Source organism: Coregonus clupeaformis, chromosome 7, assembly GCF_020615455.1.
Source record: "Coregonus clupeaformis isolate EN_2021a chromosome 7, ASM2061545v1, whole genome shotgun sequence".
NCBI classification, from domain to species: Eukaryota; Metazoa; Chordata; class Actinopteri; order Salmoniformes; family Salmonidae; genus Coregonus; species Coregonus clupeaformis.
In genome coordinates this window covers 44,232,194-44,304,282 of record NC_059198.1, presented here as the reverse complement: position 1 = coordinate 44,304,282, position 72,089 = coordinate 44,232,194, and the positions used below count along the sequence as shown (strand labels likewise).

The 72,089-nt window shown below is 45.1% G+C and overlaps 1 protein-coding gene across 1 annotated transcript; it reads right to left on the bottom strand.

The window, feature by feature from the left end:
• Window positions 1-13,022: 13,022 nt before the first annotated feature.
• LOC123491324 (ATP-sensitive inward rectifier potassium channel 12-like) lies at window positions 13,023-57,736 on the bottom strand. The gene is made up of 2 exons (XM_045221670.1): window positions 57,023-57,736; window positions 13,023-15,171 (listed from the first exon to the last, which is right to left on the bottom strand). The coding sequence occupies exon 2, from the start codon at window positions 14,998-15,000 to the stop codon at window positions 13,699-13,701; it is 1,302 nt and encodes a 433-aa protein (XP_045077605.1). The 5' UTR covers window positions 15,001-15,171; window positions 57,023-57,736; the 3' UTR covers window positions 13,023-13,698.
• Window positions 57,737-72,089: the final 14,353 nt, after the last annotated feature.

Below are 72,089 nucleotides of genomic sequence, written 5' to 3'. Positions count from 1 at the left end.
CTTCGTTGCTCGGGCGGTGTGTTTGGGATCATTGTCATGCTGAATGACCCAGCCATGTTTCATCTTCAATGCCCTTGCTGATGGAAGGAGGTTTTCACTCAAAATCTCACGATACATGGCCCCATTCATTCTTTCCTTTACACGGATCAGTCGTCCTGGTCCCTTTGCAGAAAAACAGCCCCAAAGCATGATGTTTCCACCCCCATGCTTCACAGTAGGTATGGTGTTCTTTGGATGCAACTCAGCATTCTTTGTCCTCCAAACACGACTGAGTTGAGTTTTTACCAAAAAGTTATATTTTGGTTTCATCTGACCATATGACATTCTCCCAATCCTCTTCTGGATCATCCAAATGCACTCTAGCAAACTTCAGACGGGCCTGGACATGTACTGGCTTAAGCAGGGGGACACGTCTGGCACTGCAGGATTTGAGTCCCTGGCGGCGTAGTGTGTTACTGATGGTAGGCTTTGTTACTTTGGTCCCAGCTCTCTGCAGGTCATTCACTAGGTCCCCCCGTGTGGTTCTAGGATTTTTGCTCACCGTTCTTGTAATCATTTTGACCCCACGGGGAGAGATCTTGCGTGGAGCCCCAGATCGAGGGAGATTATCAGTGGTCTTGTATGTCTTCCATTTCCTAATAATTGTTCCCACAATTGATTTCTTCAAACCAAGCTGCTTACCTATTGCAGATTCAGTCTTCCCAGCCTGGTGCAGGTCTACAATTTTGTTTCTGGTGTCCTTTGACAGCTCTTTGGTCTTGGCCATAGTGGAGTTTGGAGTGTGACTGTTTGAGGTTGTGGACAGGTGTCTTTTATACTGATAACAAGTTCAAACAGGTGCCATTAATAGAGGTAACGAGTGGAGGACAGAGGAGCCTCTTAAAGAAGAAGTTACAGGTCTGTGAGAGCCAGAAATCTTGCTTGTTTGTAGGTGACCAAATACTTATTTTCCACCATAATTTGCAAATAAATTCATAAAAAATCCTACAATGTGATTTTCTGGATTTTTTTTTCTCAATTTGTCTGTTATAGTTGACGTGTACCTATGATGAAAATTACAGGCCTCTCTCATCTTTTTAAGTGGGAGAACTTGCACAATTGGTGGCTGTCTAAATACTTATTTTCCCCACTCTTTGTCTGCATCTATGCCTCAGTTTGTACAGTGAACAAAAATATAAATGCAACATGTAAAGTGTTGGTCCCATGTTTCATGAGCTGAAATAAAATATCCTAGAAATGTTCCATACGCACAAAAAGCTTATTTCTCTAAAATGTGTTTACATCCTTGTTAGTGAGCATTTCTCCTTTGTCAAGATAATCCATCCACCTGACAGGTGCATATCAAGAAGCTTGTGATGGGGACAATAAAAGGCCACTCTAAAATGTGCAGTTTTGTCACACAACACAATGTCAAGTTTTGAGGGAGTATGCAATTGGCATGCTGACTGCAGGAATGTCCTACCGAGCTGTTGCCAGATAACTGAATGTTAATTTCTCTACCATAAGCCGCCTCCAACGTCGTTTTAGAGTATTTGGCATTACACAATTGCATTTTATCGATGGCAATTTGAATGCCAGAGATTCCATGACGAGATTTTGAGGCCCATTGTCGTGCCATTTATCCGCCGCCATCACCTCATGTTTCAGCATGATAATGCACAGCCACATGTCGCAAGGCTCTGTACACAATTCCTGGAAGCTGAACATTTCCCAGTTCTTCCACGGCCTGCTCACAGGACATGTCACCCATTGAGTATGTTTGGGATACTCTGGATCGACATGTACGACAGCATGTTCCAGTTCCCGCCAATATCCAGCAACTTCACACAGCCATTGAAGAGGAGTGGGACAACATTCCACAGGCCACACTCAACAGCCTGATCAACTCTATGTGAAGGAGATGTGTCGCACTGCATGAGGCAAATGGTGGTCAAACCAGACACTGACTGGTTTTCTGATCCACGCCTCTACCTTTTTTGTAAGGTATCTGTGACCAACAGATTAATATCTGTATTCCCAGTCATGTGAAATCCATAGATTAGGGCCTAATGACTTATTCCACATTTTGTTGTGTTACAGCCTGAATTCAAAATTGATTCAATAGATTTCTTTACACACAATAACACATAATGACAAAGTGAAAACATGTTTTTAGACATTTCTGAAATGTATTCAGAAATATCTCATTGACATAGGTATTCACACCGCTTTGCAATGACACTCCAAATTGAGCTCAGGTGCATCCAGTTTCCTTTGATCATCCTTGAGACGTCGCTACAACTTGATTGGAGTCCACCTGTGGCCAATTCAATTGTTTGGACATGATTTAGAAAGAAACACACCTGTCTGTCTATATATGGTCCCACAGTTGGCAGTGCTTGTCAGAGCAAAAACTATACCATGAAGTCCAAGGAACTGTCTGTAGATCTCCGAGATAGAATTGTGATTAGGCATATTGTGTATCTGGGGAAGGGTATAAAACAATTTCTAGAGTGTTGAAATTTTCCAAGAGCACAGCGGTCTCCATTGGGAAATAGAAAAAATATGGAACTACGAAGACTCTGCCTAGGGCTGGCCGTCCGACCAAACTGAGCAACCGGGCAAGAAGGACCTTGGTCAGGGAGGTGACCTTGATGAGTGAAAGGGCCTCCCGAGCGGTCTAAGGCACTGCATCGCAGTGCTAGAGGCATCACTACAGATCCGGGTTCGATCCCGGACTGTCACAGCTGGCCGCGACCGGGAGACCAATGAGGCGGCGCACAATTGGCCCAGCGTTTTCCGGGTTAGGGGAGGGTTTGGCCATACAGGATGTCCTTGTCCCATCGCACTCTAGCGACTCCTGGTGACGCTGACATGGTCGCCTGTTGGACGGTGTTTCCTCCGACACATTGGCTTTCGGGTTAAGCGAACAGTGTGTCATGAAGAAGTGCGGCTTGGCAGGATCGTGTTTCAGAGGACGCGTGGCTCTCGACTTTCGCATCTCCTGAGTCCGTACGGGAGTTGCAGCGATGGGACAAAACTGTTGGATATCACGAAATTGGGGAGAAAAAGGGATACATATATACAAATAAATCCTTGATGAGTGCAAATGGCCTTAGACTGGGGTGAAGATTTACGTTCCAACAGGACAATGACCCCAAGAATACTGCTAAAGCAATGCTGGAATGGCTTCAGAACAAGAATGTGAAAGTCCTTGAGTGGCCCAGCCAAAGCCCAGACTTGAATCTCATTGGAAATCTGTGGAAAGTCTTGAAAATTGCTGTTCACCGCCTCTCCCCATCTAACTTAATAGAGCTTGAGAAAATTTGCAAGGAAGAATGGTAGAAAATCCCCAAATCCAGATGTGCAAAGCTCATGCAGACATACCCAAGATGACCTGTAATCTCTGCCAAAGGTGCTTCTACAAAGTATTGACTCGGGTGTGAATACTTATGTAAATTCAATATTTCCATATTACATTTGCAAACATTTCTAAAATCTGTATACCCCATAATGACAAAAAGTGAAAACATGTTTTTAGAAATTGTGTAGATCCATTTTTAATCCATTTTGAATTCAGGCTGTAACACAACAAAATGTGGAATAAATCAAGGGGTATGAATACTTTATGAAGGCACTGTATATGGCACTACTTTTGCCTTGATCAAAAGTAGTGCACTATAAAGTGAATAGGGGGTCATTTGGGACACAGCCATTGTGTCCGTCCTTCACCTGGATTACACAGTGCTGCCTGGTGCGCGACTGACAAATTAACTCTTATGTAGGAGGCCTAGGTAGGAGGCCTGGGCTGTGTCCCAAATTGCACCCTATTCCCTAAATAGTGCCTAGACCTTTATGGGCTCTGTTCAAAAGTAGTGCACTATAAAGGGAATAGGGTGCCATTTGGGAAGCAATGGCACACAAGCCTTTGACCTCTGATCTTGTCAGGGATTCATCGGCAGGACGCACCAGCAGGTTTAGGTTTAGGCACCAGATTAGGCTTCACACTGATGCCATGGCACCACCGCACTCTGGCTGTCATGGGAACTATGGAGGTGACATTACATCATCATCACTAATCTAATCTGATTGGTCCGAAGAGTTTTTTTTTTTAGAGAAGAATATTCCCATTGATCCTTTTGTACATGCTTAGATTGAACACACACACGTAACACGTTTACACACACACACACACAGACACAGGCCAGGATTCAATCCCATCGCAGGTTATAGGCATTTCAGCTTTTAAAGGCAATGTTCCCGCTTTTGCGGAGATCGCAATCACGGTAAATGGTGCATATGTCGGCTCAAAGCCGCAATTCCTATAACCCAAGATCGTATTGAATCCCGGCCACACACACAAAAAATTGACCACATATTTCAACCTGGAATGTTGCTGTCACTGCTGTATTCACACACACACACACACAAACACACACACACACACACACACAGACAAGGGTCAAGCCACAGAGCTTAATGGAGAGGTGGTTATACTGGCAGCTAGTAACTGCCCACTGGACACACACTGGTTGAATCAATGAAATGACGTTGAACCAACGTGGAATAGATGTTGAATTGACGTCTGTGCCCAGTGGGTGGGTACTGGATGCTAAGTAATTGTCTGCGTCCCAAATGGCACCCTATTCCCTATATTGTGCATCACTTACGACCAGGACCAATAAGGCTCTGGTCAAATGTATGCACTATATAGGGAGTAGGGTTCCATTTGGGATGCGACCACTGTGTTATTTCGTTGTTGGCCCAGCTGTGCCATGTTTTTACCCCCTATTTTCAGCCGTTGATACATAACCCTGATACATAGCCTTTTGAAAAATAAGAAATGTTACATTTGTTGGATATATACACACAACATAACATGTTACACACACACACACACACACACACACACACACTATTTATCCCAGAGCAGATTACACTTTCCATTTATTTCCCAAAGTTCACCCAAAGTTGATTAGTCCTGTAGGATCAGGGACCTTATAAGGACTTACACATCAATCTAGACTGTAAATGTGGATCCTCTCCACTTGCAAGTGTGTGTGTTGTGTGTGTGTGTGTGTGTGTGTGTGTGTGTGTGTGTGTGTGTGTGTGTGTGTGTGTTGTGTGTGTGTAGAGGTCTCTGACACCGTACCCCAAATTGCCAATCATAAATCCCACCTGTCTCTCTTTTCTCCCTCCCTCTCCCTTTTCTCTTCTCTCTCTCAATCCATCTCTCTCACTCCTTTTCTCTTCTCTTCTCTTCTCTTCCATCTTTTCTCTTCTGTTCTCTTCTCTCCGCTTAACTCCCACACTTCTTTCTCTTCAGTCACATCGCAAATCATTATGTCAATGAGAAAAGAGACACAGTTTAAACGCAGTTACGTTTTGTAATTAGAATTTCTTTGGATGATTTATTAACGTTTTCATCATTCATTGTTCATTGAAATAAACCAAAAGGTAGGAGAAAAATTTATCAAGAACAACCCAGTCAGTGTAAGTCAGCATCTCGGTTTTGTTCAGTCAGTTGGAAGACGTCCGATAGAGGTCAAAGTTCAATCAGTCCATCCAGACGAGTCAGTTACAGTATACCTTCTCCTTTCTGAAGATAAATAGCCATTCGTTTTAATCAAAGGCTTAGCGAGCAGCTCGGACATCTCTTATATCCCCACAACTCTCCGGTTGGTATCATCTGGTGGCTTATGTTATTGGTATTTTAATTCTAGATCTAGAGATCATAAATCAGTAGTTATGACGTGCTAAAAGCTCAGAGCTCGGTTTGAATGCAATTTCAGTTTGTATCTTCCTCACAATTCCCTCTCCTCGTCCCAGGTTTGCAGTTTCAGTTTGTGCTCAAGTATCAAGCTAACCCCTTTCCTCATCCTCCAAGCATATTCAGAGATATACAACAACAACAAAAACAGCTCAGCAAGATTGATATAAAAATAGAATAGTGTTGATTTGTGAAAATAGTGAGCATGTAAGTTTCCACTGCACATAGACAGACTGTCCTACCTACGGACCCATATGGGAGTATTACTAAGAGTCATGGACAACTAAGTCTAAGTCCCAAATGGCACCCTATTCCTTACATAGTGAAATACTTTTGACCAGGGCATAGGTAGCGCACTATATAGGGAATTGGGTATCAAAAGTGTTAATTAGGCTCATTAAATATCAATGGTCATCCACTACCCCATGATGCCGTAGATAAAGCAGATGTTGATGATGGTTTTGCATCTCTATGATCGCCCATTGCCATCATTATTACAGAGATGAAACGTTGTACAGTACTAGCAGCAAGTAAATGTCTACGTCCCTTTCCCTTCATAGTGCACTACTTTTGACCAGGGCCCAAAGTTGTACACTATAAATGAAATACCGTGCCATTTGGACGCAACCAATCTTCCTCGCCATGTGTTTCATTAACCTTCCCAGAAGGCAAAGAAATGTGATGCTGTAGAATTACCAGCCAGGTCACCCGTGATACAAGACAGTATTCGACATCCATCAATATCTGATATGACGTGGAAACTGGCCACTAGGGGCAACAGTGAGTACTGTTACCTTCAAGTAGGTTTTGGTTTTGCTTAGGAATTGTGGACAGGGATGGTGGGTAGGAATAAATGTCTGCCTCTGGTGTCAAAGATTGCATGTTCAAATCCAGTGATAGAAAGTTGTTTTTGAGATTTTTGTTTTAAGCCTATCCCAAACCTTAACCCTTACCTTAACCTTTCGGACTTAATGCCTAACCTTAACATTTTGGAGTTAATGCCCAAACTTAACCCTAACCTTAGAAATGTGGAGTTAATGCCTAAGTACCTTAAACACTGTTTGACGTTTGGAAGAACTTCGAAATTTGACGTTTGAGAAGCATGGATGAACGTCTAATTCTGACGTGAGACTGTGAGAGCTAGTTTAGAATTCCAATGTATAGATACTGTTCTCTCCATTCCACGTGAATTATTGTAAACAAAACGATATAGCCGCACAATTGAACAGATCAGATTACACAAAGTGCTGAAACAAAACAAAAAAATCAACAATTACTTGAATATTTCATCAAACCGCTACTACTCCAAGTTCATTAGCCATCTGACTGGCATCCATCCAACATTGCTCTTCAAAAGGTGATGGCCTTTCTATACAATATATTTCTACGTCTCTCACGTCTACTCTATGAAAGAGTGTCACACAAACTATTATAGGTCATATAGGGCTATATAGTGAGTTACTTTGTGCAGTAGGAGAGACAAGGAATTCTTGTACTCTACAAAAATATATTAGAAAACAGTAACCTGTTTGACCTGTCTCTCTCCATACAGCAGTGTCCTGGGGCTCTGTTTGGTTTGTAGGGAGGACTGAGGGTGCGTCCTTAATGGCGCCTTATTCCCTATGTACTGTAGTGCTCTATTTTACTTTACTCTACCAGAGCTAGAGCACTATAGTGCACTATATAAGGAATAGAGTGCCATTTCGGAATAGGGTGCCATTTCGGATATCGCAACCTGACACATACAGTACAGTGCACTAAAACCAGCCCTATCTGGCTCTGACTGCACAGTCCAGTACACAACTTTGGTTTAGGTTTCATTGGGGAAGAAGAGTCCCGACGGGTAGTTAGGGCTTGAAGCCAAAGTTTTGTGTTGCTTGAAAGTGTTGAAAGAAAAGAAGCATCAGGAGGTCTATTTTGGGCCTGTCTATAGCCAATCAGGGTTTGAATAATAAGAGTCGGTTGATTGGATTGGATACAACATGAGAGGTTCTGATACACGCCCACAAAAGCCAACAGCAAGCTTCACCTTGAGAATAATGCTTATCTGAATGGACCTTGATAGACGGGGCGAATTCTGGATAGCAGGACTATACAATCCTGTTTTAAATTAACATAAACCACTGTAGTACTAGTCCCTACCACCATACACTTCTTGATTCCCGTTCAAAACCAGAGTGGCATAAATTGGTGTAAGTAAAACAGTAGTAACACAACCTAATCTAAGAGAGGGTCTGATCTACTACCATATTACTTGTATACAGTGGGGGAAAAAAGTATTTAGTCAGCCACCAATTGTGCAAGTTCTCCCCTTAAAAAGATGAGAGAGGCCTGTAATTTTCATCATAGGTACACGTCATTTATGACAGACAAAATTAGAAAAAAAAATCCAGAAAATCACATTGTAGGATTTTTAATGAATTTATTTGCAAATTATGGTGGAAAATAAGTATTTGGTCAATAACACAAGTTTCTCAATACGTTGTTATATACCCTTTGTTGGCAATGACACAGGTCAAACGTTTTCTGTAAGTCTTCACAAGGTTTTCACACACTGTTGCTGGTATTTTGGCCCATTCCTCCATGCAGATCTCCTCTAGAGCAGTGATGTTTTGGGGCTGTCGCTGGGCAACACAGACTTTCAACTCCCTCCAAAGATTTTCTATGGGGTTGAGATCTGGAGACTGGCTAGGCCACTCCAGGACCTTGAAATGCTTCTTACGAAGCCACTCCTTCGTTGCCCGGGCGGTGTGTTTGGGATCATTGTCATGCTGAAAGACCCAGCCACGTTTCATCTTCAATGCCCTTGCTGATGGAAGGAGGTTTTCACTCAAAATCTCACAATACATGACCCCATTCATTCTTTCCTTTACACGGATCAGTCGTCCTGGTCCCTTTGCAGAAAAACAGCCCCAAAGCATGATGTTTCCACCCCCATGCTTCACAGTAGGTATGGTGTTCTTTGGATGCAACTCAGCATTCTTTGTCCTCCAAACACGACGAGTTGAGTTTTTACCAAAAAGTTATATTTTGGTTTCATTTGACCATATGACATTCTCCCAATCCTCTTCTGGATCATCCAAATGCACTCTAGCAAACTTCAGACGGGCCTGGACATGTACTGGCTTAAGCAGGGGTACACGTCTTGCACTGCAGGATTTGAGTCCCTGGCGGCGTAGTGTGTTACTGATGATAGGCTTTGTTGCTTTGGTCCCAGCTCTCTGCAGGTCATTCACTAGGTCCCCCCGTGTGGTTCTGGGATTTTTGCTCACCGTTCTTGTGATCATTTTGACCCCACGGGGTGAGATCTTGCGTGGAGCCCCAGATCGAGGGAGATTATCAGTGGTCTTTTATGTCTTCCATTTCCTAATAATTGCTCCCACAGTTGATTTCTTCAAACCAAGCTGCTTACCTATTGCAGATTCAGTCTTCCCAGCCTGGTGCAGGTCTACAATTTTGTTTCTGGTGTCCTTTGACAGCTCTTTGGTCTTGGCCAAAGTGGAGTTTGGAGTGTGACTGTTTGAGGATGTGGACAGGTGTCTTTTATACTGATAACAAGTTCAAACAGGTGCCATTAATAGAGGTAACGAGTGGAGGACAGAGGAGCCTCTTAAAGAAGAAGTTACAGGTCTGTGAGAGCCAGAAATCTTGCTTGTTTGTAGGTGACCAAATACTTATTTTCCACCATAATTTGCAAATCAATTCATAAAAAATCCTACAATGTGATTTTCTGGATTTATTTTTTCAATTTGTCTGTCATAATTGATGTGTACCTATGATGAAAATTACAGGCCTCTCTCATCTTTTTAAGTGGGAGAACTTGCACAATTGGTGGCTGACTAAATACTTTTTTTCCCCACTGTATGTCCAATTCTGTCAGGTGTACACTTACTGTTGTGTTGAACCTTTATGAATGACCCATGTCTTGACTGTAGAGTATTATTTTCGTGTTATTATTAGTTTTCACTCTTCTTTTCTTAAAACTGTATCTAACGTGCATAGTTCAGATATGAAAAGCAGAAGCAACAAGGGCTGCGTCACAAATGGCATCCTATTCCCTACACACCTATAGGGCTCTGGTCAAAAGTATTGCACTATGTAGGGAATAGGTACTATGGGCCCTGGTCAAAAGTAGTGCACTATGTAGGGAATAGGTACTATGGGTCCTGGTCAAAAGTAGTGCAGTATGTAGGGAATAGGTACCATTTGGGAAGTAACCATGATCCATCCACTCTATTTCCCACCCAGAGTTTTTCTACTTCGTCGTGACAAGTTTTTCAGGCAGTAATCTATTTCTACAACACATTTAATTTATTAAAATTATGTTACATAATCCCCCCTGTACTTAGACATGTTCATTTCTCCAAGCGCTGCCTGTCTGCAAAGATCCCTCGTGGGAAAACAGGTCGCTAATGTAATCCTCTTTTGTCTCTCTCCATTATTCTATTTCTCACTATTTCCTCCTTTGGGTCTGTTTAGGGATGTCCAATGGTATCTCCTCTTTAAGCAACCTCATGGCCGTGTTCATTAGGGCACACAACGTTTCAAAACATATGCAATGGTAAACGAAAATTTGCGGTTCATGTTTTAGTCTGTTTTTATTCTCTTTTGGTGCCTAATGCACATGACCCATGCCTTGATTGATGTCTCCTCAGCCAATGTGATGACTGGAAGGAGATTTAACAGTGCAAATTATATACCCATGTTTAGTACCATACCGCACTTTATCTAAGTGATGATTGATTGACTTTACCGGTTAACTTTAATCTCTCCTCCTCTTTTTTTCTTCCTCTTTTATTCCCACTTATTTCCTCTGTTTGAAGGTTTTTGGTAAGACTCTTTCAGTAGGTCAATACTACAGTTCTATATTATCTGGTCTTTAACCTCAGTCACCCAGCCAACTTTTGTGCGGTGGCTAATGGGATCATTTGTTTGACTTTCAAGTGTAGCCGAGTGTAGCCCCTTAATGCAGTGCTTTGTTCTATTAGTACTAGATTTCGGTGAGAGCTAATCTGTAACTGTGCTCTATCAATGTTGCTGCCAGGTCTGCCGTTCAGCTGTGTGCCTTGTAATAACTGTAGCTGTCTAAATCAGTCAGGGTGCAATTGCTAGAGAGTGATTTAGACAGCAAACATGGTGTTTTGTTCACTTGATAGTGAATTGTGACCACTAATTGTTTTCTACAGTGCCTTCGGAAAGTATTCAGACCACTTGACTTTTTCCACATTTTGTTACGTTACAGCCTTATTCTAAAATGGATTAAATAAATAAAAATCCTCAGCAATTTACACACAATACCCCATAATGACGAAGCAAAAACTGGTTTTTAGAAATGTTGGCAAATGTATTTAAAAAAACAAAAAACAAAAAAACCTTATTTACATAAGTATTCATTTACATTTACATTTACGTCATTTAGCAGACGCTCTTATCCAGAGCGACTTACAAATTGGTGCATTCACCTTATAGCCAGTGGGATAACCACTTTACAATATGTTTTTTTTCTTCTTTTTTCTTTGGGGTGGGTTAAGGGGGGGTAGAAGGATTACTTTATCCTATCCCAGGTATTCCTTAAAGAGGTGGGGTTTCAAGTGTCTCTGGAAGGTGGTGAGTGACTCCGCTGTCCTGGCGTCGTGAGGGAGCTTGTTCCACCATTGGGGTGCCAGAGCAGCGAACAGTTTTGACTGGGCTGAGCGGGAACTGTGCTTCCGCAGAGGTAGGGGGGCCAGCAGGCCAGAGGTGGATGAACGCAATGCCCTCGTTTGGGTGTAGGGACTGATCAGAGCCTGAAGGTACGGAGGTGCCGTTCCCCTCACAGCTCCGTAGGCAAGCACCATGGTCTTGTAGCAGATGCGAGCTTCAACTGGAAGCCAGTGGAGTGTGCGGAGGAGCGGGGTGACGTGAGAGAACTTGGGAAGGTTGAACACCAGACGGTGACACTCGGAATTGAGCAGAGGTGCATCCTGTTTCCATTGATCATCCTTGAGATGTTTCTACAACTTGATTGGAGTCCACCTGTGGTAAATTCAATTGATTAGACATAATTTGGAAAGGCAAAGACCTGTCTATGTAAGGTCCCACAGCTGACAGTGCATGTCAGAGCAAAAACCAAGCTGAAGGAATTGTCCGTAGAGCTCTGAGACAGGATTGTTTCAAGGCACAGATCTGGGGAAGGGTACCCTTCTTAAATGGAAGAAGTTTGGAACCACCAAGACTCTTCCTAGAGCTGGCCACCCGGCCAAACTGAGCAATCGGGGGAGAAGAGCCTTGGTCAGGGAGGTGACCAAGCACCCGATGGTCACTCTGACAGAGCTCTAGAGTTCCTCTGTGGAGATGGGAGAACCTTCCAAAAGGACAACCATCTATGCAGCACTCCAACAATCAGGCCTTTATGGTAGAGTGGCCAGACGGAGGCCACTCCTCAGTAAAAGGCACATGACAGCCTGCTTGGAGTTTGCCAAAAGGCACCTAAAGGACTCTCAGACCATGAGAATCTTGTTTCTCTGGTCTGATGAAACCAAGATTGAACTCTTTGGCCTGAATGTCAAGCGTCACATCTGGAGGAAACCTGGCACCATCCCTACGGTGAAGAATGGTGGTGGCAGCATCATGCTCTGGGGATGTTTTTCAGTGGCAGGAACTGGGAGACTAGTCAGGATCGAGGCAAATATGAACGGAGCAAAGTACAGAGAGATCCTTGATGAAAACCTGCTCCAGAGTGCTCAGGACCTCAGACTGGGGCGAAGATTCACCTTCCAACAGGACAACGACCCTAAGCACACAGCCAAGACAACACAGGAGTGGTTTCGGGACAAGTCTCTGAATGTCCTTGCGTGGCCCAGCCAGAGCCCGAACTTGAACCCAATCGAACATCTCTGGAGAGACCTGAAAATAGCTGTGCAGCGACGCTCCCCATCCAACCTGACAGAGCTTGAGAGAATCTGCAGAGAAGAATGGGAGAAACTCCCCAAATACAGGTATATACCCAAGAAGACTCGATGCTGTAATCACTGCCAAAGGTTCTTCAACACAGTAGTGTAATACTTATGTAAATGGGATATTTCAGTTTTTTATGTTTAAAAATTTAGCAAAAAATTCTAAAAACCTGTTTTTGCTTTGTCATTCTAGGTTTTGTGTGTAGATTGATGAGCGAAAAAACAAACTATTTTAATCCATTTTAGAATAAGGCTGTAACGTAACAAAATGTGGAAAAAATCAAGGGGTCTGAATATTTTCATTATATCAATTATTTACTTTCTAAGGGCCTCAAATTGTATAGAAATGCAAAATACACAATGCACATTTATGCAGTTCAGTATTATATCACTGTATTCTTCCAATTTGAAGTCTATATTTCATATATATTTCAAATAGCTAATTAGCAGCAGGCAATATTTATGGAAAGCACCTTTAATAACTACAGGTGTGCCTATAGAAAATGTTTAAATAAGCAGCAGTAGGTATCCAGTGTTTCTATTTCCTGCACACTCTCCCTCTTTGACACTGTAAACTACAGTACAGGGCAGTTATAAGAATCCCCCAAAATACCCTCTTAATCTGTTGAAAATACTTCACACACTTAACTAAGAAATCTATATATTTTTTTATAGCTAAGATATTATTTCCTAAAAGACAATGAATATTGCATTATATAAAGCTCCTACCTCAAACTATCTCATGACCAAAAGATTTCAAGTTTTCCTAAGGAGAGAGGGGTCTTTTTATGACCGTTCCTGTTATTCCATGCTATGAGGAAGCAGCACTGCTGTCTCCACTCCTGGCTGTTTCAAGTCAGACTAGAGTGATTTCCTCCTTCCTCATGGCTGTAGCGTGATGCTAACACATAAGTCATGGTTTTCATATGGCACTTGCATTGCTCTGTATGTATTCACATGGAAAACAACCCGCTAGAACTGAGTTACAAGAAATATATTGTGAAAGGTCAAAGGTCATATCTCTGATTCTCTACGATATGACCTCTGGTCTAGGCCGACGGTGGCCTGCAGTCTCTCCAGCTCTGGCACCCTGTCCCCATCCTCCTCCCCCTCCTCATCCTCTTCCTCATCCCGGCTGATGAAAGCCAGCTCATTCTCATAGCAGAAAGAGTTGGCGGTGGGTGTAGGATCCTTGTCCTCATCCTCCATCTCCGTCATGTCCTTAGCACTGCACTGGGGGGTGGACGGCACCTCGAAGGTTTTGTGAAAGTGAGCGTAATCCACTTTGTACTGGCTCTTCTCCTCGAAGACGACAGGCTCGAAGCGGTGACCCCACAGGATCTCTGATGACAGGTAGGAGCTGCGAGCTTGCGCTGTCATGGCTGTGGCTTCCACCATCCCTTCAAGTATCACCACTATCTCAAAGTCGGACAACTCCAGGTCCTGCTTGCTGATGCAGAACAGGGGGCTCTCCTCATCGATCTCGTGCACAATGGTGAGCGGGGAGACCAGGAAGATGCGGTCGATGCCCGTGTCATACCCTACGTTGATGTCGATCTGGTCCAGGGGGATGTACTCACCCTCCTCTGTGATGCGGGGCTTGATGAGCTGGGCCCTGACGTGGGCCTCCACCATGTGGCTCTTCCTCAGGTTGCCCACCCTCCACATAAGGCACAGCTTCCCGTCCCGCATGGCAATCACTGCATTGTTGCTGAACAGCAGAGTCTCTGCACGCTTCTTAGGCCGCGCCATCTTGGCTAAAATGGCGCCGATCATGAAGGAGTCGATGATGCAACCGAAGATGGACTGGAAGACCACCATGAAGACGGCCGAGGGGCACTCCTCCGTTACGCAGCGGAAGCCATAACCAATTGTGGCCTGGGTCTCCACGGAGAACAGGAAGGCGGCCACGAAGCTGTTGACCTGCAGAACGCAAGGGGTGAAGTTATTGTCTCCACCACCCGGGTTGTCCATATCCCCGTGAAGCAAAGCGATGACCCAGAAGGCCAGGCCGAATGCCAGCCAGGACACCACGAACACCAGTGTGAACATCAGGAACATCCAGCGCCAGCGGATGTCCACGCACGTGGTGAAGATGTCCGACATGTAGCGCTGCGACTTCTCGTCCATGTGTGAGAAGCGCACATTGCACTGGCCGTTCTTGTTCACGAAGCGGCTGCGGCACTTGCGGCGCATCGTATGGATCTTGCCATTGCCGAAGCCGTTGCCTATTGTGACGGCAGGCATGGCACCGAGACGCAGGCCTTCTTCCTCCGAGGACACGATGCTGTAGCGGTGCGCCCCAACCACACTCATGACCAAGCCAGGCTCAGCCAGTGGGGCACCAGAGAGTCGCTGCTCCAACTCAATAGACACGGGAAACAGCACTGGGGATCACAGGAAATGGGCACAGGCAGCTCCCCCCTACTGCCAAAAAAGATCTCTGTCCAAGTGGGACAAATGGGTCCTAGACACACCCTTCCTGACCTGAGGAGAGAAGAGAAGCCAGAGGTTAGTCTACTACACACAGGATCCTGATATTATCTACTGTTTGTATGATATTTTATTGATTTATTTTTATATCGGAAACATTGAAGTGTATTCTATATGCAACACTTCAATAAAAACCAAGCTATTACACGCAGGCCATGTTAAACAACACCCCTCAAAGACTCATCTACTCAGCGGCTTTCGGCTTTATTTTAAGCAGTGTTTTATCACTACAATGGTGTGGTGAGTAGTACTCCGTCACCTTGGGCTCGGTGCGCCTTAGTAGCAGCAGATGTTGCTAATTAAACCAAGTTCACACTCTTTCTTGTTAAAATTGTAAGCAGCCATTCAGCTGGGATCCTGGTCTTGAGGCTTATAATAGTAGTTTTTAAAATACCCAGTAGACTAGGTCTGTGTCCCAAATGACACCCTATTCCCTTCATAGTTCACTACTTTTGACCAGGCCCCATAGGGCCATTTGGGGAGCATCCTAGATCTAAACAACAGATTCACTTGCTTCAGGGTTGGGGGTTCAATTCCATTTGAACTCAATCAATTCATCACCTAGGTTTTTATTCAATTGGGAACTGGCAACAGTTTTCACTATGTGCTGTATGTTTTTATAGTCCTGAAATTGAATTGAAAGTCATCTTCTGAATTGAACAATACAACCTTAGATTTGGGGTTATTATAGGCAAAGTAAGACCCTTTGTACTGTAACTGTAGTAAGCTAATAAGGCATTTGTAAGTGACCTTCTTTAAGAATCAATTGGTATCTTATACCATTAAGGGACCTGATTTAGGAGTAACCTCCCACCACCACCACCACCCGTCATCTGGCTCTGACTGTACTGTAGTCTAGTGGCTGAAAGTGTGATTTGTCTCTCTAATAATAGCTGCCAGTCACGTTGAGCTCCCTTTTCCACAGCTCAGACTCTGTGCATTTCTTTTCAACACAAGTACTGTACAGACTTGTGTTGACTTTATTATTTTATTTCAATGCAACTCCAGCACAGTTCATGTCAATGCAACTAAGCAGCTAATTTCAGTGAAACAATGTTTTGACCCTTAGGTGTTCATCAGGTGCTGAAGAGGGAGACAGAACTGATACCGTATTGCAGTGAAATGTTTAGCGACACAAAAAGTAGATTATGGCATATGAACTACATCGTTATTGACTGACCTCCTAACTAACAGGCACCTTTCTCGTAGTCTCTCTCTCTCTCTCTCTGTCTCTCTCTCTCTCTCTCTCTCTCTCTCTCTCTCTCTCGTAGTCTCTCTCTCTTTCTCTCACTCTCATTCTCTCTCAGTCTCTCTCTCTCTCTCTCTGTGTCGTAGCATCTCCTATTCTCTTTCTCTCTCCCTCTCTCAAGTCTCTCTCTCTCTAGTCTCGCCACATGGTGCGTTTGGCTCAGTGTGGTGACCAACCAGTAAACAGGAGTCACTGAAAGGGAACCTGATTTGCTGAGGTATTGTGGGACTCAATGTAAGAGAGTGGTTAAAGGCGTCACCATGGAAACAGGTCACAGCACCGAGACTGAGGTCTGCTGAGATTGGGTGTGCGGCATACTGTAGCTATACCTAAGATGTGGTAAATTTGGGGGCTGGTATGATCGCAGGGGTGAGGTGGTTCGTCATTTCCTAATGTTGGTGGATTGTTGTTGTCTCAGTACACAGGTAACTTAAAACCATCCGGGGACAGTCTTTCCTTCCTGCCCTCCTCTTCACTATCTCCTCCTCTCCCAGAAATTGGCTGTAAATCGATTTTGTTTTACATGAATAACTGGCCTGGCCCGTCTTGGTGTCTTGCCACACTAAATTAAGTATTTCTGGTTCCCTCCAGGTGGCAGAACAGTCAGGAAGTGTTGCCCCCCTCCTGTGAGCATGGTTGTGTCCAAATGGCACCATAGTCCCTATATAGTGCACTACTTTTGACCAGAGCCCTCTATAGAAAATAGGATGCCATTTGGAACGCAGCCCATGTACAGAGAAACCAACCAACAGCAAGACAGACTGAGGAAGATAAGATGGAGAGGGTGAGTGATGGTGAGAGGGAAGTACTGTAATGGAACACAGAGAAGCCAGAGAGAGAGAGTGAAGAGGTGAGAAGAAAGGATTAAAAAAGGATAGAGGTCAGGGAAGACAGGGAGGCACTGTGGAAGGACACAAGGAGGAAGAAAGGGAAGAGAAGGAGCCAGAAAACAGGGGAGACCCTTAGGACTGTAGAAGGGAGCGAGAGGGAGAAATTGATACTGATCAAACGTCTGCCAAGAAATGACTCCACTATCGCTCCGATAACCAAAGAAAAACCCTCTGATGCTGTCACTGTGGTTACTGCTCTCCTCTTGTTCTGTACCTGCCTGCCGTTAGACATTTCAGTATAATTTTACTCATTTTAACTGCAGTGGGCGAAATCAGGGTCACACAGAGTGTTTCTTGATAGTCTTAAACAAATCCACTTTGAAACAAAAGTATACACCTCACACACATGGTTATGGGCAACAACAAAAAAAGACACCTGTACCATGTCAGATATAGAGTTGAAATGCATTCAATTTTGAGTTTGCATCCTAATATTAAACTGGATAAGCTCCGTTAAAGACTATCCTACCAACGGGACTTTAAAAAATGTAATATCTTATGTTTCACTGAGTCGTGGCTGAACGACGACATGGATAATATACAGCTGGCTGGTTTTTCCGTGCATCGGCAAGACAGAACAGCTGCCTCCGGTAGTACAACGGGTGGCGGTCTGTGTCTATTTGTCAATTAAAGCTGGTGCGCGAAATCAAATATTAAGGAAGTCTCAAGGTTGTGCTCGCCTGAGGTAGAGTATCTCATGATAAACTGTAGACCACACTTTTCATCTATATTTTTCATAGCTGTCTATTTACCACCACACACCCGATGCTGGCACTAAGACCGCACTCAATGAGCTGTATAAAGCCATGAGCAAACAAGAAAATGTTCATCCTGAGGCGGCGCTCCTAGTGACCGGGGACTTTAATGCAGGGAAACTTAAATCCATTTTACCACATTTCTACCAGCATGTTACATGTGAAACAAGAGGAAAAAAACTCTAGACGACCTTTACTCCACACACAGAGACGCGTAAAAAGCTCTCCCACGCCCTCCATATGGCAAATCTGACCATAATTCTGACCTCCTGATTCCTGCTTACAAGAAAAAACTAAAGCAGGAAGTACCAGTGACTCGCTTAATATGGAAGTAGTCAGATGACGCAGATGTTAAGCTACAGGACTGTTTTGCTAGCACAGACTGGAATATGTTCCGGGAATCATCCGATGGCATTGAGGAGTATACCACATCAGTCACCGGCTTCATCAATAAGTGCATCGATGACGTTGTCCCCACAGTGACCATACGTACATACCCCAACCAGAAGCCATGGATTACAGGCAACATCCACACTGAGCTAATATGTAGCGCTGCCGCTTTCAAAGAGCGGGACTCTAACCCGGACGAATCATCAAACAGTCAAAGCATAAATACAGGACTAAAATTGAATCCTACTACACCGGCTCCGACGCTCGTCGGATGTGGCAGGGATTGCAAACTATTACAGATTACAAAGGGAAGCCCAGCCACGAGCTGCCCAGTGACACAAGCCTACCAGAGGAGCTAAATTACATCTATGTGCACTTCGAGGCAAGCAACACTGAAGCATGCATGAGAGCACCAGCTGTTCCGGACGACTGTGTGATTACGCTCGCCGTAGCCGATTTGAGCAAGACCTTTAAACAGGTCAACATTCACAAGGCCGCAGGGCCAGACGGATTATCAGGACGTGTACTCTGAATATGCGCTGACCAACTGGCAAGTGTCTTCACTGATATTTTCAACTTGTCCCTGGCCGAGTCTGTAATACCTACATGTTTCAAGCAGACCACTATAGTCCCTGTGCGCAAGAACACCAAGGTAACCTGCCTTAATGACTACCGACCCGTAGCACTCACGTCTGTAGCCATGAAGTGCTTTGAAAGGCTGGTCATGACTCACATCAACACCATCATCCCAGAAAACCTAGACCCACTCCAATTTGCATACCGCCCCAACAGATTCACAGATGACGCAATCTCTATTGCTCTCAACACTGCCCTTTCCCACTGGGCAAAAGGAACGCTTACGTGAGAATGCTGTTCATTGACTACAGCTCAGCGTTCAACACCATAGTGCCCTCAAAGCTCATCACTAAGCTAAGGACCCTTGGACTAAACACCTCCCTCTGCAACTGGATCTTGGACTTCCTGATGGGTCGCCCCCAGGTGGTAAGGTAGGTAAGGGTAGGCAACAACACATCTGCCACACTGATCCTCAACACGGGGTCCCCTCAGGGGCCAAGCATGACTCCAACACCATCATTAAGTTTGCTGACGACACAACAGTGGTAGTAGGCCTGATCACCAACAACGATGAGACAGCCTATAGGGAGGAGGTCAGAGACCTGGCAGTGTGGTGCCAGGTCAACAACCAATCCCTCAACGTGATCATGACAAAGGAGATGATTGTGGAAGGAGGGCTGAGCACGCCCCCATTCTCATCGACGGGGCTGTAGTGGAGCAGGTTGAGAGCTTCATGTTCCTTAGGGGGCAACACCACCTACAAACTATCATGGTCCAAACACACCAATTGGTCTATTCCCCCTCAGGAGACCTCAAAAGGTTCTACAGCTGCACCATCGAGAGCATCCTGACTGGTTGCATCACCACCTGGTACGGCAACTGCTTGGCCTCCGACCACAAGGCGCTACAGAGGGTAGTGCGTACGGCCCAGTACATCACTGGGGCCAAGCTTCCTGCCATCCAGGACCTTTCTACCAGACAGTGTCAGAGGAAGGCCCTAAAAATTGCCAAAGACTCCAGCCACCCTAGTCATAGACTGTTCTCTCTGCTACCACATGGCAAGCGGTACCGGAGCGCAAAGTCTAAGTCCAAAAGGCTTCTTAACAGCTTCTACCCCCAAGCCATTAGACTGCTGAACAGCTAATCAAATGGCTACCGGACTATTTGCATTGACCCCCCCACCCACTTTTTTTTTACGCTGCTGCTACTTGCGTTTTATTATCTATTATCTATGCATAGTCACTTTACCACTTTTGTATATATTACCTAAATTACCTTGACTAACCTGTACACTCGCAAATTGACTCGGTGCTGGTACCCCCTGTATATAGCCTCGCAATTGTTACTGTATTTTTGCTCTTTTATTTTTTACTTCAGTTTATTTAGCAAATATTTTTCTTAACTCTTATTTTTCTTAAAACAGCATTGTTGGTTAAGGGCTTGTAAGTAAGTATTTCACGGTAAGGTCTACACCTGTTGTATTTGGCGCATGTGACAAATAAAATGTGATTTGATTTTGATTTCCCGTTATGATGCCTGTGTGACCCCTTGTAATGTCTTAGAATCATAAGAAACACATTGTTTTTGTTGTCATAGGAGACTTTTGTAAGCAAGTTATGTATTATAGCTTGAAATCATGCTTAAAGAATGTAATGTTGCTCTCTACAGATATAAAATAGAACTCAAGTGCTGTCTGAGAAAATAAGTATTTGTCAGAGGTCCACCCTTAAATGTATTGCATTATGCAAATCTTACATAGTGAGAATGTAAGTCCATTACACTGTCCCTGTGCAACACGCAATGTTACCCAACGTTTACTTGCCTCTGCTTTGATAGTGAAACCCTGAGATAATTGCCATCTGAACCTGATCAGCCGTCTGAGATGGCAGTCACACGTGGCTGTATGCAGAGGCTGCACTATTGCCAGATGACTCGCAGATCATATGAGCGTTTTAATGCCACGAATAGACACACGGCGGTGTTAGATGTTACACAGTAGAGGGACAGGACAAGAGCTGGAACATCTTCAGAGGGGGAAAAACATATATTAGTCTATGGCTGGCCATTGGAATATACTGTATATTGGTCTATGACTGGACATTGGAATATATATGAGTCTCTGTCTGGCCATTGAAACAAGGCAGGCTAGACTAGTTTAGAACAGGCCTTGTACTTAATGTAACTTTTCTCTTTAATGGTTTTCTGATGAAGTAGGGCTGAATATTTTCTATAATGTACACTGAGCATGTATTAATTAAACACTGTACAGTGACATGATTCAGCATATAGCCAATTGTAATCAGACCTGTATAGCTGACCCCCCACCCTCGACTTATGTGACCCACCGCCTGATTGGCTAACAAACACACTCCGAAGTCTGAACCCTCAAAACAACACATACGTTCAAACACAGAGACAAAGACAGACAGAGAGACAGAAAGACAGACAGACAGACACAGAAATTAGAGTCCTTCCATGATTAGAGGGTGTTAAAGTCCAATGAATGAAGTCTATGCCAAGACGATCTTGTTGCTGTAGTTTGGTTTGACTGACATTAGTTAGTTACAGACATTTAGGCTACATGTTGGTTTGGTTTATGTTATCTGCTTTCTGAATATTCACAGCAAAGTTATAGGGTCAAGTGAATCTCATGATTTAGAGAACTTACTATTATCTTCACTGAAGATGTATAAAATGTTTATTAAATGTTTTGAATGTACTGAGTTGAAATGAGAGGACCTCATAATTCCCATCTTTAATCTGTATTGAAATCAAACTCCCAGAGCTGTCAGCATGCAGATGGGACACCACAGGTGTGTATGTGTGTTCCTCAATGTTCACAGTAGAGTATGTATAAACTCTCATCTGACAGAATGCACAGACTACAGGATGGAATAACATGACTATGTGAACGTTGTGTGGCTCTTTCTCATATTTGTCTCATACCACATTAGCCAATCTGACTAAACCGCTTACAGTTAGAGATGAATAATCACACAATTTGGAAACTGAAATATCAGAATTCATCAACACAATTAGAATTATTTGGGTGTTCTGTAAGATTTCTGTAACACTTTACTTGACACCCAACGTCAAAACACGATATGACACGGTCATAACCATGTCATAATATGTCATAACAGCTGACATAATTGTCATAACCTGCTATAATATGGTCACAACACTGTCAATGCACATATTCAGTAGCAGTCAAAAGTTTGGACACACCTACTCATTCAAGGGTTTTTCTTTATTTGTAGTATTTTCTACATTGTAGAATAATAGTGAAGACATCAAAACTATGAAATAACAAATCAAAATATATTTTAGATTTTAGATTCTTCAAAGAAGCCACCCTTTGCCTTGATGACAGCTTGGCACACTCTTGGCATTCTCTCAACCAGTCTTGAAGGAGTTCCCACAAATGCTGAGAACTTGTTGGCTACTTTTCCTTCACTCTGCGGTCCAACTCATCCCAAACCATCTCCATTGGGTTGAGGTCGGGTGATTGTGTGCCCAAATAAATGCTTCACAGAGTTCAAGTAACAGACACATCTCAACATCAACTGTTTAGAGGAGACTGCGTGAATTAGGCCTTCAAATTAGGACTCATCAGACCAAATGACAAATTTCCACCGGTCTAAAGTCCATTGCCCGTGTTTCTTGGCCCAAGCAAGTCTCTTCTTCTTATTGGTGTCCTTTAGTAGTGGTTTCTTTGCAGCAATTCGACCATGAAGGCCTGATTCACGCAGTCTCCTCTAAACAGTTGATTTTGAGATGTGTCTGTTACTTGAACTCTGTGAAGCAATTATCTGGGCTGCAATTTCTGAGGCTGGTAACTCCAATGAACTTATCCTCTGCAGCAGAGGTAACTCTGGGTCTTCCTTTCCTGTGGCGGTCCTGATGAGAGCCAGTTTCGTCATAGTGCTTGATGGTTTTTGCGATTGCACTTGAAGAAACTTTCAAAGTTCTTTCATAATAATAATAATAATAATAATATGCCATTTAGCAGACGCTTTTATCCAAAGCGACTTACAGTCATTAAATGTTCCGTATTGACTGACCTTCATGTCTTAAAGTAATGATGGACTGTCATTTCTCTTTGTCTATTTGAGCTATTCTTGCCGTAATATGGTCTTTTACCAAATAGGGCTATCTTCTGTATACCACCCCTACCTTGTCACAACACAACTGATTGGCTCAAACGCATTAACAAGGAAAGAAATTCCACAAATTAACTTTTAACAAGGCTCATACCTACACATCCAGGGTTTTTCTTTATTTATACTATTTTCTACATTGTAGAATAATTGTGAAGACATCAAAACTATGAAATAACACATATGGAATCATGTAGTAACCAAAAAAGTGTTAAAAAAATCAAAATATATTTTATATTTGAGATTCTTCAAATAGCCACCCTTTGCCTTGATGACAGCTTTGCACAGTCTTGGCATTCTCTCAACAGGCTTCATGAGGTAGTCACCTGGAATGCATTTCAATTAACAGCTGTACCTTCTTAAAAGTTAATTTGTGGAATTTAATTCCTTCTTAACGCGTTTGAGCCAATCAGTTGTGTTGTGACACGGAAGGGGGGGTATACAGAAGATAGTGTAGAGTGTGCTAGCGTGAGTGTGCGTATGCGTGTGTCTGTTCCTGTGTGTGTGTGTGTATCTCTTCACAGTCTCTGCTGTTCCATAAGTTGTATTTTTATCTGTTTAAAAAAAATCTGATTCTAATGCTTGCATCAGTTAACTGATGTGGAATGGAGTTCCATGTAGTCATGGCTCTATGTAGTACTGTGCGCCTCCCATAGTCTGTTCTTGACTTGAGGATTGTGAAGAGACCTCTGGTGGCATGTCTTGTGGGGTATGCATGGGTGTCCGAGCTGTGTGCTAGTAGTTTAGACGGACACCTCGGTGCATTCAACATGTCCATCACTACTTGTTTTTGTAAGAAGTGTTAAGTCAATCTCTCCTCTACTTTGAGCCATGAGAGATTTACATGATAATTATTAATATTAGCTCTCCATGTACATTTAAAGGCAAGCCGTGCTGCCCTGTTCTGAGCCTATTGTAATTGTCTGAGCTCCCTCTTTGTGGCACCTGACCACACGACTGAACAGTAGTCCAGGTGCGACAAAATGAGGGCCTGTAGGACCTGCCTTGTTGACAGTGTTGTTAAAAAGGCAGAGTAGCGCTTTATTATGGACAGACTTCTCCCCATCTTAGCTACTGTTGTATCAACATGTTTTGGACATGACAGTTTACAATCCAGGGTTACTCCAAGCAGTTTAGTCACCTCAACTTGCTCAATTTCCACATTATTTATTACAAGATTTAGTTGAGGTTTTGGGTTTAGTGAATGATTTGTCCCAAATACAATGCTTTTAGTTTTTTTAATATTTAGGACTAACTTATTGCTTGCCACCCATTCTGAAACTAACTGCAGCTCTTTGTTAAGTGTTGCAGTGATTTCACTCGCTGAAATAGCTGACGTGTATAGTGTTAAGTGATTCGTATACATAGACACACTGGCTTTACTCAAAGTAATTAGTAAAGCTTGAAAAAAGTAAGGGTCCTAGACAGCTGCCCTGGAGATTTCCTCATTCTACCTGGATCATGTTGGAGAGGCTTCCATTAAAGAACACCCTCTGTGTTCTGTTAGAAAGGTAACTATTTATCCACAATATAGCAGGGGGTGTAAAGCCATAACACATACAGTAAGCTTTTCCAGCAGCAGACTATGATCGATAATGTCAAAAGCAGCACTGAAGTCTAACAAAACAGCTCCCACAATCTTTTTATCATACATTTCTCTCAGCCAGTCATTTGTGTAAGTGCCGTGCTTGTTGAATGTCCTTCCCTATAAGCGTGCTGAAAGTATTTTGTCAATTTGTTTACAGTAAAATAGCATTGTATCTGGTCAAACAATTAGTTCCGAAAGTTTACTTAGGTTTGGTAACAGGCTGATTGGTTGGCTATTTAAGCCAGTAAAGGGGGCTTTACTATTCTTGGGTAGCGGAATTACTTTTGCTTCTCTCCAGGCTGAGGGCACACACTTTCTAGTAGGCTTAGATTGAAGATATGGCAAAAAGGAGTGGCAATATCGTCCGCTATTATCCTGACAAAATTTCCATCCAAGTTGTCAGACCCTGGTGGCTTGTCATTGTTGATATACAACAACAAAAAATGTCCCCTCTTCCACATTCACTTTTCGGAATAAAAATGACAATGCTTGTCTTTCATAATTTGATCAGTTATACTTGGTTATACTGACAGCGTTTGTTGCTAGCATGTCATGCCTAAGTTTGCTAATCTTGCCAATGAAAAAATCATTAAAGTAATTGGCAATATTAGTGGGTTTTGTAATGAATGAGCCATCTGATTCAATGAATGATGGAGCTGAGTTTGCCTTTTTAACCTAAAATTCATTTAAGGTGCTCCACAGCTTTTTACTATCATTCTTTATATAACTGATCTTTGTTTCATCGTATAGTTTCTTCTTCTTTATGTAACCGGTGTAAAATGGCTAGCTAGTTAGCGATACATGCTAGTAGCGTTTCAATCAGTGACGTAGCTCTGAGATCTTGAAGTAGTTGTTTCCCTTACTCTGCAAGGGCCGCGGCTTTTGTGGAGCGATTGGCAATGATGCTTCAAGGGTGACTATTGTCGATGTGTGCAGAGGGTTCCTGGTTCAAGCGCAGGTAGGGGCGAGGAGAAGGACGGTAGCAACACTGTTACGTTTATATTCAGTTTAGTCACATGATTTCTCAATTTGAAGTACGTTTGCCAATCGGTTGCGCAGCCAGACTAATTTGCCATTCATGACTCATGCGTGCATACATTTTACGTAGCAGTGGTCCCGGGAATCATATTCACTACACTGGCGTTACACGTGCCATGCTCTACCAATTGAGCATTTCAACACTGACTATAGATGTGCAAATTAAGTATTGTTATGTACCGTAGCCTATATGGTTGGTCTTGTTGGCAGTGATGGTCCCTGGTGAAAAGTAGTACATTATATAGGGTGCCATACAACTACGGGGACAAACACCTACTGTAAGTCCAGACAGTATGCTTCAGAGGCAACCTGTTACATAACTGTGTGTGCAAATGAGGGTATTAGTGTCACGCCCTGGCTCTGGGGACTCTTGTATGTTGAGCCAGGGTGTTAGTTTCTTTGTGTAGTGTCTATGTTTCATTTTCTATGTTCTGTTCTAGGTTATGTGTTTCTATGTTGGCCGGGGTGGTTCTCAATCAGAGGCAACGAGAATCAGCTGTTGCTTGATGTCTCTGATTGGGAACCATACTTAGGCAGCCTGTTGTGCACTTGTGTTTCGTGGGATCTTGTTCCGTGTAGGTTTGTGTATGACCGAGGATTCACGTTTCGTTTTGTTGTTTTTGTTGTATTTGTAAAGTACTATTAACAGATGTACGCATTTCACGCTGCGCCTTGGTCCACTTTTCATGACGAGCGTGACAGAAGATCCCACCAATACAGGACCAAGCAGCGTGTCCAGGAGCAAACGCCGGAGGTAACGTTAGTGGATGTCCTCCTCGGTTGGGGGCAGATCACGGAGGAGGAGGCCGTCCGTTACCGGAGGGCGATGAAGGGGGAGACCCAGGCAGGAGAGGAGAAGCGGCGCCAACCGGGCCGTCGTCGGACAGGCGAGAGGCACCCCCAATAATTTTTTTTGGGGGGGACACGGCATGGACGACGGGGCTGCTGGAGGCAGATAAAGGGGCGAGTTTGTGGACGAGGAGAGAAGGCCACCAGGTTACGGGGGCCATTGGTCAGTAGAGGGAAGGAGAGTGTAGAGGCACGGCGAGAGGTACTGAGGTGTGTTACCAGTCCGGTCCGGCCCGTTCCTGATCCCCACACAAGGCCAGTGGTGTGTGTTCCCAGTACGGTCCGGCCTGTTCCTGTCCCTCGCACCAAGCCTGTGATGCGCGTCGCCAGCCCGGCCCAGCCTGTTCCTGCCCCTCGCACCAAGCCTGTGGTGCGCGTTGCTAGCCCGGCCCGGCCTGTTCCTGCCCCTCGCACCAAGCCTGTGGTGCGCGTCGCCGGCCCGGCCTGTTCCTGCCCCTCGCACCAAGCCAATGGTGCGCGTCGCCAGCCCGGCCCGGCCTGTTCCTGCCCCTCGCACCAAGCCTGTGGTGCGCGTCGCCGGCCCGGCCTGTTCCTGCCCCTCGCACCAAGCCAATGGTGCGCGTCGCCAGCCCGGCCCGGCCTGTTCCTGCCCCTCGCACCAAGCCAATGGTGCGCTTCGTCAGCCCGGTCCGGCCTGTTCCTGCTCCCCGCACCATGCCAGTGGTGCGCTTCGTCAGCCCGGTCCGGCCTGTTCCTGCTCCCCGCACCAAGCCAGTGGTGCGCTTCGTCAGCCCGGTCCGGCCCATTCCTGCTCCCCGCACCAAGCCAATGGTGCGCGTCGTCAGCCCGGTCCGGCCCGTTCCTGCTCTCCGTCATTTCGGCACAGCCCGTGCCTGTTTCACCGGTGCCTGGTCACGTTTTCTATGTTCTGTTCTAGGTTATGTGTTTCTATGTTGGCCGGGGTGGTTCTCAATCAGAGGCAACAAGAATCAGCTGTTGCTTGTTGTCTCTGATTGGGAACCATACTTAGGCAGCCTGTTGTGCACTTGTATTTCGTGGGATCTTGTTCCGTGTAGGTTTGTGTATGACCGAGGACTTCACGTTTCGTTTTGTTGTTTTTGTTGTATTTGTAAAGTACTATTAAAAGATGTACGCATTTCACGCTGCGCCTTGGTCCACTTTTCATGACGAGCGTGACAATTAGGGCTCTCTTGTGCTTTTGGTGTGTGAGTCATGAGTCATATGTATTCAAGTTATGCCTCTTAGTAATACTGAAATTATAATTAGTAGTATTTACATTTCATGGTGGGTTTGCTTGGGGTTTACAGATTTTCACGTTTGTATGATACCCTAGTGAAGCATAGGGTCAGTCAGGACACCGCAAATAAACCTGGGCCCAAGTGTTGAGGTGTGCTCATTCCGTGTCTGTTTAGTTGTGTGAAGTCTTTTGGAGACAGGAAGGACTGTGCAGTCGCGTCCCCTGGGACTTCTGTAGGAGACCCCTAGGGAACCTCACTTGTCCTTTTTTCCTTTCCACTTCTTCTCACAGCACACACAGCCCATGGCCTAAATATCCACCTCTGCCTTCAAGCCTCACTTCCCTCTCTCCTCCCTGCACCACAGAATGCTCTGGATCTGGAGTCCAGCTGCAGTGGAGGTGTTATGACAATAGGGAGAAAGACAACATGGAGGCATAAAAATATCATTACTAGAATGTAGTGCTGAGCGATTAACAGAAATGTTGGATATTTTTTGTTTTTTAAACAAGTAATTGACCAACATTGGTTTAATTATTTGAATTCCATTTAGTTAAGGGTTTTGTGTGCAAGCTCAATGCGCTCTAGAGATGAATCGGATCAAGCCCGAACTGTGTGATGTAGTAGGGAGTTGTAGTTTCCAACAGGCCAATATTCAAATCAAATCAAATCAAATTCCATTGGCCACATGCGCCGAATACAACAGGTGCAGACATTACAGTGAAATGCTTACTTACAGCCCTTAACCAACAGTGCATTTATTTTTAATAAAAAATTAGAATAAAACAACCAAAAAGTGTTGAGAAAAGAAGAGCAGAAGTAAAATAAAATAACAGTAGGGAGGCTATATACAGTCATGGCCAAAATTGTTGGCACCCCTGAAATTTTTCCAGAAAATGAAGTATTTCTCACAGAAAAGTATTGAAATTACACATGTTTTGCTATGCACATGTTTATTTCCTTTGTGTGTATTGGAATAACACAAAAAAACAGGAAAAAAGCCAATTTCACATAATTTCACACAAAACTCAAAAAATGGGCCGGACAAAATGATTGGCACCCTTAACTTAATATTTAGTTGCACACCCTTTGGAAAAAATAACTGAAATCAGTCGCTTCCTATAACCATCAATAAGCTTCTTACACCTCTCACCCGGAATTTTGGACCACTCTTCTTTTGCAAACTGCTCCAGGTCTCTCATATTGGATGGGTGCCTTTTCCCAACAGCAATTTTAAGATCTCTCCACAGGTGTTCAATGGGATTAAGATCTGGACTCATTGCTGGCCACTTCAGAACTCTCCAGCGCTTTGTTGCCATCCATTTCTGGGTGCTTTTTTGAAGTATGTTTGGGGTCATTGTCCTGCTGGAAGACCCATGATCTCGGACGCAAACCCAGCTTTCTGACACTGGGCCCTACATTGCGACCCAAAATCCTTTGGTAATCCTCAGATTTCATGATGCCTTGCACACAGTCAAGGCACCCAGTGCCAGAGGCAGCAAAACAACCCCAAAACATCTTTGAACCTCCACCATATTTGACTGTAGGTACTGTGTTCTTTTCTTTGAAGGCTTCATTACATTTTCGGTAAACAGTAGAACGATGTGCTTTACCAAAAAGCTCTATCTTGGTCTCATCTGTCCATAAGACGTTCTCCCAGAAGGAATTTGGCTTACTCATGTACATTTTGGCAAACTGTAGTCTTGCTTTTTTATGTCTCTGTGTCAGCAGTGGGGTCCTCCTGGGTCTCCTGCCATAGCGTTTCATTTCATTCAAATTTCGACGTATAGTTCGCGCTGACACTGATGCACCCTGAGCCTGCAGGACAGCTTGAATTTCTTTGGAACTTGTTTGGGGCTGCTTATCCACCATCCGGACTATCCTGCGTTGCAACCTTTCATCAATTTTTCTCTTCCGTCCATGTCCAGGGAGATTAGCTACAGTGCCATGGGTTGCAAACTTCTTGATCATGTTGCGCACTGTGGACAAAGGAACATCTAGATCTCTGGAGATGGACTTGTAACCTTGAGATTGTTGATATTTTTCCACAATTTTGGTTCTCAAGTCCTCAGACAGTTCTCTTTTCCTCTTTCTGTTCTCCATGCTTAGTGTGGCACACACAGAAACACAATGCAAAGACTGAGTCAACTTCTCTCCTTTTTATCTGCTTTCAGGTGTGATTTTTAGATTGCCCACACCTGTTACTTGCCCCAGGTGAGTTTAAAGGAGCATCACATGCTTGGAACAAACTTATTTATCCACAATTTTGAAAGGGTGCCAATAACTTTGTCCGGCCCATTTTTTTTAGTTTTGTGTGAAATTATGTCAAATTTGCTTTTTTCCTGTTTTTTTTTTGTGTTATTCCAATACACACAAAGGAAATAAACATGTGCATAGCAAAACATGTGTAATTTCAATACTTTTCTGTGAGAAATACTTCATTTTCTGGAAAAATTTCAGGGGTGCCAACAATTTTGGCCATGACTGTATACAGGGGGGTACCGGTGCAGAGTCAATGTGCAGGGGCACCGGCTAGTTGAGGTAGTTGAAGTAATATGTGCATGTGGGTAGAGTTAAAGTGACTATGCATAAATAATTAACAGAGTAGCAGCAGCGTAAAAAGATGGGGTGGGGGGGGCAGTGCAAATAGTCCGGGTAGCCATGATTAGCTGTTCAGGAGTCTTATGGCTTGGGGGTAGAAGCTGTTGAGAAGTCTTTTGGACCTAGACTTGGCACTCCGGTACCGCTTGCTGTGCGGTAGCAGAGAGAACAGTCTATGACTAGGGTGGCTGGAGTCTTTGACAATTTTGAGGGCCTTCCTCTGACACCGCCTGATATAGAGGTCCTGGATGGCAGGAAGCTTGGCCCCAGTGATGTATTGGCCCCAATATTCTACGTAGTTTAGAGAAGATAATGTGGTAATTAACTATAGTGGCCATAATCCATTACGCGCCTACTTGTGTGTTTCTTTTACGCCTGCTACATTAAGTTAGTGTGTGGCAGACATGGAGAGGTAGAGAAGAGACTGAAGAATGCGCGAAGGAAAAGGATAGAGAGCAGTTGCTTCGTGAGGTATCTCTACCTGAAAATACATTATCTAAGTGATTGATAGTTGGTTTTCAGCAGTCATAAAAGTATGCATTATTTACTTTGAAGAACTACTAAAATAGTGATGTTGTCAGACAGCATAGGCAGCAGCTCTATACAGATGAGATGATGACTTGGAATGAAATAATAGTCATCAAATAAAACAAATGTTATATACACAACAACTGAAATATTGTAATAAAGTAATGTGAATAAATTATGGTTCATAAGTGTAAAGCAGTAATGGGCAGTCACTACCATTATGGGACTTTTATTAATGTTTTATTTTGTGTTGTTAAAAGCATTCAACTCACATAATGCATAGTGCATTTAATAATAATAGATAATAATCTGAACAAAGGAGCTTTAGTGTGCTATTCTCTTATTACGGGGCTGTCTCTGGCTGTCTCAGTCCTTTGTGTCTTCTGCACTTCCTGAATCCAACTACAAAGGTTGAATCTCAATGTCCTATCCTCAAATCCTCTCTTCGCTTCCTCTCTAGCCATTTAACTACTACTAGTTTCAGCAATTCTGTTAGTCAATCGAGATCTCCTCTTCCGTCCTCAATAACATCAACAGCAGGGATGTAGGCGTCAAAAAGGTGGGTAAACTCGAGGCAGGTAAAACCGTATGACACGTACGAGCCTAGGGGAGACACAGACAGGCTGCACAGACCAATGATACAGAGATTAGATAAAGGAATGAGATCAAGGAGAGACTCATACAAATTACAGCCAGAGAACCATAGACTGAACGTTGTCACGATCGTTGATGAACGGGACGGACCAAGGCGCACCGTGATATGCGTACATGTTTATTTAAATGAATAAACAACCAACAAAACAATAAACAAACGAAACGTGAAGTCCAAGGTAGAACACAAAACATACCTACACGGAACAAGATCCCACAACCCACTAGTGCCAATAGACTACCTAAGTATGGTCCCCAATCAGAGACAATGAGCGACAGCTGCCTCTGATTGGGAACCACACCGGCCAACATAGATCTAGACTTACTAGATCTAAACATAGAACATACCACACAGAAAATACACACCCTGATTCAACAAATACGAGTCCCCAGAGTCAGGGCGTGACAAACGTGGACATTCACTCTGTATAAATGTCCTATTTCCATCTGTCCCTGTCCAGGTCTCCCTCATAACAGAATGTTAATAATAAATAAACAAATAAATAAATAATGACACGTCTCTCTGTCCCCCTTGGCATCCTTTCATCTCAGGTTTACCTGTGCCCAATCAGATGAGACAGCTGTCATCTTACTGTTCTCATATTCTGAATCTGCACCCCAAATGGCACCCTATTCCCTATATAGTGCATTACTTTCAACCAGGGCCCATAGTGCACTTTATACAGTGAGGGAAAAAAGTATTTGATCCCCTGCTGATTTTGTACGTTTGCCCACTGACCAAGACATGATCAGTCTATAATTTTAATGGTAGGTTTATTTGAACAGTGAGAAACAGAATAACAACAACAAAATCCAGAAAACGCATGTCAAAAATGTTATAAATTGATTTGCATTTTTATGAGGGAAATAAGTATTTGACCCCTCTGCAAAACATGACTTAGTACTTGGTGGCAAAACCCTTGTTGGCAATCACAGAGGTCAGACGTTTCTTGTAGTTGGCCACCAGGTTTGCACACATCTCAGGAGGGATTTTGTCCCACTCCTCTTTGCAGATAATCTCCAAGTCATTAAGGTTTCGAGCCTGACATTTGTCAACTCGAACCTTCAGCTACCTCCACAGATTTTCTATGGGATTAAGGTCTGGAGACTGGCTAGGCCACTCCAGGACCTTAATGTGCTTCTTCTTGAGCCACTCCTTTGTTGCCTTGGCCGTGTGTTTTGGGTCATTGTCATGCTGGAAAACCCATCCACGACCCATTTTCAATGCCCTGGCTGAGGGAAGGAGGTTCTCACCCAAGATTTGACGGTACATGGCCCTGTCCATCGTCCCTTTGATGTGGTGAAGTTGTCCTGTCCCCTTAGCAGAAAAACACCACCAAAGCATAATGTTTCCACCTTCATGTTTGACGGTGGGGATGGTGTTCTTGGGGTCATAGGCAGCATTCCTCCTCCTCCAAACACGGCGAGTTGAGTTGATGCCAAAGAGCTCCATTTTGGTCTCATCTGACCACAACACTTTCACCCAGTTCTCCTCTGAATTATTCAGATGTTCATTGGCAAACTTCAGACGGCCCTGTATATGTGCTTTCTTGAGCAGGGGGACCTTGCGGGCGCTGCAGGATTTCAGTTCTTCACGGCGTAGTGTGTTACCAATTGTTTTCTTGGTGACTATGGTCCCAGCTGCCTTGAGATCATTGACAAGATCCTCCCATGTAGTTCTGGGCTGATTCCTCACCGTTCTCATGATCATTGCAACTCCACGAGGTAAGATCTTGCATGGAGCCGCAGGCCGAGGGAGATTGACAGGTCTTTTGTGTTTCTTCCATTTGCGAAAAATCGTACCAACTGTTGTCACCTTCTCACGAAGGTCTTGTAGCCCATTCCAGCCTTGTGTAGGTCTACGATCTTGTCCCTGACATCCTTGGAGAGCTCTTTGGTCTTGGCCATGGTGGAGAGTTTGGAATCTGATTGATTGATTGCTTCTGTGGACAGGTGACTTTTATACAGGTAACAAGCTGAGATTAGGAGCACTCCCTTTAAGAGTGTGCTCCTAATCTCAGCTCGTTACCTGTATAAAAGACACCTGGGAGCCAGAAATCTTTCTGATTGAGAGGGGTTCAAATACTTATTTCCCTCATTAAAATGCAAATCAATTTATAACATTTTTGACATGCGTTTTTCTGGATTTTTTTGTTGTTATTCTGTCTCTCACTGTTCAAATAAACCTACCATAAAAATTATAGACTGATAATTTCTTTGTCAGTGGGCAATAGTACAAAATCAGCAGGGGATTAAATACTTTTTTCCCTCACTGTACGGAAAAGGGTACCATTTGGGACGCAACGTGAATGTTAAACTTCCTGACGAACAGTGCCGGAGGAGGATGACATCATGACACGTGCTGATCGGGGAAGGCAGCCATATGCAAAGGACGGCAGGTCCCTGACAGACTAGACTGTCGACATGCCCATCACCAAACCTGCTCCCATGAGACCCAGCGGCGCTCTCAAAGAATCACAATGGCAACAGGAGAACAGACAGGGCTGCTTGTTTGCTTGGCCGTTTGCCTGAACAGCAGAATGTTATACGCAATATTGCATTGCAAATTTAGGACTTTAGGTTCTCTTATCTGGTCTGCAAGGTGGTCTGGAGAGAAATCTGGTCTCATATAATGCAGAGTTTTTTCATGCTTTATAAGACAGGATGGAAACAGAACGGAAGATGAATGAGGAGGAGACACAGTAGGAAGAGTAGGCACAGGGATCGAACCCTGGTCTCTGCTAAGAGCCAGGTGTGTTGTTAACTGTGTTGTTAACTACCATCAGACCATAGGCTCGGTACTATCTGGTGTATTCAGATGTGGCATTAAGAGGATCTGGCCTGGTGTTCCTCAGTTTATCTGAGCTCTGTTCAGAGATTGGTCCAGCCAGCAGCAGAACGAGGTCAAAGTGTCCCACCTGGATGGAAACAGGAGAGATGGGGGAATGGATGGGATATGGGGGAGACAGGGGAGACGGAGGGGGAGGGGGAGGGAGGGACGGACGGACGCGGAAACAGAGGGAGGAGAGACAAGGGGAGGAGGAGACGGGAGAGGGAGTGGAGACGGGGAGGGAGGGAGAGACAGAGGGGGAGGGGAGGGGGAGAAAGAGACGGAGGTAGATGGAGGGAGGGAAAGGGAGGGAGGGAGGGAGGGAGGGAGGGAGGGAGGGAGGGAGGGAGGGAGGGAGGGAGGGAGGGGCAAGCACACAAGACCCATTTGTGCTCTTTCTATCCCAGTGAGTCTGACAACTGAGGAAGAAATGTTCTGTCACACTTTACTAGAAGGGTGTTTGTAGGATAGTGGCATCTCATAATCTCATAACGCCTTACATGAATGTCTCATTACACTTTTCCTTCATGACAACATTCTTATCAATGTAAATGTATTATAATATGCCTGGAGAAAAGATGCTAAAATAAAAGCACCCCTTTCATCGCAGTAAAATAAATATAGAATAAAGTACGAAGGCACTTATATTTTGACTGCTGCTGCCAAGCTGTAATGTTAGAAATTACACTGATGTTGAATGAATGTGTCATTAACAAAGATACAGCAACACTCAAAGGTGCAATGAAAGGTGTTATCAATACCATCCCTTAAGTAAAGTGTTGTGAACAGTACTCCTATGCATCCCTGCCTCCCATCCTACCCTCATTGCGTCAGTGGAACGGTACATTTCCGTGTTGTGTCTTTGACAAACAGAGTTCTGATTTACATATCTACAGTGCCTACACTCTTAGAATAAAGGGTTCCAAAATAGTTATTCAGCTGTCCCCATAAGAGAACCGTTTTGGGTTCCATGTAGAACCCTGTATGGAAAGGGTTCTACATGGAACTCAAAAAGGTTCTACCTGGAACCAAAAAGGGTTCTTCAAACGGTTCTCCTATGGGGACAGCCAAAGAACCCTTTTAGGTTGTAGATAGCACTTTTTTTCGAAAAGTGTATAGAAAGTCTACACCCGTTTTTTCACATTTTGTTGAGTTACAAAGTGGGATTGAAATAGATTTTTTTTTTTGTCATTGATCTACACAACATACTACATAATGTCAAAGTGAAAAGAAAATTCTACAAATCTTTACAAATTAATACAAATTAAATGGCTAAAATATAGTCGTAGCATAAGTTAGGAGTGGACTCACTCTGTGTAATAATAGGGGTTGACATGATTTTTCAATGACTACCCCTTCCTCTGTCCCCCATACATACAATATCTGTAAGGCTATCATAAGGTGAATGCACCAATTTGTAAGTCGCTCTGGATAAGAGCGTCTGCTAAATGACAAAAAATTTAAATGTAAGGTTCCTTAGTAAAGTATTACATTTCAAGCCCAGATTCAGGGACAGAGAGCTTTTCGAAAGCCTCATAAAAAAAGTGCAGTTTTTGGTAAAATGGGTAACAATAACAAATCAGACATTGCCTTCAGAAAGTATTCACACCCCTTGACATATTCCACATTTTGTTACAGCCTGAATTTAAAATTGATTAAATATATGTTTTTCTCACCCATAATGACAAAGTGAAAACATGTTTTTAGACATTTTTGCAAATGTATTGAAAATAAAATACAGAAATATCTCATTTGCATAAGTACATGTTAGAATCACCTTTGACAGCGATTACAGCTGTTGGTCTTTCTGGGTAAGTCTCTAAGAGCGTTGCACACCTGGATTGTACAATATTTGCACATTATTCTTAAAAAAATTATTCAAGCTCTGTCAAGTTGGTTGTTGATCATTGCTAGACAGACATTGACATAGATTTTCAAGCCGATTTCAGTCAAAACTGTAACTAGGCAACTCAGGAACATTCAATGTCGTCTTGGTAAGCAACTCCAATGTATATTTGGCCTTGGTTTTAGGTTATTTTCCTATTAAAAGGTGAATTTGTCTCCCAGTGTCTGTTGGAAAGCAGACTGAGCAAGGTTTTCCTCTACAATTTTGCCTGTGCTTAGCTCTATTGCATTTATTTTTATCTTAGAAAACTCCCTAGTCCTTGCCGATGACAAAAATATCCATAACATGATACAGCCACCACTGTGCATGAAAATACAGTGCATTCGGAAAGTATTCAGACCCCTTATCTTTTTCCACATTTTGTTACGTTGATATCCAATTGTTAGTTGCAGTCTTGTCACATCGCTGCAAATCCCGTACGGACTCGGGAGAGGCGAAGGTCGAGAGCCATTTGTCCTCCGAAACACGACCCTGCAAGCCGCACTGCTTCTTGACACACTGCTCACTCAACCCGGAAGCCAGCCGCACCAATGTGTCGGAGGAAACACCGTCCAAATGGTGACCGTTTCAGCGTGCACGCGCCCAGCCCACCACAAGAGCCGCTAGAGCGCGATGGGACAAGGACATCCCGGCCGGCCAAACCCTCCCCTAACCCGGACGACGCTGAGCCAATTAGGGTCATTGTCCTGTTGGAAGGTGAACCTTTGCCCCAGTCTGAGGCCCTGAGCGCTCTGGAGCAGGTTTTCATCAAGGATATCTCTGTACTTTGCTCCGTTCATCTTTCCCTCGATCCTGACTAGTATCCCAGTCCCTGCCGCTTAAAAACATCCCCACAGCATGATGCTGCCACCACCATGCTTCACCTTAGGGATGATGCTAGGTTTCCTCCAGACGTGATGCTTGGCATTGTGGTGTCGAGACAACGATGCTGATATGCTGTGTTGACAAGGAATCCGCTGACACTGTACTTTGATTATAAAGGTTTATTATATCAAAAGATTTCAGCATCAATTTACAGATTTCTGCAGAATCTGGAGAACAACTAACCCAATCTCAAATATGATTATTCTCTCCGTCCTTTGTTCAAAACCTGGTATATATCCTATGTAACATAAGATGTGTGTTTTGAATAGACCATCCCTGGCCTCCACATATCCCCATGTCCACTGTTTTAGGGGGCCCCTATAGTAATGCTTTCCAGATGTTTCAGCAAGGCAGAGTAAAATTCATCTAACACACCATTTGCAAACATCAGCCAAAATTATAAACTGTTCAGATACTACAGCATTCAGGCCAAAGAGTTTAATCTTGGTTTCATCAGACCAGATAATCTTGTTTCTCATGGTCTGAGAGTCCTTTAGGTGCCTTTTGGCAAACTCCAAGCAGGCTGTCATGTGCCTTTTACTGAGGAGTGGCTTTCATCTGGCCACTCTACCATAAAGGCCTGATTTGTGGAGTGCTGCAGAGATGGTTGTCCTTCTGGAAGGTTCTCCCATCTCCACAGAGGAACTCTGGAGCTCTGTCAGAGTGACCATCGGGTTCTTGGTCACCTCCCTGACAAAGGCTCTTCTCCCCCGATTCCTCAGTTTGGCCAGTTGGCCAGCTCTAGGAAGAGTCTTGGTGGCTCCAAACTTCTTCCATTTAAGAATGATGGAGGCCACTGTGTTCTTTGGGACCTTCAATGCTGCAGACATTTTTTGGTACCCTTCCCCAGATCTGTGCCTCGACACAATCTTGTCTTGGCCCTCTCTGGACAATTCCTTTGACCTCATGGCTTGGTTTTTGCTTTGACATGAACTGTCAACTGTGGCACCTTATATAGACAGGTGTGTGCCTTTTCAAATAATGTCCAATCAAATTAATTTACCACAGGTGGACTCCAATCAAGTTGTAGAAACAGCTCATGGATGATCAATGGAAACAGGATGCACCTGAGCTCAATTTCGAGTCTCATAGCAAAGGGTCTGAATACTTATGTAAATAAGGTTTTTCTGTTTTTAATTTTTTATAAATGTGCTAATATTTTGAAAAAAAATGTTTTTCGCTTTGTCATTATGGGTTATTGTGTGTAGATTGATGTGGAAAAATATGAATTTAATCAATTCTAAATTCAGGATGTAACACAACAAAATGTGGAAAAAGTCAAGGGGTGTGAATACTTTCTGAATGCACTGTATCTTTAAGCATGGTCAAGTTAATAATTATGTTGTGGATGATGCATTAAACCACTTAGTCACATCAAAGAAGCAGTCATCCTTCTGAACTGAGCTGCAGGACAGGAAGGAAACTGCTTAGGGATGTCGCCATGAGGCCATTGGTGATTTTAAATCAGCTACAGAGTTCAGTGGCTGAGAAAACTGAGGATGGATCAACAACATTGTATTGACTCCACAATAATGACCTAAATGACAGAGTGAAAAGAAGAATACAAATATACAGTATAAAACTATTCCAAAACATGCCAATGGGTCTTTCTATAAACTAGGGTACCAGTGAGGATTGATGACATACCATTAAGATATAAGGGGGATCATACCTATATTCAATTAAATTCACGAGTTGATTTAACCCTTAATCAAGGTTGGTGTCTTGACGGATTTGTCCAAAATCGTGTGACATAAAACATTAGTTTTCTGTCCTTGCATTTATGGCAGTATAAGTTGTCATATCATATATTAAGCATTAATCAGTTAAATTAGACATGGAACTTGAATCCTGTAATAATAAATGCGATTGCAAAATTGAATGCTTCTATCCGAAAGAGTCACCTTACCTTGACACTTAAAACCTAAATTGATACCGTCGTTACTGTGGTTCTTCAATAATTATGCATAATACTTGTTGGATGTGCATTTGGTGTCCAGCTGATTAGTTACGCCATGATATTTCCACACATCATCATCTGATCCAGGAAGGAATTTTCAGAATGACAGTCAGTTGACGAACAGCTGTTGTGGTAGCGCATGCAATGCAACAACAGCCCAAGTGCTGGAAAAAAGGTGTTTGTGAGGAATGTGAAGACAGTTGTTCCTGGATCCACGTTAGCGAATTGAGGTTGATCATCGGTTGTTGTCTGCTTGATTTATAGCAGGGTCTCGTTAGACTTAACAGAGAAAGCATCAAGGTAATGTGTTCATGTTTTTGTGCCTCGGATTGGACACAGAGTCTATTGTGCGCAATTGTTTAGGATAGACTATTGCGCAACACCCAACACTATTCCTATTCATTATTCTGTATATAATTACACAAAATCCTTGTAATTATTGTAGCCAATTTATAAGTCATCCTGCTCCCTTATAATCATCTGTGATTTCAGTTTTTGTGAGAGATGTGGCCACTTTCGTTTGTTTCCTGCCGCTTCAGTTGAAGGTTATTATGAGGAGGACAACATCTAAAGTTGGCTTCAACTTGGCTTTCCATACAAATCCTTCCATTAAAAAAGGAACCTGGTTTTTGATCACGTTCTCATTATAAAAACAGCAATTGTGAGATTCAAATGGTGAGATTAATGCTACTGCTATTCGTGGCTTTATTATGAGTGCCACATACACTACATGGCCAAAGGTATGTGGACACCACTTCAAATGAGTGGATTCGGCTATTTAAGCCACACCTATTGCTGAAAGGTGTATAAAATCGAGCACACAGCCATGCAATCTCCATAGACAGACATTGGCAGTAGAATGGCCCGTACCGAAGAGCTCTGTGAGCTCAACATGGCACTGTCATAGGATGCCACCTTTCCAACAACCTGCCCCAATGCATAGTGCTAACTGTAAAGTTTGGTGGGGGAGGAATAATGGTCTGGGGCTATTTCTCATGGTTTGGGCTAGGCCCTTTAGTTCCAGTGAAGGGAGATCTTAACACTACAGCATACAGTGACATTCTAGACGATTATGTGCTTCCATCATTGTGGCAACAAGGTTCTTTCCTGTTTCAGCATGACAATGCCCCCGTGCACAAAGCGAGGTCCATACAGAAATGGTTTGTCGAGATCGGTGTGGAAGAACTTGACTGGCCTGCACAGATCCCTGATCTCAACCCCATCGAACACCTTTGTGATGAATTGGAACGCAAACTGCGAGCCAGGCCTAATCGCCCAACATCAGTGCCTGACCTCACTAGTGCTCTTGTTGCTGAATGGAAGCGTACGGATTAGTGTCCCGCTCCTTGAAAGCGCAGCTCTAGCCTTTAGCTCGGTGCGGATGTTGCCTGTAATCCATGGCTTCTGGTTGGGATATGTTCGTATGGTCACTGTTGGGACGACGTCGTCGATGCACTTATTGATGAAGCCGGTGACGGAGGTGGTATACTCCTCAATGCCATTGGATGAATCACGGAACACATTCCAGTCTGTGCTAGCAAAACTGTCCTGTAGCGTAGCATCCGCATCATCTGACCACTTCCATATTGAGCGAGTCACTGGTACTTCCTGCTTTAGTTTTTGCTTGTAAGCAGGAATCAGGAGGATAGAATTATGGTTATTTGCCCAATGGAGGGCGAGGGAGAGCTTTGTATGCGTCTCTGGGTGTGGAGTAAAGGTGTTCTAGAGTTTTTTTCCTCTGGTTACACGTGACATGCTGGTAGAAATTAGGTAAAATGGATTTAAGTTTGCCTGCATTAATGTCCCAGGCTACTAGGAGCGCCGCTTCTGGATGAGCGTGTTCTTGTTTGCTTATGGCCTTATACAGCTCGTTGAGTGTGGTCTTCATGCCAGCATCGGTTTGTGGTGGTAAATAGAATATGAATAATATAGATGAGAACTCTCTTGGTAGATAGTGTGGTCTACAGCTTATTATGAGGTACTCTACCTCAAGTGAGCAATACCTTGAGACTTCTTTAATATTAGACATTGTGCACCAGCAGTTATTTCAAATAGACACACACCCCCGTCCCTCGTCTTACCAGACATAGCTGCTCTGTCCTGCGGATGCACGGAAAACCAAGCCAGCTCTATATTATCCATGTCGTCGTTCAACCATGACTCGGTGAAACATAAGATATTACCGTTTTTAATGTCCCGTTGGTAGGATAGTCTCGACCGTCAATCATCGAGTTTGTTTTACAGTGATTGCACTTTGGCCAATAGATCCGATGTTAGTAGCAATTTACTCACTCGCCTCTGAATCCTGACAAGGCACCCCGACCTTCTCCCTCTGTATCTCCGCCTTTTCTTCACGCGAATGACGGGGATTTGGGCCTGGTCTCTGGAAAGCAGTATATCCTTCGCGTCGGACTCATTAAATCAAAAGCTTCGTCCAGTTCGAGGTGAGTAATGTCCAGAAGCTCTTTCGGTCATAAGAGACGTAGCAGCAACTTTAAATAAATCACAGACAGTGTCACCATAACACCTCCTCCTCCATGCTTTACGGTGGGAAATACACAAGCGGAGATCATGCGTCCACCCACACCGCATCTCACAAAGACACGGCGGTTGGAACCAAAAATCTCCAATTTGTACTCCAGACCAAAGGACACATTTCCACCTGTCTAATATCCATTGCTCGTGTTTCTTGGTCCAAGCAAGTCTCTTCTTCTTATTGGTGGTTTCTTTGCAGTAATTCGACCATGAAGGCCTGATTCACAAAGTCTCCTCTGAACAGTTGATGTTGAGATGTGTCTGTTACTTGAACTCTGTGAAGCATTTATTTTGGCTGCAATTTCTGAGCCTGGTAACTCTAATGAACTTATCCTCTGCAGCAGAGGTAACTCTTGGTCTTCCATTCCTGTGGCGGTCCTCATGAGAGCCAGTTTCATCATAGTGCTTGATGGTTTTTGAGACTGCAAGTAATGATGGGACTGTCGTTTCACTTTGCTTATTTGAACTGTTCTTGCCATAATATGGACTTGGTCTTTTACCAAATAGGGCTATCTTCTGTATGCCCCCCTACCATGTCACATCACAACTGATTGACTCAAACGCATTAAGAAATAAAATAAATTCCACAAATTAACTTTTAAGAAGGCACATCTGTTAATTGAAATACATTCCAGGTGACTACCTCATGAAGCTGGTTGAGAGAATGCTAAGAGTGTGCAAAGCTGTCATCAAGGCAAAGGGTGGCTATTTGAAGATTCTCAAATATAAAATATATTTTGATGTGTTTAACACTTTTTTGGTTACTTTATGATTCCATATGTGTTATTTAATAGTTTTGATGTCTTCACTATTATTCTACAATGTAGAAGATAGTAAAAATAAAGAAAAACCCTTGAATAAGTAGATGTCCTCAATCTTTTGACCAGTAGTGTATGTGTAGAGTGCGTGTGCTAGGGTGAATGTGCGTATGCGTGTGTCTGTTCCTGTGCGTGTGTATCTCTTCACCGTTTCTGCTGTTCCATAAGGTGTATTTTTATCAGTTTTTTAAAAATCTGATTGTACTGCTTGCATCAGTTAACTGATGTGGAATAGAGTTCCATGTAGCCATGTCTCTATGTAGTACTGTGCGCCTCCCATTGTCTGTTTTTTGACTTGGGGGTTGTGAAAAGACCTCTGGTGGCATGTCTTGTGTGGTATGCATGGGTGTCCGAGCTGTGTGCTAGTAGTTTAGACGGACACCTCGGTGCATTCAACATGTCAACACTTCTTACTGTTTCATCAGACTAGAGGACATTTCTCCAAAAACTACGATCTTTGTCCCCATATGCAGTTGCAAACTGTAGTCTGGCTTTTTTTATGGCGGTTTTGGAGCAGTGGCTTCTTCCTTGCTGAGCGACCTTTCTGGTTATGTCGATATAGGACTCGTTTTACTGTGGATATAGATACTTTTGTACCTGTTTCCTCCAGCATCTTCACAAGGTCTTTTGCTGTTGTTCTGGGATTGATTTGCACTTTTCGCACCAAGGTACGTTCATCTCTAGGAGACAGAACGCGTCTCCTTCCTGAGCGGTATGATGGCTGCGTGGTCCCATGGTGTTTATACTTGCGTACTATTGTTTGTACAGATGAACGTGGTATCTTCAGGCGTTTGGAAATTGCTCCCAAGGATGAACCCAAAAAAATTCTGAGGTCTTGGCTAATTTCTTTTGATTTTCCCATGATGTCAAGCAAAGAGGCACTGAGTTTGAAGGTAGGCCTTGAAATACATCCACAGGTACACCTCCAATTGACTCAAATGATGTCAATTAGCCTATCAGAAGCTTCTAAAGCCATGACATTTTTTTCCAGTTTAAAGGCACAGTCAACTTAGTGTCTGTAAACAATTTTGGGAAAAATTACTTGTTTCATGCACAAAGTAGATGTCCTAACCGACTTGCCAAAATTATAGTTTGTTAACGAGAAATTTGTGGAGTGGTTGAAAAATGAGTTTTAATGACTCCAACCTAAATGTATGTAAACGTCCGACTTCAACTGTATATACATATCCTTTAAAAAAATATATTTCCCTTCATTACTTTCCAACCCCACCACCCCTTCCCTAATTGGAGTAAACTAGTGAACAACAACGCTTAGGCCTCTACTTCCAGCTTATACGTACTATATACATTTTATGGACACAGTCAATTTTACAATAATTCTCTTTTGTTTGTTTTTACTCCTGAACTTCCTCTACCCTCAACCTCTCCGATCATTTTCATGATGTCCATCCGGTTTGCTTCTATATGCCATATCTTTCTAACTGTGCTCTGATCTTTGAGCCATGAGAGATTTACATGCTGCAGCACCCTCAGCACCCCTACTTCCCGCGGCAATGCAGGAAGGTCTTCCAATGCCTTGCAAAGAACGGCACTGATTGGTAGACGGGTATAAATAAATAAAGCAGACATTGAATATCCCTTTGAGCATGGTGAAGTTATTTAATTACACTTTGGATGGTGTATCAATACACCCAGTCACTACAAAGATACAGGCATCCTTCCTAACTCTCAGGGATATCACAATGAGGCCAATGGTGAGTTTAAAAAAGTTTCAGAGTTTAATGGCTGTGATTGGAGATAACTGAGGATGGATCAACAACATTGTAGTTACTCCACATTTCTAACCTAAATGACAGAGTGAAAAGTAGGTTGCCCTTTAATTCAGTGAGCATGCCATGCACTGTTGTTTGGTCAGCGGGTTTTCTGTAGTGCAGTAAGCACACGTGATGTGATGCAGCCGCCAGTGGAATTATTCAGAGCCCCATGAAATGACACCATGTATACATTCTACAGACCCTACTGAGTATTCCTATACTTTTACTGCTGCACCCAGAATGGTTCCTGCTCTAAGCCAATATGCAGGGGTGCAACTTTGGTTTTATATATATATATATTTCCTCCAGTCGGATAAACACTCCAAACAGCCTACCTGACCACTCGGAGGCATCTGCATGGTCCTAAAGCAGGCCGTTGCCTTGTTTTGTGTCACATTCCAATGATAAAACTGGAGGGGACAAAAATGCAATTTCAGAATGTGGGGGGACATGTCCCCCCCGTCCCAAGTTGTGCCCCTGCCAATATGTATTCCATATATAGTGATTAGCATTGGAGGCATTGCTTGACCTTGGAACATATTTTAAAACCCACATTTAATGCAAATGTCACTTAAATATGAACAAAGAAATAATAGTTCATGCTTAGACAATCATTTTTCAGATATCATTGTCACGATCGTCAGGGAGAGACCAAGGCGCAGCGTGATGAACAAACATACTTTAATTAGTTAAAGTGTCAACACAATACAAAACAAGAAACGACTCGTGAAGTCCACGGTATCAATGACCGAACACGGAACAAAAACCCACAAACACAAAGGGAAAACAGACAGTTTAAATATGGCTCCCAATCAGAGACAACCAGCCAACAGCTGACACTCGTTGCCTCTGATTGGGAGTCACTCAGGCCAACATAGAAATCAACAAACTAGAACCCCCAACATAGACATATAACACATAGAATAAACACACCCTGGCTCAACAAATAGAGTCCCAGAGCCAGGGTGTGACAGTAACCCCCCTAAAGGCGCGGACTGTGACCGCGCCTCAACTAAACAAAACAGGGGAGGGCTGGGCGGGCATACCTCCTCGGCGGCGGTTCTGGCTCCGGCCTTGACCACCACCCTCCAATACACCCCCCATAGCGCCCCTGGTCCAGTCTGGCCCCGCCGGCTGGAGCCGAACTGGACTTAGCAGGAGCGGTTAGCTTCAGCTCCATAGTGGCAAGGCCAGGGGTGCGCGTCGTCAGTCCAGCACAACCCGTGCCTGGGTCACCGGTGCCTGGTAAGGTCCCGGTCAACTGCTCCACTACGGAGCAGAAGCTATCCGCTCCACCAGTGTGCAGTCCAGCTCCGGTCAGCAGGGCCAGACCGGACCAGGGGTACTTTGGGGGTTTAGAGAAGGAGTGGGGGTCATGTCCGGAGCCGCAGCAAATTTACACTGTTATACAAGCTGTACACTCACTACTTTACATTGTAGCAAAGTGTCATTTCTTCAGTGTTGTCACATGAAAATATATACTCAAATATTTAAAAAAATGTGAGGGGTGGACTCACTTTTGTGAGATACTGTATGTGTTATGAATGACCAAAGGTGTCTGACTTTATAGTAAGTATAGCATCATGCGATATAGAGTCTTTATGGATGTGTTATGAATGATCGAAGAGGTCTCACTTCAAACTAAGACATAAGACTCCTGAACAGCTAACCAAATGGCTACCCGGACTATTTCCATTGTATGTGTGTGTATTTGTCAGAACCAAGATGATTTGGAGGAGTCCAATTTGAGACTACCGCACCAGGTATTCCTCTTCTGTTCCCATGCTGCAGACCAGGGTTTGATTACAACCTGTTACAATGGTGCCAACATTTTGTGGCTGATCTTTCAGCAGGGGAGTGGGTATATGTGTCAATGACCTGACTGGGCCCAGCACTGTGCGGTTTGGCTCGTTTTTGTTGTGTGCATGTTTGTGTACTGAGGAACATGTAACTTGGTTCCAGAAGAAAGACACTTTCAATTTCTTTAGGTTGGGGGTTCAAGGTAAGTGTTTCTTGGTGTAATGTTGTCCGCAGGCTATTGAACACACAACAATATAAGCCTGGGATATCAACCATTCAAAGATGGCCTTAGTGGGAGTGACCATAGAGTTCTGAAGGAGTTACCTTACTGAGTAAAGTATTTGTCCTCGTCACTACTTAACACAGTCAAAAGTCCTAATTATTGCTAAACCCTGCCCATTTCTACAGTTTATCTTCTTAAACTTTTATTTTAAACCTAACCCTAACTAATGAAAGCCAAGTTTGATGCGTTGGTCCACCAGACCCGTCACACATTTAGGCAGAAGTGTGTGGGAAAGAGATTAGGTGTAATGTGACTAAGATGACATCACTTTTATAAGCTGAACGTCATTTAAAGCGGGATCGAATAGGGTCCAAATATTGTACAATCCAGGTGTGCAAAGCTTTTAGACTTACCCAGAAAGACTCACAGCTGTGATCGCTGCCAAACATGTACTAACTCAGTGTGTTGAATACTTATCTAATCAAGATATATTGCTGTTTTACAATTCATAATTTTTTTAACAAATGTTACAACATTTCTTCAACTTGGACATTACAGTGTATTTTGTGTAGATTGTTGACAAAAAATGACTGTGAAATCCATTTCAATCCCACTTTGTAACACAAAAAAAGTGTGAATACATTCTGAAGGCACTGTATGTTCCCAAGAAAGATTGATAATTGATGAGACACTCGTTATGCTTTGTCGACACATGGCACCATATTCCCTATTTAGTGCACTACTTTAGGGAATAAGGTGCAATTTGTCATCACAACCCCACCACCAGCCAGATGCTCTTTACCCATAGTTCATAGCTTGGAAGCATCATCGTCTAATTGATTGGCTTTCCCACTGCCGTGCAACAAAACCTGATTGTTTCGTTATGAAGGCGATCGCGCCAAGGTGCTCGGACGCTTGTGACTCCGATACAGCCGGCTGGTGTTGGAAACTGGCAGGTTTGGGGCAGAAATAAACTGTGAAACGGGAGGGAGGGAGAGGGGGGAGCGCGTGTGTGCTGCTATTGCTGTAGACTAAGAGGGAAAGAGAGTACAGCACTGGTCTTGGTATGGTGTTGGATGGTGGTGGTGATGATAGCAAGCAACAGAAACACACACTAATTTAACTGTTCAAACAACTGTCCAAGAATACATCTACAAATTCTATTACATTTTGTGAAATGTGAAGTGGCACACTCATTAAATGTTAATTGTATGAAACAGAAACAGACATTTTCCAACAATTTTAACTTCTGTGAAGGTCTCAGAAATATTTTGAAGCTGTATGTAATGAATTCCACTTACGTTTGTGAGTATCTGAAAAATCTGTCATGTAAATACTTGTCTATTCGAACTAGAAATCATTATGTACAGTAATTTGTTATTGGTTGATATTGCAACTGCCGCTGTAAATGAAAGACAATCAAAACAGCTCATGGGGTAAGTTTTGCCCTGATCCAGATAGACTCCTAATAAACCACCTTGCTGATCTCAATCTACAGTATACAGTGATTCAGTAATCACACATTTTTCACCAGATGATCAACTAAAACTAAAAAGTACAATAAATGACTAAATGGAAGCTGTTTCTGTTGATCCATTGATTTTAACTGAATCCCCATTCAGACCAGCTGACACCTAGGAATAGAGACATTTATGAGTATGCGTGCACTATATGATTGGACCTGAACACGTACAGTGGGGAAAAAAAGTATTTAGTCAGCCACCAATTGTGCAAGTTCTCCCACTTAAAAAGATGAGAGAGGCCTGTCATTTTCATCATAGGTACACGTCAACTATGACAGACAAATTGAGAATTTTTTTTCCAGAAAATCACATTGTAGGATTTTTAATGAATTTATTTGCAAATTATGGTGGAAAATAAGTATTTGGTCACCTACAAACAAGCAAGATTTCTGTCTCTCACAGACCTGTAACTTCTTCTTTAAGAGGCTCCTCTGTCCTCCACTCGTTACCTGTATTAATGGCACCTGTTTGAACTTGTTATCAGTATAAAAGACACCTGTCCACAACCTCAAACAATCACACTCCAAACTCCACTATGGCCAAGACCAAAGAGCTGTCAAAGGACACCAGAAACAAAATTGTAGACCTGCACCAGGCTGGGAAGACTGAATCTGCAATAGGTAAGCAGCTTGGTTTGAAGAAATCAACTGTGGGAGCAATTATTAGGAAATGGAAGACATACAAGACCACTGATAATCTCCCTTGATCTGGGGCTCCACGCAAGATCTCACCCTGTGGGGTCAAAATGATCACAAGAACGGTGAGCAAAAATCCCAGAACCACACGGGGGGACCTAGTGAATGACCTGCAGAGAGCTGGGACCAAAGTAACAAAGCCTACCATCAGTAACACACTACGCCGCCAGGGACTCAAATCCTGCAGTGCAAGACGTGTACCCCTGCTTAAGCCAGTACATGTCCAGGCCCGTCTGAAGTTTGCTAGAGTGCATTTGGATGATCCAGAAGAGGATTGGGAGAATGTCATATGGTCAGATGAAACCAAAATAGAACTTTTTGGTAAAAACTCAACTCGTCGTGTTTGGAGGACAAAGAATGCTGAGTTGCATCCAAAGAACACCATACCTACTGTGAAGCATGGGGGTGGAAACATCATGCTTTGGGGCTGTTTTTTCTGCAAAGGGACCAGGACAACTGATCCGTGTAAAGGAAAGAATGCATGGGGCCATGTATCGTGAGATTTTGAGTGAAAACCTCCTTCCATCAGCAAGGGCATTGAAGATGAAACGTGGCTGGGTCTTTCAGCATGACAATGATCCCAAACACACCGCCCGGGCAACGAAGGAGTGGCTTCGTAAGAAGCATTTCAAGGTCCTGGAGTGGCCTAGCCAGTCTCCAGATCTCAACCCCATAGAAAATCTTTGGAGGGAGTTGAAAGTCCGTGTTGCCCAGCGACAGCCCTAAAACATCACTGCTCTAGAGGAGATCTGCATGGAGGAATGGGCCAAAATACCAGCAACAGTGTGTGAAAACCTTGTGAAGACTTACAGAAAATGTTTGACCTGTGTCATTGCCAACAAAGGGTATATAACAAAGTATTGAGAAACTTTTATTATTGACCAAATACTTATTTTCCACCATAATTTGCAAATAAATTCATTAAAAATCCTACAATGTGATTTTCTGGATTTTTTTTCCTCATTTTGTCTGTCATAGTTGACGTGTACCTATGATGTAAATTACAGGCCTCTCTCATCTTTTTAAGTGGGAGAACTTGCACAATTGGTGACTGACTAAATACTTTTTTTCCCCACTGTATGTATTACAGGACAGACATATGTGCGTATAGTGCTGGTACATGGCATTTTCAGGTACTTATTTAAATTTCTGATGTAACTGACAACCATTTGCTTATTTCAGTGATCGAACAAAATAGTGGTGAGTGAGTAATAACAATATTTGGTAAAGAAATACTGTATATAAATCTAGAAATATATCAGTAATATCAAGTGAGTGGGCTATAGTTCTGCTTTTAATAGTGGGAAAACATGCATGATACAGTACATCACCTTTATTTTGATTATTCATCTTTCAATGAGCTAAACAAAAAAAGTATGTACTGTTATTTACTCAAAATGTTTGGATCAAACAGCTCCAAAACCATAAGAAATATTCAATAATGTTTTTCCTGGGAGAAATTAATATTTTGAAAATGTTATAATGTTTAATTGATATACAGTACCAGACAAAAGTTTGGACACACCTACTCATTCCAGGGTTTTTCTTTGTTTTTACTATTTTTTACATTGCAGAATAATAGTGATGACATCAAAACTATGAAATAACAAATATGGAATCATGTAGTAACCAAAAAAGTGTTAAACAAATCAAAATAGATTTTATATTTGAGATTCTTCAAAGTAGCCACCCTTTGCCTTGATGACAGCTTTGCACATTCTTGGCATTCTCTCAACCAGCTTCATGAAGTAGTCACCTGGAATGCATTTCAATTAACAGGTGTGCCTTGTTAAAAGTTAATTTGTGGAATTTATTTCCTTATAATAATATAATATAATATGCCATTTAGCAGACGCTTTTATCCAAAGCGACTTACAGTCATGCGTGCATACATATTTTTTTGTGTATGGGTGGTCCCAGGGATCGAACCCACTACCTTGGCGTTACAAGCGCCGTGCTCTACCAGCTGAGCTACAGAGGACCACGCACTTCTTAGTGCGTTTGAGTCAATCAGTTGTGTTTTGACAAGGTAGGTGTCACGTCTCCTCCCGTTGCTCCCCTCCGGCCCTCTGATTCGACAGTCTACTGAGCCACCGGTCTGAGCGCACCACCTCGGCAACACCGGAATGGAAACCCAACGCACCCTAATCACCTCCAGCGCACCTGCACCTCATCATCTCATCACCACCCCTATTTAGCCCTGGACTGTTCTGGATGATGTTGTGTGTGATTGTTTAGCTTCGTGTCGTTTACTCTATATTTGTTATTTCTCTTTGTCATTGTTTACTATACCTTGAACTTGTTAATTCCTGCGTCTGCATCCTGCCTCTTCGTATACTCAGTACTCGTCACAGAATCACATACCAAATGAAAATGGATGCAGCAGGAGTTTCCCAGTGCCTCGACCAGCACCAGCAGCAGCTTGCCCAGTTGAACGGCGCCATGCAGGAAGTGCTCCAAACTCTGCATAATCTGCCCAGCGCTCCGGTTCCACCTCAGGGAGCGGCGAGTGCCCCCAATCCACCTGTTCCCGTGCTATCACCCACTCCTGCGGGAACCCTCGCCCTACCGGAGCGCTATGACGGTAAAACTACTAAATGTAGCGGCTTCCTGGTACAGGTTTCCCTTTATCTGGCGCGTCAGCCTGGGACATATCCATCTGACCAAGCCAGGATAGTGCTTGTGATTTCTCTTCTTAAAGGAAAGGCTGGATTGGGCCACGGCAGTCTGGGAAGGAGAGGAGGGAGTGGCACTTCCCTACCCCACCTACCTTGCTAGGTTCAGGGCGGTGTTTGATCATCCCACGGAGGGAAAGGACGGGGGTGAGCATCTCCTCCATCTACAACAGAGAGAGGGGCCCGCGTCCGAGTACGCTCTGAGCTTTCGCACGGTGGCGCCGTCTTCCGGCTGGAATGAGCGTGCTCTGCGCACGGCCTTCAAGAGAGGCTTACGGGAGGACATTAAGACGGTACTCGCATGTCGAGACAATGAGATGGACCTTGATACCCTCATCAGCACGTCCATCTGTCTTGACCACAAGTTGAGAGAGAGATGGCATTCCCAACACCTCCCGGAGCCTCGACGCTCACCCCATCTGAGCTATGGAAGCCGCCCTGCATCCGAGTCCTCACCCCATGGTGAGCACACCCTACACCACCACGAACCACAAATCTCCTGGTGGCTCCCTATCTAGGCGGTATGACTCCCGTCGCCGCTCTGTGAGTGTTACGTCAGCTCCTATCACAAAACGATTGTTTTTAGTTCCCATAACGGTGACAGGTTATTCCTTCCATTCCGTTTTCTACCGCAATGATAGATTCCGGATCAGCGGGGAACCTTATAGATAGGGAGCTGGTCTCTGAATGGGGGTTGCCCACCGTGCCACGGCCATCTCCGCTACACGTCACCTCACTGGACAATAAACCCCTTGGATCAGGCACCATTATGCACATCACTCTCCCCATCACCATCACCATTCCCACACTACCGGAGCACCACGAGGAGCTGTCATTCCACATCATCACGTCACCCCTTCACTGGATCGTCTTGGGATTGCCCTGGGTCAGACTACACAACTCCACCATCAATTGGAGCACCAAGAGGATCACAGCCTGGTCCACCTCATGCCGGAAGACCTGCCTGCAATCGTTTCGTGATAGGAGGTGGTTTGTTGTTCCACGTCAGTGGAGAGTCCGGAGTCCGCCCTCCAGCCCAACATTCCACGTAAGTACGTAGATCTCTCCGATGTCTTCTCTTCATTAAAGGCTATGTGTCTCCCTCCTCACAGGCCCTGGGACTGCGCCATTGACCTGCTGGAGGGACAACACCCCCCGAAGAGTCGCATTTACCCCCTTTCCATGGCAGAGACTGAGGCCATGGAGAATTATGTGGCGGAGACCCTGAACTGAGAGGACTGAGGACTGAGACCATGCATTGACTACTGGGGGCTGAACGCAGTCACCACCAAGTACCGGTACCCCCTCCCTCTGGTTCCTTCGGCCATTGAGCAGCTACGAGGGGCCCGGTACTTTACCAACTTGGACCTGAGGAGTGCATTCAACCTGATCTGAATCCGGGAAGGAGACGAGTGGAAGACGGCATTCAGCACTACCTCAGCCACTAGGAATACTGCGTCATGCCCTACGTCCTCACCAACGCATCATCTGTGTTCCAGTCCTTCGTCAATGACGTGTTCCAGGACATGCAGAGTAGACAGGTGGTGGTGTACATCGACGATATCCTGATCTACTCGGCTACGTTCGAGGAGCACGTCAGGGACATCCGAGCTGTCCTACTCCGCCTCCGGGAACACAGCCTGTTGGTGAAGGGGGAGAAATGCGAATTCCACCAACAGGCCATCTCCTTCCTGGGATACCGGATCAGTCCTCAGGGGGTGTTCATGGTAGGAGTGAAGACGGACGCTGTCAGGTCATGGCCAGTTCCCACCACCATCAAGGGCCTACAAAGCTTCCTGGGCTTTGCTAATTTCCACCGGCATTTCATCAGGGTGGGCCTCAGAAGCTGGCCTGGAACCCTGAGGCTGACACTGCCTTCAAGAGGCTGAAGAAGAGGTTCACCACAGCGCCCATCCTAAAACACCCAGATCCATCTCGTCCTTTCATCCTGGAGGTGGACGCATCGGAGGAGGGCGTGGGTGCGGTCCTCTCTCAGCGGCAAGGTAAGCCAGAAAAAATGTATCCCTGTGCCTTTTTCTCGAAAAAGCTTACCCCCGCAGAGAGGAACTATGGAGTTGGAGACAGGGAGCTGTTGGCGGTGGTCCTAGCTCTGGAGGAATGGAGACACTGGCTGGAGGGCGCAGTCCATCCATTCCGGATTCTTACTGAACACAGGAATTTGGAGCACATACAGGCAGCAAAACGGATGAACTCTCGTCAAGCCAGGTGGGCCCAATTTCTAACTCGCTTCCAATTCACTCTGTCCTACCGCCCAGGATCCCAGAATGAAGGCCGACGCACTCTCCAGGATGCACCATCCCGGAGAAAGGACGGATCTGGGGGATCCTATCCTGCTCTCGTCTCTCATTGTTGCTCCTGTCGTATGGGATGTGGACGAACACATCCGCCTGGCAGCTCAGGAAGACCCAGCACCTGTCAACGCCCCTCCGGGGCGCATGTGTGTACCCACCAGTGTCCGGGACCGCCTGCTGATCTGGACGCACACCACCCTTACGGCAGGGCACTCTGGTATTATGCGCACCCTGCATTCTCTAGCCCAGAAATACTGGTGGCCCACCTTGGCTTCTGATGTCTCCCGCTACGACAACTCCTGTTCCGTATGTGCCCAAACGAAGACACCTCAGAACGCCCCGGCAGGCAAGCTAGTTCCTTGGTCACACTTGTCCATAGACTTTGTCACCGACCTTCCACGTTCTGACGGCTTCACCACAGTCATGGTGGTTGTAGATCAGTTCTCCAAATCATGCTGTTTTTTGCCACTAACTGGTCTTCCTTCTGCTCTCCAGTTCGCTGAGATCCTGTTCCAACAGGTCTTCCGGCATTATGGACTTCCAGAGGACATCGTATCGGACCGTGGCCCCCAATTCACCTCCCGAGTGTGGAAGGCTTTCCTGGAGAAGATCGGGGCCACGGCCAGCCTCACTTCCGGGTATAGGCCTCAGTCGAATGGGCAGGTGGAGCGCATGAACCAGGAGCTGGGGAGGTTTCTTCATTGCCACTGTCAGGACCCGCAGGGTGAGTGGGCGAGGTTTCTTCCTTGGGCAGAATAATTATTATTATAATTATAATATGCCATTTTGCAGACGCTTTTATCCAAAGCGACTTACAGACATGTGTGCATACATTTTTACGTATGGGTGGTCCCGGGGATCGAACCCACTACCCTGGCGTTACAAGCGCCATGCTCTACCAATTGAGCTACAGAGGAGCTCAATCACTCCTCCACAGGGCTCACTCCCTTCCAGTGCGTCCTGGAGTACCAGCCGGCCCTGGCCCCTTGGACACCCAGCCAGACCGATGCGCCCGCTGTTGGTGAGTGGTTCCACAGGGCCAGACAGGTCTGGGACGCCGCCCATGTCCATCTCCAGAGGTCCAATCGTCGGCAGAAGGACCAAGTCCACCGCCACCGCAGTAAGGCCCCTGTATTCCAGCCTGGGGATCGTGTCTGGCTGTCCACAAAAAAAAAAACTCTCCACCTGCGCTGCAAGAATCTGAGCCCCCGGTGTGTGGGGCCATTTAAGGTCCTCCGGTGGATAAATGAGGTATCATACCGGCTGCTCCTTCTCCCTCACTACCGTGTCTCACCCACTTTTCATGTGTCTCTCCTCAGGCAGGTGGTTCCTTGTCCTCTGGCGGATGCTGTCCCCCGGTGTACGCCTCCTCCGCCCCTGGACATTGATGGGAGTCCGGCATTTGCGGTGAGGGACGTGCTGGACTCCAGGTTCCGTGGGGGAAGGCTCCATTACCTGGTGGACTGGGAGGGGTATGGTCCTGAGGAGAGGAGCTGGGTTCCGGCTGGGGACGTTCTGGACCCCAATCTAATTCGGGACATCCACCGTCGCCGCCCTAACCGTCCCGCTCCTTGTCCTCGGGGTGGGGGGGGGGGTACTGTCACGTCTCCTCCCGTTGCTCCCCTCCGGCGCTCTGATTCGCCGGTCTACTGAGCCACCGGTCTGAGCGCACCACCTCGGCAACACCGGAATGGAAACCCAAAGCACCCTAATCACGTCCAGCACACCTGCACATCATCATCTCATCACCACCCCTATTTAGCCCTGGAATGTTTTGGATGATGTTGTGTGTGATTGTTTAGCTTTGTGTCGTTTACTCTATCTTTGTTATTTCTCTTTGTCATTGTTTAGTAAACCTTGACCTTGTTAATTCATGCGTCTGCGTATTGCCTCTTCGTATACTCAGTACTCGTCACAGTAGGGGTGGTATACAGAAGACAGCCCTATTTGGTAAAAGACCAAGTCCATATTATGGCAAGAACAGCTCAAATAAGCAAAGAGAAACGACAGTCCATCATTACTTTAAGACATGAAGGTCAGTCAATACGGAACATTTCAAGAACTGAACGTTTCTTCAAGTGCAGTCGCAAAAACCATCAAGAGCTATGATGAAGCTGGCTCTCATGAGGACCGCCACAGGAACATGGAGGAGGAGGTGTGATGGTGTGCGGGTGCTTTGCTGGTGACACTGTCTGTGATTTATTTAGAATTCAAGACACACTTAACCAGCATGGCTACCACAGCATTCTGCAGCGATACACCATCCCATCTGGTTTGCGCTTAGTGGGACTATCATTTGTTTTTCAACAGGACAATGACCCAAAACACACCCCCAGGCTGTGTAAGGGCTATTTGACCAAGAAGGAGAGTGATGGAGTGCTGCATCAGATGACCTGGTCTCCACAATCACCCGACCTCAACCCAATTGAGATGGTTTGGGATGAGTTGGACCGCAGAGTGAAGGAAAAGTAGCCAACAAGTGCTCAGCATATGTGGGAACTTCTTCAAGCATTCCAGGTGACTACCTCATGAAGATGGTTGAGAGATTGCCAAGAGTGTGCAAAGCTGTCATCAAGGCAAAGGCGGGCAACTTTGAAGAATCTCAAATATAAATATATTTTTGATTTGTTTAACACTTTTTTGGTTACTACATGATTCCATATGTGTTATTTCATAGTTTTGATGTCTTCACTATTATTCTACAATGTACAAAATAGTAAAAGTAAAGAAAAACCCTGGAATGAATAGGTGTGTCAAACTGTATATATATATTTTATATATTTTTTTATAAAAAATTATCCCAGGAAGAATATAATTTCTCCAGCTACTGAAAATGATTGCCTTTGAAACATTGATTCCTGGTGAAATTGTCTAGTCTAGAATGTTTATTGAGAGGAGAATGACTCTATTTACTAATAGCCTAGTTAACTGTACCTATATGTGACTATGAATTCAATATCTGTCCTCCTCAGTTGTCTCATCAGTGTATTCCCATTAGACCCATGCATGTTCAGAACAGTTTTAGAACAGTTTAAGCATTGGCATGTTGCCCCAGGTTCAATGCGTTATGTCCCAGATACACAGCAGGTTGGGAGCAGGTATAAAACCTAATCTGTGCCGACTGGTGTGGTTCACACTATAGCTGCTCAATACCGTTGCTAGGATGCCAGCAGCGAACCATACCAGAGATATTCATACTCCTCTCTGACCCTTTCCGGCCCTCAGAACAATATGCATGTTTATCATAACATGATTATAAACGTGTATGTCTGTACAACAACTGTTATTTTAACAGCGAATGTAAGCTACATTCAAAACGTCAGTTATCAGATTTTCAGGGTAACGAATCTGCACTAGACAGCTGTTGAAGAAAGAGGTGGTGAATTAATTCCATTACAGGTGTCAATCAATGCCAGTCTGATAGTCCAGCTGCTTACCTTGTGATGTGATGATCCCTATTTGTTCCAGTTAAAGTTCCATTTCTCCAACTGCTCTAGAACAGAGGTATAGAGGTTCCACAGAGGTTTTCCAGTTCCCCCTCTGCTCGCTAAGGTGCTTTAGCCAAACTGTAGCATGTTCTCTGCTGGGTTCTGGCTAATTCTCTTCAGATCCTTTATGGGTAGAACCACTCCATCCGAGTGAGGCGGAACCGGAAAAACCCGCTGAGGTTCTTCATCTCGATTGGTCCTGGTCGTCACTGGTCTCTTTCTCCGTTCAGGAAAAGTGTCCGCACAACACAGTGACAGGACAGGGACCGTACCGCTGCACAACACAACACCTGTTCCACCAAGACGCACTCGATAGGTGCCCTGGGTTCTTTCTGTGAACTCTCCTTTTCAGAAATAGATAGATGGGAAAATTGGGAAGGAAAGTAGCCCTTCGGAAAGGACCAGAACCCCCAAAGGAAACCACGCTAGGTAACAATTTTCTGGAGAAACAAAAAGCATGATATTCCGTTCTGAACGTTCTTTGGGGATCTCTCTCTCTCTCTCTCTCTCTCTCTCTCTCTCTCTCTCTCTCTCTCTCTCTCTGGAGGGATTAACTCGTTTAAATCAAAGTTTCCCCCAACCTTGTCCAATCCATACAGTCACCCTCTCTTCATTATCTGTCTCTGTCTGTCTCTTTCTCTCTATCTCTGCTATCTGATCCAGTTCCGCTGCAGTTCTCTCTCTCGCTCACTCACTGTTGCTCACCGCCCCCACTCTCTCTACCTCCCTCTCTCTTTCTTTCTCTCCCTTTCCGTCTGTGTCACTGTAGTTGGCATTTGCAGACTATGCGCTTGTCCGCTCCCGAAGAACTGCGTTGGCACTGAGAGGCAGCCTGATGCTCAGTGTACACACAAACAACTGAACACACATTAAGTAACACACATTTTCACTGACCTTAACACCATACATATACATATTCATTATAATATCGCAGAATCCAAAACATACACAAGTTTATACACATAAACTACACACACTTACACACACAGTCCATTACCTGCACTACCTGTTGCTGTAGTCATACATGTGTTGGTTGATTTCTTGTTGCCAGTTTAAACTTGCATAGATTGTTTGTGTGTGTGTGTGTGTGTGTGTGTGCATGCATGTCCGTGCATGCGTTTGTGTTACGCCGCCACCTTGAAAACTCTTGGGGTTAAGGTGGTGTGGTCTTGTTCTATTAATATCTTACAGTAATCAAACACGAGGGGTTGCACCATCATTTTCAGTGCTGTATGAGAGTGAGTGTGAGTGTGTGTGTGTGTGTGTGCATGGGTGTGTGTGTGTGTGTGTCAGTGCTAGGAGAGCTGTATCTGTTAGTAATCCCAGAGAGGCAACTGACAGGTAGTCTGGATTATATACCATGAGGAGCAGATTGTGCCACTGACAGAATAGGGCCCTACAAAACACACACACACACACACACTCGCACGCACACACAGAGAGACTCTAATAAGTCATCCATGATCTCACAGCGTAATTAATCATAATCTCCCGAGCATCACAGGGTGTGTGTGTGCGCAAGTGAGCGCAAATAGAGAAGGAGCGAGAGGGTGTCTAAGTATAGGAGTTGTGACACTGATGTGTGTCCAAACTTGCCTTGGATAATATAATATGCCATACCGTCTATTTCAAATGTTATTTTGCTCAATGCATGTGCTTTTTTGCATCAGGAAAACCAAGCCCAGTGGTTTGTGTGTGTGTGTGTGTGGGGGGGGGTTAAACTAGTCCTTATGGGTTCCCCCCTATCCCCTGTCCGCCCCCTAGCTGCACCCTGTCCAGCCCTACCTTCTGCCCGCTATTCCCCTTTAGCACTTGTCTACTCCCCTGCCCCCTGCTCCTTGTCTGCTTCCTAGCTACCCTGTGTCGACCCCTACTCCCTTTCCACCTCTAGCTATACCCTGTCAACCCCTCTACCCCCTGCCTTCCCCCTTACCTGCTGTCCAACCCCATACCCCTGCCAACCCCCCTCCCTTTCCCCCCGGTCCACCCCTACCCTCTTGTCCGCCTCCCTATCCCCTGTCCGCCCCCACCACCCTCCTCTTCACCCCCTGTCCGGGCAATCCCTGTGGATGATTTGACCTTTCTTGCTCAGTGAGGAGTGTTTGGGAGGTGAGGCCATATCCCAAATAGAAATGTACCCATAATTGTTACACAACCCCCCTTACATAAGAGTGAGAGGGAACGCTGGAGATCACAACTCCAGCTAGAATACAGTGAGGTTTCACATACAGTATTGGCCCTGAAAAAGTTACATTTTCAAAATGCCTCAATATGATAAGGAGAGCGTGTGGCGGTAAGCAGCATTGCAATTACAATTCTTGTGTCAGCTAACATTATGAGAGTCAAGTGAATTGTAATATTGAAATCGCAAGAATTGGCGAGGCTTTTACATGAATGACTTCACTGGAGAATGTTTAACATTTATGAAATGCGCATCATGGATGATAAACCATCAAGCATGTTTTGAGATTTGATAGGGACAAGACAGAGATGTTTTCCGAAATTGGATATTGTCACGCCCTGGCTCTGGGGACACTGTTATGTTGAGCCAGGTTGTGTAATTCTATGTTTGTATTTCTATGTTGGCCTGAGTGACTCCCAATCAGAGGCAACGAGTGTCAGCTGGTTGTCTCTGATTGGGAGCCATATTTAACTGTCTGTCTTTCACTTTGTGTTTGTGGTTTCTTGTTCGTGTTGGTTTGTGTTTAAACCATAGACGTCACGTTTTTCGTTTGTTGTTTTGATCGTGTGATCATTAAATAAATATAAATATGTTCACCTTCAACGCTGCGCATTGGTCTCTCCCTGACGATCGTGACAGAAGAAACCACCAAAACTGGACCAAGCAGCGTGTCCAGGATTCATTGCCTGGGGAATCGCTTGCAGATCTCCGTAGCAACCTCGACTGGGTCCAGCCTTGTAAAGAGCAGAGTGGATGGACTTGGGAACAGTGGAGGAAGAGTTTCGACTGGGTCAAGCCTAATGAAGAGCAGAATGGCTGGAGTTGGAGACAGAGGAGCGAGAGTTGGGCGAGAACGATAGAGGCCTGGCCCACGGGGAGGAGAGACCCCCAGAATTTTTTTAGGGGGGAGCTCACGACGTCGGGGCAGCAGGAGGCCGCGATAGAGCGGTCCAGCGGGTTGGCAGAGGAGGCCGCCAGGTTACGGGGGCCACTGGTCGAAGAGGGGATGGAAGGTGGAGAGGCACGGCGAGAGGTACTGGGGTGTGTTACCAGTCCGGTCCGGCCCGTTCAGATCCCGGTGTAGGGCCAGTGGTGTGTGTCTCCAGTACGGTCCGGTCTGTTCCTGCTCCCGCACCAAGTCTGTGGTGCGTTTGCGTCAGCCCTGTCCGGCCCGTTCCTGCTCTCCGCACCAAGTCTGTGGTGCGCGTCGCCAGCCCAGTCCGGCCCATTCCTGCTCCCCGCACCAAGTCTGTGGTGCGTCTCGTCAGCCCGGCTCGGCCCGTTCCTGCTCCCCGCTCCAAGTCTGTGGTGCGCTTCGTCAGCCCGGCTCGGCCCATTCCTGCTCCCCGCACCAAGTCTGTGGTGCGTTTCGTCAGCCCGGCTCGGCCCATTCCTGCTCCCCGCACCAAGTCTGTGGTGCGTTTCGTCAGCCCTGTCCGGCCCGTTCCTGCTCTCCGCACCAAGTCTGTGGTGCGCGTCGCCAGCCCAGTCCAGCCCATTCCTGCTCCCCGCACCAAGTCTGTGGTGCGTTTCGTCAGCCCTGTCCGGCCCGCTCCTGCTCCCCACACCAAGCCAGTGGTGTGCGTCGTCAGTCCAGCACGGCCCGTGCCTGTTCCCCACACCAAGCCAGTGGTGTGCGTCGTCGGTCCGGCACGGCCCGTGCCTGTTCCACTGGTGCCTGGTCCGGCACCGGTCAGATGCGTTACGCCGGAGCTAGAGCAATCCGCTCCATCAGTGTGCAGTCCAGCTCCGGCCAGCGGGGCCAGACCGGATCAGGGGTACTTTGGGGGGTTGGAGAGGGAGTGGGGATCAGGCCCGGAGCCGGATCCGCCGCCAAGGCGGAGTGCCCACCCGGTCCCTCCCCTGTGGTATTTAGTTGGCGCGGTCGGAGTCCGCGCCTTTAGGGGGGGGTACTGTCACGCCCTGGCTCTGGGGACACTGTTATGTTGAGCCAGGGTGTGTAATTCTATGTTTGTATTTCTATGTTGGCCTGAGTGACTCCCAATCAGAGGCAACGAGTGTCAGCTGGTTGTCTCTGATTGGGAGCCATATTTAACTGTCTGTCTTTCACTTTGTGTTTGTGGTTTCTTGTTCGTGTTGGTTTGTGTTTAAACCATAGACGTCACGTTTTTCGTTTGTTGTTTTGATCGTGTGATCATTAAATAAATATAAATATGTTCACCTTCAACGCTGCGCATTGGTCTCTCCCTGACGATCGTGACAGATATACGGTTTTAGTGGGGGCACAGATTTGTCTTAGTCATTAACACACACACACACATATACACACACACACACACACACAGAAAACCCACCTATGCTCCCCCTCCCCTCGCTGTGCAGGGTTAGACTAATGAAAGTGATTTAGTGGTTACACTGAAAGAGCATATGTCACACAGCAAGGCATGCTGGTCCTCACAGCTCAATCTGTGGTCCTCCTGCATCCTTAAATCACTCAGTGGTGCCTAGGTCATTCTCAGGTTGTTGTTATGACGAGGTACACCTATGCTGCTGGGGAAAGTAGGACACAGGATGCTTCCAAAATGGCACCCTATTTCATATGTAGTGCACTACTTTTGACCAGGGCCCATAAGATCAAATCACATTTTATTTGTCACATGCTTCGTAAACAACAGGTGAAGACTAAGAGTGAAATGCTTACCTACGGGCCCTTCCCAACAATGCAGAGAGAAAAATAGAAAAATCATAGAAAGATAATAACACAAGGAATAAATACACAATGAGTAACGATAACTTGGCTATACATACGGGGTACCAGTACCGAGTAATTGCGGTAGATATGTACAGTACATTCAGAAAGTATTCAGACCCCTTGATTTTTTTCCACATTTTCTTACATTACAACCTTATCCTAAAATGGATTACATAATGTTTTTCCCTCATCAATCTACACACAGTACCCCATAATGACAAAGCGAAAACAGGTTTGTTGAAAGTTTTGCAAATGTATAGAAAATGTCAAACAGAAATACCTTATTTACATAAGTATTCAGACCCTTTGCTATGAGACTCGAAATTGAGCTCAGGTGCATCCTGTTTCCATTGATCATCCTTGAGATGTTTCTACAACTTGATTGGAGTCCACCTGTAGTAAATTCAATTGATTGGACATGATTTGGAAAGGCAAACACCTGTCTATATCAGGTCCCACAGTTGACCGTGCATGTCAGAGCAAAAACCAAGCCATGAGGTCGAAGGAATTGTCCGTAGAGCTCCGAGACAGGATTGTGTCGAGGCACAGATCTGGGGAAGGGTACCAAAAAATTTCTGCAGCAATGAAGGTCCCCAAGAACACAGTGGCCTCCATCATTCTTAAATGGAAGAAGTTTGGAACCACCAAGACCCTTCCTAGAGCTGGCTGCCCAGCCAAACTGAGCAATTGGGGGAGAAGAGCCTTGGTCAGGGAGGTGACCAAGAACCCGATGGTCACTCTGAAAGAGCTCCAGAGTTCTTCTGTGGAGATGTGAGAACCTTCCAGAAGGACAACCATCTCTGCAGCACTCCACCAATCAGGCCTTTATGGTAGAGTGGCCAGACGGAAGCCACTCCTCAGTAAAAGGCACATGACAGCCCGCTTGGAGTTTGCCAAAAGGCACCTAAAGACTCTCAGACCATGAGAAACAAGATTCTCTGTTCTGATGAAACCAAGATTGAACTCTTTGGCCTGAATGCCAAGCGTCCCATCTGGAGGAAACCTGGCACCATCCCTACGGTGAAGCATGATGGTGTCAGCATCATGCTGTGGGGATGTTTTTCATCGGCAGGGACTGGGAGACAAGTCAGGATCGAGGGAAAGATAAATGGACCAAAATACAGAGAGAACCTTGGTGAAAACCTGCTCCAGAGCGCTCAGGACCTCAGACTGGGGCTAAGGTTCACCTTCCAACAGGACAACGACCCTAAGCACACAACCAAGATAACGCAGGAGTGGCTTCGGAACAAGTTTCTGAATGTCCTTGAGTGGCCCATCCAGAGCCCGGACTTGAGCCCGAACTAACATCTCTGGAGAGACCTGAAAATAGCTGTGCAATGACGCTCCCCATCCAACCTGACAAAGCTTGAGAGGATCTGCAGAGAAGAATGGGAGAAACTCCCCAAATAGAGGTGTGCCAAGCTTTTAGCGTCATACCCAAGAAAACTCAAGGCTTGTCACGACTTCCGCCGAGGCTGCCTCCCCTCCTTGTTCGGGCAGGTTTCGGCGTTCGTCGTCACCGGCTTACTAGCTGCTGCCGATCCATTTATCATCACTCCACTTGTCTTGTCTATTAATCACACACACCTGGCCCTTATCCCCAATTAGTCATTGTATAAGTGTTCCCTCTGCTTCCTTGTCTGTGTGGGTGATTGTTTGTTGTGAGCTGTGTGTAGCTCGGTTGAGCTATCTTTACCTTGTTTGCCAGGGTAGATATTTCCCCTGTGCCTGAGTTTTGTTGTCGCATGCTTGCGCAACTGTTTATCGACGGAATAAACTTTTTGGATATGTATTACTCTCCTGCGCCTGACTCCTTCTATCACACGCATCACACGGCTGTAATCACTGCCAAAGGTGCTTCAACAATGTACTGAGTAAAGGGTCTGAATACGTGTGTATTTATATGTAATATTTCAGTTTATTATTTTTAATACATTTGCAAAAATTTCTAAAAACCTGTTTTTGCTTTGTTATTATGGGGTATTGTGTGTAGATTGATGCGGGGGAAAACAATTTAATCAATTTTAGAATAAGGCTGTAACGTAACAAAATGTGGAAAAGATCAATGGGTCTGAATACATTCCGAATGCACTGTACATATATAGATGTCGGATTGATCACTCTTTTGTCGCAGAAATTTTTTCTGATACATCAGGAAATTCAAATGAGACTTGCGAGTGGCTGAAAATGAGCATTTCTATTTCTTTCCATGCGGGGGCAGTTGAGTCATTGGGATCAGTGTTAGCTATCAAAATTATGTTTTCTCTCGCTCGCTCAAACGCTAGGCCTAGGTCCTATTACTGCAACATTAAAATGTACAAAAATCCATCTGAAATGAAGCCATACAAATCAAATTGTATTTGTCATGTGCCAAATACAACAGGTGGAGACTTTACTGTGAAATGCTTATTTCCTAGTCCTTTCCCAAGAACGTGGAGTTAAATTTTTTAATGGAAATAGTACATTTCTCTCCAACGTCGTTTTAGAGAATTTGAAGTGGAGTGGGACAACATTCCACAACAGCCTGATCAACTCTATGTGAAGGAGATGTGTCGTGCTGCATGAGGCAAAAAAATATAATGTAAAAATGCAAATGGTGGTCACACCAGATACTGACTGGTTTTCTGATCCACGCCCTTTAAAAAAGAAATGTATCTGTGACCAACAGATGCATGTCTGTATTCCCAGTCATGTGAAATCCATAGATTAGGGCGTAATGAATTTATTTAGATTGACTGATTTCCTTATATGAACTGTAACTCAGTAAAATCTTTGAAATCTGTAGCGCCTTAGGTGATGCAGCAAGTCAAGATACTCTCAATGGTGCAGCTGTAGAACTTCTTGAGGATCTGAGGGCCCATGCCAAATATTTTCAGCCTCCTGAGGGGAAAGAGGCGTTGTCGTGCCCTCGTCACGACTGTGTGATGGTGTGTTTGGACTATGATAGGTCCTTAGTGATGTGGACACCGATTAACTTGAAGCTCTCAACCTGCTCCACTACGGCCCTGTCAATGTGAATGGGGGTGTGCTCGGCCCGCCGTTTCCTGTAGTCCACGATCAGCTCCTTTGTCTTGCTGACGTTGAGGGAGAGGTTGTTGTCCTGGCACCACACTGTCTCATCCTCGTCGGTGATCTGGCCTACCACCGTTGGGTCATTGGCAAACTTAATGATGGTGTTGGAGTCGTGCTTGGCCACGCAGTCGTGGGTTAACAGGGAGTACAGGAGGGGACTAAGCACCCACCCCTGAGGGGCCCCGTGTTGAGGGTCAGCGTGGCAGATGTGTTGTTGCCTACCCCACCACCTGTGGCCGGCCCGTCAGAAAGTCCAGGATCCAGTTGCAGTGGGAGATGTTCAGTCCCAGGGTCCTTAGCTTAGTGATGAGCTTGGAGGGCACTATCGTGTTGAACGATGAGCTCTAGTCAATGAAAGGCCTTCTCACGTAGGTGTTCCTTTTGTCCAGTGAGAAAAGGGCAGTGTAGAGTGCAGAGATTGCGTCATCTGTGGATCTGTTGGGGCTGTATGCAAAATGGAGTGGGTCCAGGGTGTCTGGGATGATGATGTTGATGTGAGGCATGACCAGCCCTTCAAAGCATTTCATGGCTACAGATGAGAGTGATACGGGGCGATAGTCATTTAGACAGGTTACCTTGGCGTTCTTGGTCACAGTGACTATGGTGGTCCGCTTGAAATACAGGTTACCTTGGTATTACAGACAGGGTCAGGGAGAGTTTGACAATATCAGTGAAAACTAACTGTAAGTCGCTCTGGATAAGAGCATCTGCTAAATGACTAAAATGTAAAATGTAAAACACTTGCCATCTGATCAGCGCATGTTCTGAGTACGCATCCTGGTAATCCGTCTGGCCCCCCGGCCTTGTGAATGTTCACCTGTTTAAAGGTCTTACTCACATCAGCTACGGAGAGCGAGATCACACAGAGTTGGTGCTCTCATGCCTCGAAGCTCGTGTGGTAGGCTCGCATCACTGGGCAGCTCGCAGCTGGGTTTCCCTTTGTAATCCGTGATAGTTTGCAAACCCTGCCACATCCAACGAGCGTCAGTAGGACTCGATCTTAGTCCTGTATGGATGTTTTGCCTGTTTGATGGCTCGTAGGAGGTCGAAACGGGATTTCTTATAAGCATCCGGATTAGTGTCCTGCTCCTTGAAAGCGGCAGCTCTAGCATTTAGCTCAGTGAGGATGTTGCCTGTAATCCGTGGTTTCTGGTTGGGATATGTATGCATGGTCACTGTGGAGATGACGTTGTCGATGCACATATTAATGAAGCCGGTGACTGATGTGGTGAAGTCTTCAATGTTTTGAATGAATCCTGGAACTGTGATAGTGAAACAGTCCTGTAGCATCCGCTTCATCGGACCACTTCCATATTGAGCGCATCCCTGGTACTTCCTTTTTGGGTTTTTGCTTGTAAGCAGGACAAATTAACATAGAGTTATAGTCAGATTTGCCAAAGGGAAGGCGAGGGAGTGTGGAGTAAAGGGGATCAAGAGTTTTGTTGCCTCTAGTTGCACAGGTGACATGCTGGTAAAAATGAGGTAAAAAAAGATTTGTTTCCCTGCACACAAGAAGTGTGCATTCTTGCTTGCTTATGGTCCTATACAGCTCATTGAGTCCGGTCTTAGTGCCAGCAGTGGTTTGTGGTGGTAAATAGACAAGCTACAAAAAAATATAAATAGTTTGTAAATAGTTTGGTCTGCAGCTTATCATGAGTTATTCTAACTCAGCCGAGCAAAAACTAGAATCTTCCTTAACATTAGAGATCACGCACCAGCTGCTGTTAACAAAGAGACACACCCCTCCCCTTAGTCTTACCTGAGGCTGCCGTCCGATCTAGACGATGCATGGAGAAACCCGTGAGATACTGTATATATTATCCATGTCCTTGTTCAGTCAAGACTCAGAGAAACATAGAATATTACAGTTCTTCAGGTCCCGTTGATAGAATAGTCTCAAACAGAGTTCATCCAGTTTGTTCTCCAGTGACTTCACATTGGCCAACAGAACAGAGAGCAATAGCGGTCTATTTGTTCGCAGACATAATCTCGTTAGGAGGCCACCTTGCATGCCTCTTTTTCGCCGTCGCTTCCTCTTTCGAGTCCGGGGATTACGGCCTGGTCCGGAGTAAACTGAATGTTCAGAGCTTTCAACTCATTGAGGTAGAACTCTTCATTCAAATCGAGGTTAGTGATCGCTGTTCTGATGTCCAGAAGCCGTTTTTGGTCATAGGAAATGATGGCGGACACATTTTGTACCAAAAAAGTTAATATCAGCATAAATAAAAGACACACAATAGCAGAATTGGTCAGCAACATGTAAAACGGCCACTATCCTCTGCAGCGACATTCTTGGCATCAGAGCCATAGGGCTCTGGTCAAGGCTCTGGTCAGCAGTAGTCCACTATGTAGGGAATATGGTCTGAAAACGTTATTAGCTGTCAAATCCTTGGTTCCTCTGTCCTTGTTTCCTCAATTCCTCTCAAAGCTCATAGGAGGAGGTCTTAGGGAGGGACCTTGAATCCGCTCCTCTAATGTTCTTTGTGAAAACAAGGACAAAGGAGGCAATGATTTGACAGCTAGTAACGTTTTCAGACACAACCAAAGTCTCAGTGAGGAACATCCAGTGGCACCTGTGCTCACATGATTCTCCTCCTGGTTGTCTGATCTGACTTCGGTAATGTCATCGTTGTAAGTGAAACAACAGTGAAACAGTGAAGACCCACCCTATAGCGTGATTGAAATTTAAAAGCAATGTTCCCGCATTTGCGGAGACTGCATTCATGGTAAACACAGCATATGTCGGCTCAATCGGAAATTCCCTTCTACGCTACGGTTTGAATATAGCCCTAAATCAGTTTGGATGCCAGGCTACTTATCATCCTCACTGTGAACGATAGTGCTGCCGGATACATTAACAGTCAGTCCATACTTGTGTGGGACTTATATGCTTCATCACATCTCACATCTCTTCCACTCGTCAGATGTATTCTTATTCTCTCTGTTGGCCTCAGAGCCAACTCTGTGTGAGTAATATCTAAACAATGGATACCATGTGCTGTCAAGGAAATAGCTACCATCGCATCGGAGCTATCAGGAAATAGTACACAGTACACACTGTTTGGTCTCCCATGAGTTATTAAGTTACTGATGTTGAAACAGGGGCACAGGTGTGTAGAAAGTGCAGCGTAGCCTTCTGCTCTAATGTAACTTTAAAGAAAATAAAATCCTACACTGCATTTGCCACTGCCAGTATCACTTCTTTATTAAGCTCACATAACGTCACACAACCTTCTTCCTCTGACCTTTTGTGATATTTATTTTTATTTTACCACCTTTTGTTGCCTAGACACCCACATCCGTTGGGAGCTGCTTCCTGTCTGGCCTAACTAACAGCATGAAGCTGGAAATTTAATGAACTCAAACGTCCGGTTGGTTGATCTGTGGAAGGATATTAGATACTCCCTCCCACCTCTTCCTCCTCCTCCTCTTTAAGGCCCCAAGTCAGAGGGGTAACAGGGGGCTGGTGTAAGGTTTGGAACATGAGGTGTAGGGTTTGGAACGTGCAGTAAGTGTGAGACACACAATGAGACGGCCTCTCATCGTGTCCGGATCGTCTAGATCCAAATTTGTGGTTCATTACTGCCATCCGCGTGGGAGGCCTTGATGTTACCTAATCACCTAATGGGCTACTGAGGGAGAGACGCTCACAAGTGTGTGTGTGTGTACGATGTTTGTGTGTATGGTGTGTGTGTATGTGCGTGTGTGTGTTGGGTCATGAAATAAATGTTAGGGGAGCTCAGACAAGACCTATTCAAAGATTTTGGTAAGGTTTGCTATGTCATGGCACAAAATAAAAGTAAATAGGCATAATGGCATGTGGTGAACTAACGTGTGGTGAAACAGAAGAGTTGTTGTTAAGTAATAATTTAACAAGGTTTCCATATGGACACCTGGTAGCTCAGTGCAGACATGTGCTCCCTAGCCAGAGGCAGCCTAACCATGGGATGGGCCCAAACAACCTACAGTCAGCCATGAGCAACCATGTTCCAGATATGGGGCCATTCAGCCAAGGGCCTGCAGTACCATCACACGCTCTCTCTTTTCTCACTCTCTCCCTTTTCCATTCATTTTCTGTAGCCACTATTCTATTATTTCTCAGTCACCACTATTTCTTGGTCCCTCCACACTGCTGTTGATGCTTGTCTCTTTCTCTCTGATCATGTACAGGTGCCAGGAGCAGCCAGTTATTCCTAATTGTGCCTCACACAAGGAGACCTGAGGTAAAGTCTAAAACCGGGAGGGCTGGCAATATAAAACATTAAGGCTACGGTGCATACTGTGATGTTGTCACAACATTGGTAGGATATACCAGGAAAATCGCATATACATGGCCCCACCTGTGTCGTGATACACAGTAGAAGTCCTATACAGCAGAGTGTCTTCCATACATCTGGAAGTGCACACCCCACACACAAAACACTACACGCCCCACACCGCCACACACACGCTAAGGCCCTGGAAGAAACACCTGTCCCCAAAATCATCCGCCACAGTGGAGGAGCAGCTGCTTGTACGTGTATGTGTGTGTGTGTTTGCAGGGACAGGGATTGCCACTTTGGCCTTTAACGTTGGCAGAAGTACGGAAGTGACCCAGAGTGACCCCAAACCATTGCACTGCTCTCATTGACAAATGCTAGATTTGCTGTGTTTTGCACCACTAGGCACCATTTAGTACCAGGTATTTACGATTGTGTTTTATAACGGTAAGCTAGCTGTAAACCCAATTCCGCTAATAGAAAAATAATGTAAGTCACAAATATCATGGAAACAATTATGTGCATTCACAATTGAATCAGCTGGCATAGCTAAGCAAACCTAAATACCCCCAAAATCAACTCAAATGTATAGGATCAGCCTCTGAATCACAAATGAAAATGCAAAAATCAAGTTTTTAGTCGAGCAAATGTCTTTGTCCTCCGATTAAAGTACATGGTTAGTCCCAAAAGCAAGAAATCCAAAATAATAAGCAAAAATCTGAATTATCCAACAGCAAAACAATGAAATAAGGATAGATCTTACCAGGTCCCAGTTTCCCAAAAGCATCTTAAGGCTAAGTTCATCGTTAGAACCTTCGTAGGAGCATTGTTAAATCTCTGAGCTTTTTCACCAACGTCTGAGAGACCCCTCGCCCTGCCCGAGCGCTATGACGGGAAAACAACTAAATGTAGAGGCTTCCTGCTACAGGTTTCACTGTATTTGGCGCGTCAGTGTGGGGCATCTCCATCGGACCAAGCCAGGATAGCGCTGGTGATTTTGCTACTGAAGGGAAAGGCGCTGGATTGGGCCACGGCAGTCTGGGAAGGAGGTGAGGCCGTGGCGCTACCCTACTCCACCTTCCTTGTTCGGTTCAGGGCGGTGTTCGATCACCCCACGGAGGGAAAGGATGGGATGATCGTCTCCTCTGGCTACAACAGGGAGAGGGGGCCGCGTTCGAGTATGCCCTGAGCTTTCGCACGGTGTCGGCGTCTTCCGGCTGCAATGAGCGTGCTCTGCGCACGGCCTTCAGGAGAGGCTTACGGGAGGACTTGCATGTCGGGACGACGAGATGGACCTTGACACCCTCATCGCCACATCCATTCATCTTGACGACAAGTTGAGAGACCGACGGCATTCCCAACACCTCCCTGAGCCTCGACGCTCACCCCATCTGAGCTATGGAAGCCGCACTGCCTCCAAGTCCTCACCCCTGGAGGTGGGCAGCACCCCCTACACCACCACAGACCACAGATCTCCTGGCGGCTCCCTATCTAGGCGGTATGACTCCAGTCACCGCTCAGTGAGTGTTCCGTCACACCAGTCACCAAACCATTGTTTTTAGTTCCCCTAACGGTGAATGGTTATTCCTTCTCTTCGCTTTCCATGGCAATGATAGATTCCGGATCAGCGGGGAACCTTATAGATAGGGAGCTGGTGTCTGAATGGGGGTTGCCCACTGTGCCACTGCCTTCTCCGCTACACGTCACCTCGCTGGACAATAAACCCCTTGGATAAGGCACCATTACTCAAATCACTCTCCCCGTCACCATCACCATTCCCACACTACCGGAGCACCACGAGGAGCTTTCATTCCACATCGTCACGTCACCCCTTCACCGGATCATCTTGGGATTGCACTGGCTCAGACTACACAACCCCACCGTCAATTGGATCACCAAGAAGATCACAGCCTGGTCCCCCTCATGCTGGAGGACCTGCCTGCCAGTGGTTTGTTGTTCCACGTCAGTGGAGAGTCCGGAGTCCGCCCTCCAGCCCAACATTCCACTTAAGTACGTAGATCTCTCCAATGTCTTCTCTTCATTAAAGGCTATGTGTCTCCCTCCTCACAGGCCCTGGGACTGTGCCATTGACCTGCTGGAAGGACAACACCCCCCGAAGAGTCGCATTTACTCCCTCTCCATAGCGGAGACTGAAGACATGGAGAAGTATGTGGCGGAGACCCTGAAACAGGGGTTCATCAGATGCTCTACCTCTCCTGCCTCCGCCACCTTATTCTTCGTGGCCAAAAAAGAGGCCGTGCATTGACTACCAGGGGCTGAACGCAGTCACCACCAAGTACCGGTACCCCCTCCCTCTGGTTCCGTCGGCCATCGAGCAGCTGCGAGGGGCCCGGTACTTGACCTAGTTGGACCTGAGGAGTGCCTACAACCTGATCCAAATCCGGGAAGGAGACGAGTGGAAGACGGCATTCAGCATTACATCAGGCCACTATGAATACTGCATCATGCCCTACGGCCTTGTCAACGCACCTTCCGTGTTCCAGTCCTTCGTCAATGACGTGTTCCAAGACATGCTGAGTAGACAGGTGGTGGTGTACATCGACGATATCCTGATCTACTCAGCTACGTTCGAGGAGCACGTCAGGGACATCAGAGCGGTCCTACTCCGCCTCCGGGAACACAGCCTTTTGGTGAAGAGGGAGAAATGCGAATTCCACCAACAGGCCATCTCCTTCCTGGGATACAGGATCAGTCCTCAGGGGGTGTTCATGGAAAGAACGAAGACGGACGCCGTCAGGTCATGGCCAGTTCCCACCACCATCAAGGGCC

Bases quoted from the DNA above. Each gene is read 5' to 3' on its own strand.
- LOC123491324 (XM_045221670.1), bottom strand. From the start codon at position 15,000: ATGAGTGTGGTTGGGGCGCACCGCTACAGCATCGTGTCCTCGGAGGAA.